This window comes from Adiantum capillus-veneris, chromosome 10 (assembly GCF_014529385.1).
Source record: "Adiantum capillus-veneris isolate H3 chromosome 10, ASM1452938v2, whole genome shotgun sequence".
Classification (NCBI taxonomy): Eukaryota; Viridiplantae; Streptophyta; class Polypodiopsida; order Polypodiales; family Pteridaceae; genus Adiantum; species Adiantum capillus-veneris.
Window position 1 is genome coordinate 63962842 of NC_140940.1, and position 72089 is coordinate 64034930.

At 45.4% G+C, this 72089-nt stretch overlaps 1 protein-coding gene and 2 pseudogenes across 1 annotated transcript; 1 reads left to right on the forward strand and 2 right to left on the reverse strand.

Annotated features, from left to right (window-relative positions):
• Positions 1-2584: 2584 nt before the first annotated feature.
• Positions 2585-3406, reverse strand: LOC147448955 (uncharacterized; annotated as a pseudogene).
• Positions 3407-6076: 2670 nt separating this feature from the next.
• On the forward strand, positions 6077-6887 carry LOC147448956 (uncharacterized; annotated as a pseudogene).
• An 11649-nt stretch (positions 6888-18536) lies between these two features.
• Positions 18537-58440, reverse strand: LOC147448957 (ubiquitin family protein). Its single transcript, XM_086521348.1, has 7 exons — positions 58150-58440; positions 57869-58001; positions 57705-57787; positions 19587-19665; positions 19387-19496; positions 19231-19295; positions 18537-19157 (listed from the first exon to the last, which is right to left on the reverse strand). The coding sequence occupies exons 1-7, from the start codon at positions 58438-58440 to the stop codon at positions 19064-19066; spliced, it is 855 nt and encodes a 284-aa protein (XP_086377474.1). The 3' UTR covers positions 18537-19063.
• Between the last annotated feature and the right edge of the window lie 13649 nt (positions 58441-72089).

Here is a 72089-nt window from a genome sequence, read left to right on the forward strand (position 1 = left end):
ATTTGTGTGTCACCTAACTTTTTAAGGGCTTAGTAGAGGACTTTTATTCTAGAAGCCTATTAAAAACCCGATTCTTTTTTGAGACATAGCAAACAGTTGAAAAAACAAAACACATAACATAACTTGAAACGATGTTACGACAATGTAACAAAACACATAACATAACTTGAAAAGGTGTTATGAAAATGTCTTTACTTGCAAAGTAAGTACCCTGCACATTACAAAAAGAGTCAGAAGTCTTTTAGGTGCATAAATTGGCAATGATAAAAAGTTTACTAAAGAGGCTTTCCTTTTACAACTCCACAAGGGCTCTTGAAAAAGTCTAGAAAAGAGTTAAAATGTTCCTATGAGGGAAGGATAAGTAGAGTTATCAAAGAGAGTTTCTAAAAGAAATAGCCACAAAAATGTACTCAATATGATATTCATGGGTATGCACATGTAAAAAAAGAAGTCCTCCACCATCAGCAATGTGCATAGGAGAGCAAAAAAGATTAGTGAAACCAACACTTGAGCTCCATTGGGCATCTGCAAAAACTTACATGTAATATAGATGAAGTAAAGAGAGGTCGATGACGTTGATATATCTCTTGATCATCCACAAAAAGTGTTTTACATTCACTAACATCTATGCATCAAACATTAATTGTTGAGATCCCCTCTTGAGTGAAGAGATGCCTATTTGTCTCACTTTTTCAGAGCTCCATTGCATCAGAGAAGTCAAACTCGTCTCTACCTTCAATGGCAATAACCATCAATGCATTCAAGCTCTCTATCTTTAATCGATTCCGTCATTTGGTTTTAATCTTTGTGCGGGCACTAAATCTCCGCTCGCAAATTGCAATGCTAGAACATTGCACAAGAGCAATTTGAGAAACCTTCAAGATGTTAGGAAAAACATCCTTCCAAGTGGCATTGTTTGCAAGCAATGAAGCCACTTCTATGAGGCTCATTTTAGAAAAAACAATACCGGCCCTCCCTCTATCTCTCATCCATTATCAGAAGCAAATGCCACTCTCTCTCTCTCTCTCTCTCTCTCTCTCTCTCTCTCTCTCTTTTCAGTCCAGCAAGGCGACAATCCTCTCTTTCTCCCTCCCTACGATGAGTTCGATGACAAGAGCAAGCTCACACTCCCACCACTCAGTCCCTTGCCTCTCCTCCCTCATTATCTCTCATACATTATTGGCCACTCTCTCTCTCTCTCTCTCTCTCTCTCTCTCTCTCTCTCTCTCTCTATGGTGGCACAAACAGGCCAAACTCACACACACACACACACACACACACACACACACACCCTTTCCCCACCCTCTCCCTAATGCTCTTCCTTCCTCCTTGACCTCGTCCTCATCCACATTTGCAATCAACAAAAAAATTCAGCTTCTTTCTCTCTCTAGAGTTTTTTTTTTAAGTATTCTCTCTCTCTCTCTCTCTCTCTCTCTCTCTCTCTCTCTCTCTCTCTCTCTCTCTCTCTCGCCAGCCAACTTCAGCCCCTCTCTTTTGAATCACACACACACACACACACACTCACCCTCACAACCCTCCCTCCAGTTTCAGTCAATCTCTCTCTCTCTCTCTCTCTCTCTCTCTCTCTCTCTCTCAAGTTTCAATACACACACACACACACACACACACTCCTTGCCACACACACAACTCCATAAGGGCTCTTGAAAAAGCCCTTAAGCCACTTTCTATACTCTACCTTAAAAGCTTCCCCATCAATAATAGGAGGAAAGGACACATTATCAGCTCTTTTGGCAAGACCATAAAATGAAGCAATCGTATCACATTCATCATTTCCATACTTCTTGAGTAATCTCTCATGCATATGGTGTTGGGCCGGAACCAATATTTTGATTGCATGCAAAGTGGAATTATCAACAAAGCGCTTCTCACGGGATTCACACAAATTTTTTGCATAAGTTGAAATTTCAAAGCATTTTTAGCACCATAATCCGGCATAATAGGGTATCCACCAATGCCCCTTTGAACCGCATTCAAATCTAACTCACATTCATCCAAGTACTCATCCTTGATACATAGGATTGTACTTGTGGCTATCCCATGAATGGTGGTAACATCCACATAGATAGTCCTTTTGGAATTTCAAGCTTAAGTCCGTTACCTTTTGCAAGATATCGGCAAGAAAATGCAAAGTATAAATGCATTCGAAAGTGCTTTAAAAAAGCATACAAATCTTTGTGTTCCTTCTTCAAAGCCACAAGCAATGCATCTAATGACTTGCATATCTCTGTTATGCATGCATGACGACTAAGCCATCTTATCTCAAAGATACATTGCATTTTAATTATCTCATAATCAAATTCCTCTTGTAGATCATTCAAAGCATCCATGCGATTAGATCTACTTGAGAAATAATTGGCTATGGCATTCACAAGCACGTCTATTTTTTTTTCCATATGCAATCTTCTTTTACTAGTGTCACTTGTGGCTAAATTATTGCGATGTGCCACACAATGTATAGTGGTTAACATTGGATTCACTTTCTTCATTAGTGTGGCTACTCCCTTTTTTCTACCAACCATTGCGATGCACCCATCAAAACCAAATGCAGTCAGTTTAGAGAGTTTCAAATTAGATCTCTCAAGCTCAAGCATGATGGTATCAAAGATCCCCTTTGCCGTGCTATCCATGGTGCAAATAATGCCATAAATTGAATTACAAGGCATCGATCCCTCTTCTAAATAAGAAAGGTACATAACCATGTGGTGGTGAATGGAAATATTGGTGGACTCATCCACCATCACACCAAACCATGGACTATGTTTCACCATTTCTATGGTCTCTTGCATTATGGATTGTGCAATACATTGCACCATCTCTTAGCAAGCCTTATCATCATTGTAAAGGCTTGTCGTAGACTTAACAGTGAAATCCTTTATTAGAGCAAGCAAAGAAGGATACAATGTGAATGACAAGTTATTCCTACCAATAAAGTAAGGAGTCTTGAACAAATTGAGAAATGACTCCTCTTGAGTTGAATGCATTTAACCCTTTTGCATGGCCGGATTTGCAAACACTTGCGCATTCCTTGCATCCCTATGGCATTGCTAAGAAGATTGCTTGTTTCAAAATTCCTAGAACCTTTCTTGGAGTAACTAGATTTAGCATGTGGATAGTTCATATAATATGTGTAAAAAGCCTCACCTTCTTGTCATCATATAGAAGCCAAGGTTTAAATTGATCTAACCACTCATCTTGCCAAAGCTTTCTAATGCACCTTTTTCTTATCCGACTCCACACTAGTCTTTCTTGCATTCTCATCATCAACATCAATAACAATGGTGGTAGGCGTCTTACCGGTTTCCTCAGCAACTCTTGCCTTTTTTGAAGCTATCTTTGTCAAGGTTCCGTATTGTTCCAAAGAACGTTGATGAATGTCTCGCTCCATGACACTATTTTAGAAGACATAAACAAATAGGATTTTAGTAGCATTCACAAGTTGCTAAATTTAAGTGAATATATTCAAACTCTAATAAAAGAAAAAGCGTACACTTATGAGAAGAAGAACTAGTTTTACCCTTTAAATTGAATACATTACAGAAGAGGCCATACTCTATTGTATTTACCCTTAATCAATTAATAAAACTATGCCTTTTGTACGAACATAAGATCCTTCTCACTAGCCATACACCATTTTACTAAGTGCCAATACGTTTTTAACATTGTAGGAACAATCCCAAAAGACTTCAAAGATCTATTCGATGGGGTTTGAACATAGGGGTAGCTAGCACGCCAAGCTACACCATCATTAACGGGGCTTGGAAAACTTTATCTCCAAAACTTGTCAAACCTACATATAGAGGTAAATTGAGTAAATTTGAAGATTTTTACACTAGATTATGACTAAATTTCTCAAAATCTTTTACGTTCTTATCTTCAAATTTAACATTTTGAGATAAATATCAAAATTTGTAGGTGAGATTACCCTAAACCTAGGTTTTTTTTTAGCACTGGTCGAGTCCATTAACTACTTCACGGGGTTGCAAGCAAAGCTAAATCTGTAGGGCCTTTAGTTAAACAATGTATAGAATGTTGAGTTAGACAATGTATATTTTATAATATGTATGGCTTTAAAGTTTAGAATAAAATACCTTTGACAAACTCATGAGTCACGTCTGTAGTGGAGAGATTGACATCGTCGTCTTGCAAAGCCTTGGAGGCAAGAATGCGCACAGCTCGTTCTCGTGAGTCTGAATGTGTGCAGTTGGTTGCTAACAGCTCTGTGTGTGTGTGTTGTTGGGGGGGGGGGGGGGGAGATGGGGCAGTCGAGGCTCACTGAGGCAATACAGATCAAATGGAGTCTCTATTCCTTGCGTGACGGGGCTTGTTGCTGCTGCCTGAAGTGCCCTCGAGAGCCAAGGCTCACAAGCTAGCTATGGTCAATAGGATATGGCAAGCTACAACCTTGAGCCCATGATGATCAATCAACAGGTCGATCACGAATCAAGATTCAATGCACTAGAAGACAAATAGTAAGAGGCACATATACACATATGTGTGTGTCCCCTCAAGGCTTAGACTAATAAGATAATAACTATAGAGAACCATTATGATCCATATCATATATGTATACAATGTACATGTATAATGTGTGTGCCACACGGACATGCAATCACTGCCAACTAACTGGTGTTCCCACTTTGTACTTACTAATAGCTACAAACTTCAAATTCTAAAAAAATTGTTAAATTGGCTCTCAAAATTTAACGTTCAAAGTTCAAATAGTAAACTTCATAATCAAGTTTCAATTTCAATTTATTAGGCATTAGTACTAGCAATAGCCCATTAAAGGCTACAACCTCCAAGCTTTAACTTTCCAAACTCTCGAGGGGCGAATCCCTCCCAAACTCCAATTTCCAAACTAGCCTCTTACTCTCAGGCTTCAGCTTCGTGAGCATTGAGTCGTGACTTTTGAGCTTCTTTGAATCTCGGTCCTCCATGCTCATTGCTCCAACGAGGTCCAGTTTGCCTTCACAAATGTGATGCCTCTTACTATTCGCCTTCTAGTGCATTGAATCCTGATTCGTGATCGACCTTTGGATTGATCATCGTGGGCTCAAGGCTACAGCTTGCCATATCCTGTTGAGCATAACTAGCTTGTGAGCCTTGGCCCTTGAGGGCACTTCAGGCAACGGCAACAATCCCCATTGTGTAGGGAATAGAGACTCCATTTGATCTGTATTGACTCACTGAGCCTCAACTGCACCATGCACTTTAGCGCGTTCGGACTGAAGAGGTTATAGCCTTTTAGCAACCAACTGCATGCATTCAAACTCAGGAGGACGAGCTACGTGCATTCCAGCCTCCAAGGCTTTGCAAGATGACGGCATTGATCTCTCCACTGTAGACATGACTCATCAGTTTGTCAAAGGTATTTTATTCTAAACTTAAAATCCATACATATTATAAAATATACACTGCTTGACTCAACATTATATACATTGTTTACCTAATGGCCCTAGAAATTTAGCTTGGCTTGCAACCCCATGAAGTAGTTAATGGACTCGACAAGTGCTCGAAAAAAACCTACAAATTTTGATATTTATCTCAAAATGTTAAATTTAAAGATAAGAACGTAAAAGATTTAGAATAATTTAGTCGTAATCTAGTGTAAAAATCTTCAAATTTACTCAATTTACCTCCATATGTAGGTTTGACAAGTTTTGGAGATAAAGTTTTCCAAGCCCCGTTAATGGTCAACAATTAGGGTGTAGCTTGGTGTGCTAGCTACCCCTATGTTCAAACCCCCTCGAATAGATCTTTGAGGTCTTTTGGGATTGTTCCTACAATGTTAAAAAAATTTTGGCACTTAGTAAAATGGTGTATGGCCAGTGAGAAGGATCTTATGTTTGTACAAAAGGCGTAGTTTTATTAATTGATTAAGGGTAAATACAGTATGGCCTCTTCTATAATGTATGAATTTAAAGGGTAAAAACTAGTTCTTCTTCTCATAAGTGTAAGCTTTTGCTTTTATTGGAGTTTGAACATATTCACTTAGACTTAGCAGCTTGTGATTGCTACTAAAATCCTATTTGTTCATGTCTTCTAAAATAGTGTCATGGAGTGAAAATGTCATCAACGTTCTTTGGAACGATACGGCACCTTGACAAAGATAGCTTCAAAAAAGACATGAGTTGCTGAGGAAACTGATAAGGCACCTACCACCATTGTTATTGATGTTGATGATGAGAATGCAAGAGAGACTAGTGTAAAGTCAGATAAGAAAAAGGTGCATAGAAAGCTTTGGCAAGATGAGTGGTTATATCAGTTTAAACCTTGGCTTGTATATGATGACAAGAAGGTGATTCTTTTTTGCACATATTGTATGAACTATCCACATGCTAAATCTAGTTACTCCAAGAAATATTCTAGGAATTTCAAAACAAGTAATCTGCTTAGTAATGCCATAGGGATGCAAGGAATGCACAAGTGTTTTCAAAACCAACCATGCAAAAGGGTTTTAAAAAATGCATTCACTCAAGAGGAGTCATTGCTCAATTTGTTCAAGACGTCTTACTTTATTGGTAGTAATAGCTTGTCATGTGCATTGTATCCTTCCTTGCTTGCTCTAATGAAGGATTTCGATATTAAGTCTATGACAAGCCTTTATAATGCTGATAAGGCTTGCTCGGAAAGGGTGCAATGTATTGCACAATCCATAATGCAAGAGAGAATAGAAAAGGTGAAACATAGTCCATGGTTTGGTGTGATGGTGGATGAGTCCATCAATATTTCCATTCACCACCACATGGTTATGTATCTTTACTCTTTATAAGAGGGATAGATGCCTTGTAATGCATTTTATAGCATTATTTGCACCACGGATAGCACAAAAAAGGGGATCTTTGATACCACCATGCTTGAGCTAGAGATATCTAATTTAGACCTCTCTAAAGTGATTGCATTTGGTTCCGATGGGTGCAACACAACGGTTGGGAGAAAAAAGGGAGTAGACACACTAATGAAGAAAGTGAATCCAATGTTAACCACTATACATCGTGTGGCACATCGCACAAATTTAGCCACAAGTAACACTAGTAAGAAGATAGCATATGCAAAAAAAAATAGATGTGCTTGTGAATGCCATAGCCAATTATTTCTCAAGTAGTTCTAATCACAAGGATGCTTTGAATGACCTACAAGAGTAATTTGATTGTGAGATAATTAAAACGCAACATAACTATGAGATAAGATGGCTTAGTCGTCATGCAATGCCTAATAGAGATATGCAAGTCATTAGATGCATTGCTTGTGGCTTTGAAGAAGGAACACAGATATTTGTATGCTATTTTGAACACTTTTGAATGCATTTATGCTTTGGATTTTCGTGTCGATATCTTGCAAAAGGTAACGGACTTAAGCTTGAGATTCCAAAAGGACTATGCGGATATTACCACCATTCATGGGATAGTCACAATCCTATGTATCAAGGATGAGTACTTGGATGAACGTGAGTGAGAAAAATAGGCATCTCTTCACTCAAGAGGAGATCCCAACAATTGACGTTTGATGCATAGATGTTGGTGGATGTAAGACACTTTTTATGGATATAAGGCTCTTCTTGTGGATGATCAAGACATATATCGATGTCATCGACCCTTATTTACTCCATCTAGATTACATGTAAATTTTTGTGGATGCTCAATGGAGCCCAAGTATTGGTTTCACTAATCTTTTTGGCTCTCCTGTATACATTTCTCTTGGTGGAGGACTTCTTTTTGTGCATGTGATTACCCTTGAATATCATACTGGGTACATTTTTATGGCTATTTCTATGAGAAACCCTCTTGGATAACTCTACTTATCCTTGCATCATAGGAACATTTTAACTCTCTTGTACACTTTTTCAAGAGCCCTTATGTAGTTTTTGTAAAAGCAAAGCCTCTTTAGTAAACTTTTTGTTATTGCTAATTTATGCACCTAAAAGACTTTGGACTCTTTTTGTTCTAAAGTGCTTGTTTGAAAAATGTAGAGGGTACTTACTTTGCAAGTAAAGACATTTTCATAACACCTTTTCAAGTTATGTTATGTGTTTTGTTACATTGTCATAACATCTTTTTTCAACGGTTTGCTGTGTCTAAAACAGATTCAGGTTTTCAATAGGCTTGTAAAATAAAAGTCCTCTGCTAAGCACTTAAAATTAAAAAGTTAGGTTACACATGCATGTTGGTATTTCTCACCTTTGCACATAGTAAAAATACTCTATGTAATGTGCTTAAACTACACATGAAACTCTACATGTGCTTCAAAAAGGAAATGTCCCCTATCTGCTTTGGCTAAAAGGGAGAGAAATTAATGTCTTTTGGGACAAAAGGGAAGCTCCCTTTTAAGATTTTATTTTGCATGTTGCAAACTGTAGGAAAGGGAAATGTGTAAGGTTATGTTGCAAACTATAGGAAAGGGAAATGTGTAAGGTTAGGATTTTGATTTTTCCGGAACACTAGTTTGCACCATGTGTGTGTGTGCTCTCTTTATAAAGGAGGACTTCTAATTGTCCTTTTTTTTTTTTCTGTGTGTGTGTGTGTGTGTGTGTGTTTTTTTTTTTTTGGTAGTGCTGCCCATAACTCAAGAAAATTGGAATTGCAACACAACACCAAAAGTGGATAGAATGCGACCTGGCTAATTTGAGGATGAAAATGACGATTTTGGAAGAATTGGACGATGGCAGTGACATTTATGAGGTCCTCATGTTAATGGTATGAGGGCTATTTTCCGGAGGAGCTACGATAGGAAAAAAATGGCAGTGCTTCTTTATTTTTCTGCAGCGCACGTCAGAGATCACGCTCTGCAAGTCATAGTTAAAAAGCCTTCTATCGACTATGTGGTTGTTCACACAAAGTCAATATGTTTGGTCTCTTATTGGCTTCTCTTTTCATTTTTCTTATCCGCTCGTGTTCTCGTCTACCTTATCTTCTCTGTTGTTTGCTCCTCACTTTGCATAGCCATGTTTGTATGTGATGCGGTACGCTTCTATTGCAAGCTTTGAGAGAGAGAGAGAGAGAGAGAGAGAGAGAGAGAGAGAGAGATTATTATCATCCTCAGAGGTCAAATATGACCTATGGGACCAAAGTTACATGTGATGTAGTGTGTGTATGGCTCATGACTGACTCTCGATGCTCAAAAATTGTGGTGATGAGAGTCACAATGGAGAGCCCACACTGTGGCTGGAGAGGAAAGTGTGTAGGTCTAAGTCATGGTTGAGAGAGAGAGAGAGAGAGAGAGAGAGAGAGAGAGAGAGAGAGAGAGCTATGTAGAAAGAGAGAGAGGGGGAGGGGAGAGATAGATAGATTGAATTATCATCCACGGAGAGAGAGAGAGAGAGAGAGAGAGAGAGACGCACGCGCACACACACACAGAGGAGGTATATAAAAAGGGAGAGGGGATAGAGGGGGAGGTAGAGAGAGGGATATATATATATATATATATATATATATATATAGAGAGAGAGAGAGAGAGAGAGAGAGAGAGAGAGAGAGAGAGAGAGAGAGAGAACGGGGGGGGGGGGGAAGGAGTGACAAAGAGAGAGATTGAAGGAGTGGGAAATAGAGAGAAACAAAGATAGGGAGAGGTAGTGAGAGACAAAAGGGGGTGAAAAAGAGGAGATAGAGGGAGGGGAGAGAGAGAAAGAGGAAGAGAAAAAAAGATCTCTTGAGAAAGCTCTCTCTAAAAACTCTTTTTGAAGCGAGCTTTTTGGAGCAAGCTTCAAGAGTGAGCTTTTTTTTTAGATTTGGTCAATTCAGCAATATCTTTAAAAATATCACTCTGAAGCTCGCTCCAAACCTCAACCCACTGCTCACTTTTGAGTCTCCCCCACCCATATCTTTATGTTGTGGCCTCTTGCTCACCTCATTGCACATGCGCACTTACATGCTCCGCACGGCACTTTACTATGGGTATGTATATTTTGATACTATTTGAACTACTTGAGCGGGAACATACTAGTGGAGTTAAGGCCTTCACCTCCACTTTCCTCACCTTCCGACCACATCCATCTCACACCCTCGAATATATTGTTGTTGCATATATAGCACACGTTTCTTTGTTATAAGGAGTCATATATGGTCATTATCGAGTACGCTTGAGTCAAGTTGGTTCGGTCTAGACCTTGTCTTATCTTAAACCTTGATCTATTTTTGGGTCCATCATTCACCACACCCTTGTTGCACTTCCTAGCCTCTACATCCCCCTTTATTTGTTGTGGTCATGGTCTAGAGTTGAGTGTTTTGCTATTCAATCTTTCAGTTGGGACGTTGTTGTTATAGAGGGTTGCTATCTTGAACCGTCTACTCCGGTGTACTTGTGTCAAGTTCTCTTTCTTACTTGCTTTGTGTGAGCCTTGTGCATACTACGCATAGGGCACATCCACCACTAGGGAGAGCATGAGCACATCCATTATTTTCCTCTACATGCTCTATGATATGAGCTTCAATCCAAGCTATATTTTCCATTATTTTCCTCTACATGCTCTATGATATGAGCTTCAATCCAAGCTATATTTTCCATTAAGAAGTCAAATACGCTAATTTCACTATGAAAAAGAAGACGTCCTTGCTCCCCTAGAACTTCTGCTAGTTGTCCACCAATCATGGGTCTTATGTGAGGGGAACATCTCTAGGGTCAGAAAGTCCCTCAAGTTTGTTATTGAGGGAATGATAGTTGACGAGGGACTTTCTGACCCTAGAGATGTTCCCCTCAGTTGATACCAAAACAAACTGAGCGGCATTCTTTTTGAAAGAGGGACAAGAAAATTGAGCAATGGAAATTTTGGTAATTTAGTATAAAACGAAGGAAAAATGTGAAAAAAAAAGTTCACTTTTTTGAAATTCAAGTTGGCACTTGGAAACTTTAGAGGAAGATAATAAAGGGCTCATTAGAGATCACAACTATTTTGAGTAGCTCCAGGAGTTGATGCACCCACAACCATAGCCAACAAAATATTCAACAATGTAGGAAGCGGATTGCATCTCCCCTAAACTAGTTGCCATCCTCGACAAGGAGCTAAGAAGATATCAATATGCGATGGATTAACTGACCTTTCTTAGAACCAAGCTCTTTAAAGAATTAAGGATTCCACTACTTGTCCCCTCCAAGTGTGGTGACAAGTGAAGAGATTTTGTACCCTTCCCTTTTCCAAAAATGAGGGGTTAACAAATTCATTCACAAGAGGGGACATAAATTAGAGGCAAATAGTTATAACGTTGGTCCCAAGGGACTTGGGACTTGGGGTAAACAGTGATAAGGGGAAATGTACCCCAAGGCTATAAGTCCTAGTGAGATCAACATGCCCCATCAAACCAGTCACATCCAATCTGTGATAGGAGGGCATCAAGAAAGTTATTGGCCTTGATCATATCTAGCGCAATTGTATTCACATCAATAGCCTCAATCCATTCAGGAAGCACTGTATTTGTACCATTCATGATCACTATGTCTTATTTGTTAATGTTGACATGCATGTAGTAATTCCTAACATTCTGTAACACAACAACTCTAGCCCCCATCCTCCAACCCCTTATAAAGGTCCTTGTACATACCTTCCCAACTAGAAGGGAGGATAAAGGAGATAGGCATTTGTAGGCAAATCTTATTCTCAACATAGCCTATAGAACCATAATAAAGTTACAAAAGTCTTTGGTCTTCATCTTAGAAGTTTTATGAAGGATTGAATCAGTTAAGGCCTAAATATATACTATAAATTTACGTCATTCATGCTAATTTTCAGTTCAAATCCTTGATGTTTCTTAGACTTCTTACACTTCAATGACATGGCACCCAAGCTCAAAATGACACATCTTACATATGGTGCGCATCCATCAGCTATGCTAAAAAGTAATGGTTAGGTGGCTACCAAAACAACATCTAATGGTTGGGGCCCATGTCGACTCTACAATATCCTTTATAATTTTCCTTGGGCATCTTCCACACAAGGAGTAATGGTCGTCTAGAAGTTTTGGTAAAGCAACATTTTCAAGAAAAATGACAATCCTCTCGGTGACGGTTTTCTTGCTTTTGCTCATGGGAGTTAGTTGTGGTGGTAAACAGTTCTCCACAAGCATAAGCCCTTTATATAGAAAAAGGCTTTGTGTGCTCTCTTTTTTTTTCTCCGAGAGTGTGCTCTTCTTATATCAACCTTTTCTTAGATCTTGTCTTGAGAGTGTTGTGGTAGAACACCTCTCTGTCTCTCTATTCAAATTTCCAGGCCTTATCTTATATCTTCCTCTTCCTTTTTCCACTTTCTTCCTCGGTACAAATAGTAATTCTTAGTCTATTAGAGGTTTCCTCCAGAAGACTTTCCACCCCAACATCTGCGAGGACATTCATCATAATGAGGATAGTCTCTACATCGTTAAGGTATTGGAACATGATGACAAAGAAAATGTAAAAATCCCTTTACCTATAGTTTGCTGCCCAACTTTAACAGATGTGAAGGACTATGATAGAGATGAACTCATGGAAATGACGAAGCTCACACAACAAGTTCATTCTTTGCAAGAGGAAGTAGGTTGTCTACAAGCATCCAACAAGGTTGATTTTAACCATGTGGAATGTGTCCACAAGGTTTCCTAGGTGTTCAATTGGAAGTTGTTAAAAATGTTGGGTAGAGTGTTACAAAATGTAGATGAAACATAGAAGAAATTTATGTCAATTGGTCCTTTGAGATGTGGAAGAACAACAAATTTATGTTAGCTAGTCCGTTCAAGATGTAGAAGGATAAGAAACGAATTTGTAGCAATTATTTTAATCTTTTGTAGTATTATGATAGGAAGCCCTTCCCAAAGCTTGATGACTATCTTTGAACGATTTGGATGAAAGAAATGCAGATTTTCCAAAAACTTGATTGTCACTCTCAAGCAATCACCATGGGAAAGAGTTTTTGCAAGCCATAGTTGTCCAATGTTGTATTTCCACGCTGCTCAATTCTATGCAGAATTGCATCCTTTGTATCTCTATCTTCGATCATTCCCACATGAAATTCCACATTATAGAGTGCCTTACCATTTGCTAAAATATCCCTATCTTTCACCATTCCCACATGATATTCCACATCACATGTGCCTTATCATTTGCTAAAATAACATTATCCACGCATCAGTCATTTGTTGAGAGAGTGACAATCACTTTTCTTGAAAACTTGCACTATCTTCATCTCAAGATTTCAAAGATATGCATCAAGATTTGGGTAGGGCTTCCTATCACAATACTACAAAAGATCAAAACAAGTGCCAAACATTTGTTTCTCTTCTCAAACAGACTAGCTAGCAAATATTTCTTATCTATGTCATCTACATTCTGTTAACTCTACCCAACATTTTAAAGAAAATTCTAATCGAGCATCTGGCCAACCCTAAGGATACATTCCACATAGTCCAAAATAACCTTTAACTTTCATAGATAATCTACTTCCTCTTGCAGAGAATGAACTGGCTGTGTGAGCTTTGATGTTTCCATGAACATCTCCCTCACATAATCCTTCACCTCCATTGAAGTTGGGTAGCGAACTAGGTAAAGGGATTTTTACATTCTTTAAATTGTTAGCCTATTTCAAAACCCTAAAACCATAGAGACTATCATCATCATTATGAATCTCCTCACAAATTTTGGGATGAGAGTTCTTCTAAAAGAAACCTCTAATAGGTCAAGCATCACCATCCATTTGCACATAGGAGAGGAAGAGGAAGATGTACGATAAGGCATGAAAATGTGGACAGAGAGACTGTTGGAAATAGGGTTGCAAGGAAACACACACAACTTGGAGAAGATAAAGAATCTCAAGGCACACAATAGAGAGTGTATTTCTCAGTGCACAATGGAAAGATAAGTTATCCCTAGAGTGATGGGTCCGGGGGATCCTAACTATGTTCACACACATCATTACCACATTGTTTGTGGATGATATAACTTGTAACCTTTGCTTTCAATACTATAAACAACAAAAATGCATTTAAAAGTCTTATCATCCAGTATTCTAGCATTGCATTTGTGGAACCAAAGCATAAGCTAAACAACCAAAATCGCGCACGTGATCGATAGATGACTTCTTATCATGCCATTCCTTATAAGGAGTCATAGACTACAAGGCTTTTGTAAGACACATGCTAAGTACATACGTAGCACACATGATAGCCTCGAGCCAAAACAAATGTGGCAAAGCTTGACTCTTGACCATTCATCGTGTCATCTCCGTAAGAGACCTGCTTTTTCTTTCAGCAACACCATTTTGATGAGGTGTATACGGCACTGTACATTGGTGTTTTCTTCCATGACTAGCCAGAAATGCATTAAACTCATGAGACATATACTCCTTCCCTTCATCCGAACGTAGAGTTCCCATAGTACATTTAGAGTCATTTTTAGTCATGGCCAGAAATTGCTTGAAGCACACAAACACGTCGGACTTAGCTTTAAGTGATACACCTATGATGCATGCCTATAGTAATTAACAATGAAAGTCATGAAGTATAGGTAATTGCCTAAGAACGGAGTTTACATAGGCCCACAAAAATCTCTATGCACAAATTGAAATCTGTATGTAGCCCTTATTGAACCATCCTTTGGAAACTTTGAATGCTACATCTTATCCAAATTACAGTATTCAAAAGCATGCTTCGAAGGTGCTTCAAGAGGCGGCAAAGAAGCAACCATATCAGATTTTTGGAAACGCAGCAAAGTGGAAAAATTTAGATGCGCATAACATGCATACCAAAGTTTTGCATCTAAAACAACCTTTGAATCCATGACTATATATTTGTAATTCTACCCACACTTGCCATACAAAGTGAGCTGCACAAAATGCGAGATACAATAATTTCATCACCAAAACCGAGATCGTGAACTATACATCTGTCATCCATAAATTTCACAATAAGACCAAGTGTAGAAAGTGCAGATACAGAGAAAAGGTTCTTTTTGATCCCATGTACATAAAGTGCTTCAACAAGTGTGAAAGAACTATCATTCGCACCAATCAGATCCTTTCACAGAAGATTCTACAATAGCTATTGTAGTGGAGCTAGCCTCTTTCTTCTTTGCCTCTTTTGCCTTTAATTTAGGATACTACTTAAACAAATGATCATTAACTTTGCAATAATGGCAACACATCTTCGTCTTTCCTTTTTCATCAAAATTCCCAAACGAGGTGCTAAAAGCAGAAGCATTAGAAACAGGTGATTGCCACTCACTGAAGAGCCATGAGAAGTGGTTACATTGTTGCTACCACCTTTTCTTTGAGCAACAATGAAAGCATGTTCAATTGCACACTATTTAGCCTTTTTTTTTTTAAGTGACTCTTGCAACATCAATGTGCATAATGCATCAAACTTGACAACATCAAGATTTCCTTGGGTCATAAGTCTCCTAGTACTAGCAAAAGTTTGGTAAGAAGCTGGCAATGCATCAAAAACAGTCTGCACAAGTGAACTGTCATAAATGACTTCGCCTGTAAAAATGAATTACTCATTAATATCATTAATATCAGCAAGGAAAGTGTCCATGTCATCTTACTCGTGCATAATCTTCGATTCCACTATTTTACGCAGCAATGCAATTTTAGCCTCATTATGACTTGCATAAAGACCAGCCAGAATATCCCAAGCTGGTGTTGCTGATTTAGGTGAGTGAATGTGAGGAGTAGTAGTGTGCTTCACAGATAATGCAATCAATGCATGAGCTTGCGCATCTCTAACATCCCAACAAGATTTCTCAGTTGTATGAAAGACAGCTCTAGCAACAACAATCTTGCCACCAAAACAACATCCTCAATAGAGCTTGTATCCACGTAATACGAATGTACATCAATGCCCTGCACACATTTCAGACGGCCTTTGACACAAGAACATGTTGCATCATGTAAGCCCACATTGGGTAGTTATCCCATCCATTTTATCCTCAGCATCAAACATCTTGAAAACATCTATGTTGTTGCCGGCCATGGCAAGTGACTGCACCTGATGTGAAAATTGCTTGGAAAGAGGGAAAACAAAGTAGGACCAGCATGTGCTATATAGCACAACCCAAAGAGGATTGTAAGGGATATGTTCTGCAAAAAATTGCACAAACAAAAATTTTGCACAAAATAATGAAATTGCCTGCATATTACTACCTGTAGTGGAAATGAAAGCCAAAATGAGCCCGAATCAAAATTGTCGGCAGACTAGCTCAACTAGTAATCCCAAGGGACTTATCAACTTGCTGACGCTCACCCAAATCGAAGAAGGTGAGCAGGCGGGTGCTGGCGATGCTGACGATTATGCCTAGGAGGATGCAACCTGCTCTAATACCAATGGTTAGAAATAGGTTGCAGGAAAACACATACAGCTTGGAGAAGATGAAGAAGTTGAAGGCACACAATAGAAAGTGTATTGCTTAGTGCACAATGGAAAGATTGCTTAGTTAGCCCTAGAGTAATAGATGTATATACGATGAACAGGGGGGAAAACCTCCTAATGAGGGAAAAAATGCCCTGGCGGTCCTAAGTGTGTTCCCACACCACTACCATATATATATGGTAACAAAGACAAAGAGGTGTACTAAACATCACTCAAGACACGATCTAAGAAAAGGTTGATCTAAGAAGAGCTAAGATATTGTACTTGCACAAGACAATTTGTTTCCATAGGAGGGTTTAAACCTATTGAGAAGTTTCTACCGCCATAGCTAACTCCCATGAGCAACAGCAAGAGAAAATAAATACACTCCCACCTAGTTATACACTTATACACTTTCCTCAATCCGAAATTAATTAAAACGCTTTTCCTCAATCCCACGTTATTTAATCATGAGACTTTCCATATAATAGTATATACACCACATTAAGGATGGTTACATATCATACACACTCGCTTGGGCTCGTCGATGTGTAAGTCACTATGCCGACGTCCAAAGAAAATTAAAAAGGATACCGTCAAACGAACATGAGTCCCAACCAAACGCTTTTGTGCTAGCCACCTAAGCATTAGCTAGTGGATGTGCTCCATATGTAAGATGTGTCCACCCAATCATTTTGAGCGAGGTGCCGTGCCTTTGATGTATAAGCAATGAACTCAAAATTAACATGCTAAATTTGTATTAAAATTTTTGGTGTTCACTAATTTCATCCTTCATAAAATTTCTAAGATGAAGACCGAAGGTTTTTATGAACTTTTATTAAGGTTCTATAGCTATGGTGAGAATGGGAATTTGCCTACATCTCTGCCTATATCATTTATCCATGAGGGAATTGCATGTAAAGTTGATTTTCTTACACTTATAACATGTCTATTTTCAGTAGTAGCCTCAAAATGGCTGGAAAATGCAATCCATGACTTCTGCTCACACCTTAATGCCCACATGGAAGGAGCTAAACTGCTTGCGCATTCTCAACTTCCTGGTAATCTACACAATTCATTGCATCCCAAGCATTTTCAATTACCTTATCTTAAAGCTTCTTTTTTTGTAATCAAATGCACTTCCACTTGAGATGGTTTATTCTAGTTATAGATGTTTCATATCAATGTTGCAATTAAATGTTTGTAGTTTTTGCCTTTTTTCATCATGCACACATTGCATACTTGTGCACAAGTTTGATCCTATTTTACTAGTTATCATACATCGATCAAAACTGAGAAGACAAATTTGACCCATCCTAGCATTATAATGCAAGCTCCCCACATGATACTTCGACAACCTCCATACGATCCTTCACGAAGATCCATGAGGCATATTGCGGTTTAAAAAATCTAGCCATCAGTGTTCTTCCTTTGCATGCTTGAAATCTAGTTTTTGTAGGGCTTGCCCACAGCCCCTCTTGCCAAAGACCACTCTTTTAGAACTATACGTGTAATAAGAGTTGTAGAGGTGGAGCTCAAGCCACTTTTTGCAACTTGTATTACATTGGGAATAATTCAATTAAAGTTAGCAGAGAAGGTTTTAACCTTCAATTTGCTTGCTCAACTCCTTTTCTCCTTCAAGTGCATTAATACCAGCAAAGGAACAAATTCCTGAAGTTTCAAGGAAAAAACCCCTGCATAAATTATCTTACTCCTAAAGACTCCACAGAATACGTTCCTATGATGCTGTATTTTCTTTTGCTTCGATTATCATGCAAGAAAACATAACCGGAAGGTATATTTCTGCAGAAACAATAGACTGCTAGGTCTTCCAAAAATGTATACTGTGATTTCATTGTCTATTAATGACATGATGCATCTCGTGATGAATGTAAAGCTGTGATTGTGATGAGCCATTACCTCGTATAAACTCATTTTGTGTGATCCATAAGCCTGGCTGGATTAGAAGGTCTTAGTAATGTCGCTCATGCAAGATGGTGGGCAGAAGAGTTTAACAAATGGAGAAGAATGTTGTTAGGGTAGATCCCTTGCCAACAAAAGCGCAGTGACCCTTCAACAGACCATGTAAATTGAAAGTTTAGTCGTAATTGTCATCAACACTACTACTTGTATTATGTCTGTATAAATCGTCGGGCTACAATTTCAAGCATTAAACACACAAAAGTTGACTTAATCACACTGTACACACGGCCCTTTCCAACGCTTCGGATGCTGAAACTTCATACTTTACAAAATTCTATACAATAATACCCAGTTTGTTTAGTATAGAGGCTAGGCCTCAAAATTAATGAGGGGCAGACCTTGAATGTTCAAGCCTAACAAGTTCCTACACTTTCATGCCTTCTTGCATGCCCCTTCAAAGATTAAGCTGTTCATTTGCAACAAATGGTAAAACTCTGCATTCACCTTTGCTACTGACCATTGGTGTAAAACAGAAGACTTTCTGTCTTGATCATACATCTTTAACGTGATCAGAAAAATGCAGTCCTCCATTGCAATCAAAACAATTCTCCAGGATTATAGAGATGGTCTGGCAGTTCAAGAGATGGATTCCTGTCAAGATTGTGTCGTAGCTCCATAGATCACTCGTCCTTCAAATCTTCACCATTGATAAACCTCCAATCTCTTGAAGGATTGGAAAAAGTGAGTCAAGTCTTCTGCATGCATATTCCAGCTATTTAAGAGCCAACATTGGCCTGTGTATGTGATACTGCTTCTCCCTAAAATTGACCTGCTCTTATATCTCTGTCCAGCCTTTCAGCATTCAGGGTGCCTGGAAGCTCCCGGAAACCCTCGTTGAAAATTGAATAGGCGCTGTAAGAAAAACCATGGAGAGGTGTCATCTTCTCAGGCTCATAACATGGCACTTGGGATCGAGGGAAAGTACCTGGCATCTCCTTCTTGTCGCTTCCCTAGATTGAAAAAAATCACTGCAAATGCAGTCGCAAGAATCTGCAAAATCATACAAGCATCCAGCTGTAAGACAGGAAGCAATACATGCCCCTTGGTTTAAACTCACTTTTTCTTCACTAGAAAACCTTACATATAGGGGGCCTAAATCCCATTTATAAGCAACTGGTGCCATGGAAAACCACCCCAACAGCATGATCCAACCACGTAGGCTGACAGAAAAGAGCAAAATCAAGACAAGATCTGCCTCGCCAGAGGCATAATAAGATGAGATTATGCACTACAGAAAAGTTATACAGTACTGTTATCAAACAAAAACCAAGATTTCCTTACCAGGTAGCTTTAGCCTTTTTTGCAGAAATTGGATAACCCACATCTGAAAGCGCGATGCTGACTCCGGGGCCCTAAATCTCTGTAACAACGGAATGTATACAAGACAATGTTGTGACGAAGACACATCAATGGAACATTTCAGAGATGTTACTTCCTGTCACCTACACATGTCGGCTGCAAAATACATCATATGAAAATTTCAAACAAACACAGTACACATGAGATCCACCTCCCAATACACTGCAGAGATTACCAACTCTGTAGTTTTGAGCTTATTTAGGTGTTATGTCTCTGAACACAAATCCTAGTGGGACAAGTAGTTACCATTGGTGGAGTTTACCTACAACAACACCGTTCACACATCTACCGGGAAGGCACCTCTTGAGATAGTCAAGGGTGGCAAGAAGGTTCCACCAATCTTGTGCACCAAGTACAAGATCTTTCAAGTGTATCGTTTTGTTGAGGATATCGCTTCATCTTTTGCTAAGGTTAAGGAGGCTTTGCAAAAGTTTCAAGATAGGCATTAAAGAGCAGCAGATAAGCTTAGACCCAACTTGCACTGTGCAAGAAGGAGATTGGGTGCTTCATAACTTCGAGAAGGCCGGGCTTGGAAAGACGAAGGGGAAGGATGGGCTTACCAAAAGCTTTGTATGAGATCACTATGGACCTTTCCAAATCTTTTTACCATAGTAACATGAAACCCGTTTCATCCCTTCAAAACAAAACATGAACTTGAAACACCTGAAACATGAACTTGAAACACCTGAAACATTTCTAAACAAACACAAAACAAGGCACGAAACAACTATTTAAGGTTTTATAGAAAATCTTAGGTCTAGTTCTAGCAAAAAGCAAGTGTTTCTTCTCTGTTCGCATCAAGCCCTGAGAAAATTTTCTCTCTCTCAATCTAAGTTTTCTAACATACGCATTTAAGGCTAACAAGGACCCATGACATGTTACCACTTCTTTCATTGCACATAAACCGTATGTTATTACGGCTTGCTGTTGATCTTTATGGTGCAAATTTGAGCATAATGCAATGCCCTTGAATGCAAATATATATGTAGCTACTACCAAAAGTGTTCAACTCTGATTCAAGCCTCATGTGTACAAGTCAAACACCATGATGCAAAGAACTATGAAATGGATATGATTCTTGATGCAGGTGCAAATGAATTTTTGGATTCATTGACTTCTCTCAAATCGATTGATGAAGACAAAGATGATTTCGAGCAGGAAGTTTTTCCAAGTGATACTTCGTTGCTAGATAAAGATACTATCACGTGCGTACTTCACTTGCACCACGTGGACATGCTTCTGCCATAGTCTAGCATCAGTAATAGCTTAGCTTAGGACCGAGTCTGGCACTTTTGTGAGCCTCTAGCAAGACGTGCATGCCCAAGCCGGTCATAGTTGCATACCCTCTCTTGCACTGAACAGTTATCCCATCATGAGCATTTTCCAGAGCATAGAACCTTTTTTCCAAAGTACACATTTTTCACTTATTTATTAATAAATGACTTTTGTTGGAAAAGTAGGTAGGGAAAATTGCTAAAGAATCTATAAAAGAAACCCTTTGGGCACTTAGTAGAGGCAACAGAAGGAGTTTCAAAACTCGCAACGCCTCGACTCAACAATACCGGCGGAGAAGCACATCAACGTTTTTCAACCACCAGCCCCCAGCGTTTTTCAGATTTCAGATCAGCGTTTCCAGATCAGATCAGATCAGATTAGCGTTTTCAGATTCAAATCAGATCAGCATTTTCAGATTTGCCCTAGCCTCGCGTCATCGTCATCACGGCCACATCATCATGTCTGTGACGGTCGTCATCGTCGTCAGCATCGTCGTTGTCACGATTGTGACTATGGTACAGTATTACATCTACTCCTAGTTGCAGATACACAAAGTGTCATGCCAAGGAGGACCCCTATGCTTGGATGGTCACGACCCTTCGCTCAAGAGACATGCATCTTCACCAAAAGGCACACTCCTTCGACGACTGGTCACACCCCTTTGCTCTATGGTTGCGACTCTTCGTCCAATGGTTGCAGCTCTTCGCCGAAAGGATGTGCCTTTACGCCTAAAGTCATGTCTCTTCACCACGAGACGTGTCTTTTCATTTGTGTCTCTTCGTCTCCTATATAAGGAGCCTATTGTACTACTCAGTTTTCGAGCATTCATTCAATCAATCAAACACACATTCAATCTCTTGAGTCTCAATTTGATCTCAAGTATAAAGTTTTAAGTCTTAATTATAGGATTAGCACCACTAATCCTCACAGTGGTATCAGAGCAAAAAAAAAAATCCCGAGACCCAAAGGTTGTGAGCCTCTCACCCTCGCCGCTACACGCTAACCTCTTCCTAGAGTTGTATGGAAGCAGAAGAACGGTGGTATACACACACATACGATGAGGTAACTTAAATTTGTTTCTGTTCCTATTAAATATATACAGAACAGACTACAGATGTGTGTGTACCCGGAGAAGCCCTGCACCCTTTCGTTGGGTTGCACCCTTTCGCGCTTCAGTGCTCGTACCCATTGATGTGAAAGGGCACTACCTGGCAACCCTTCGCTTGGCTCGCATCCCTTCCGACGACTACCCTTTGTGCAATCGCTGAGTGCTAGATGAACCCAATCGCTGGCTTTCTATGCATGTTGTTCACAGGCCACCTTGCACCCCTTCAGGCGAAAAGGTGCAGTGCAAACAGCCAAGCCTTTCTTCTACACTCGCACCCCTTCGTGACCCATTGGCAAGGCGTCTCTCTCTCTCTCTCTCGAGCGGTAGTGCACGGCAATCTTTTTGCGCTGAAGAGTTTTACGTAACACGTTGGCAACTTTTGTGTTGGAGAGTTTTATATGCTAAAGTGTTTTTAACGCTGATGGCAGCCCACTTACGATTTGACCTTTAAATTATTAAAGGTGCCCAACCTGGCCGGTCAGTCCAAACTTTTTAAACCTTATGTGAACTCACCCCTTCAATATTCACACACCATACGTAAATATGCATCCCAGCCAGTGATCGCAACTCCCCCTTGGCACGATTGTGACTATGTTACAGTATTACATCTACTCCTAGTTGTAGATACACAAAGTGCCATGCCAAGTAGGACCCCTACGCTTGGATGGTCATGACCCTTCGCTCAAGAGACATGCCTCTTCGCCAAAAGCCACACTCCTTCAACGATTGGTCACACCACTTTGCTCTATGGTTGCGACTCTTCATCCAATGGTTGCAGCTCTTCGCCGAAAAGATGTGTCTTTACGTCTAAAGTAATGTCTCTTCACCATGAGACGTGCCTTTTCATTTGAGTCTCTTCGTCTTCTATATAAGGAGCCTATTGTACTCAGTTTTCAAGCTTTCATTAAATCAATCAAACACGCATTCAATCTCTTGAGTCTCAATTTGATCTTAAGTATGCAATTTTAAGTCTTAATTATAGGATTAGCACCACTAATCCTCACAATCGTCGTCATCGACATAGTACCTCCAATTCCCAGCATCAGTATCCATTAGCATCAGCATCATTGTAGTAGCATTTGTGCAAGAATAAAGAAAGTACTTGCTCTGGCAACAGAGCAAGGGAGCCCTTGAGGGTTGAGACCCGACATCCCTATGTCGTCTCTTTCTCTCTCTTGTCTCTCTCTTTCTTTCAGTCCAGTCAGTCTTTCAAGTGAATTAAAGTGTCCCTTGAGTTTGTTTGCGGAGTACTAGATCCGAGCAAATCCTTATTCACTTCCGTTGCACCTGATATTGGTATCAAAGCTCTGTGTGTGCTTCGGCTTACGAACTCAAGGGAAGAACCTCAAGAAGAACCATCAAGAACCAAGAACCCCAAGAACCCAAGAGTCAAGAACCCCAAGAACCCAAGAATCAAGAACCTCAAGAACCAAGAACAATCAAGAATCCAAGTTGAACCAAAGAACCCAAGGAACCTCTCCCAGTTTTTTTTTCCTGAAGAATCTTTGAGTCCCGACCATAGACTTACCAGATCCCATCTTCGTTGCCATGTCTTTGAAGGAAGATCGACATCGGATATACGAGAATCTAGATCTTGAGTACCAAGATCTCCTAGCGGATATGAAAGGAGTTGGAGACTGGATCCCTAACCTCTTCTGCATTTGCATTTGCATTCGCATGTAGCATGCATCCACTTCCATCGACAAGAGCACCCTTACCTTTCAGCTTCACCCGCAATGCTTTCACAACAGGACTATTCGAGTGGTAGTGCTTGCTTGCAGGCAGAGTCAGCATGAAGGCTGGTATTTTGCGCACTTCACTTGCGCCACATGGACATGCTTCTGCCATAGTCTAGCATTAGTAATAGCTTAGCTTGGGACTAAGCCTCGCACTTTTGTGAGCCTCTACCAGGACATGCATGCCCTGGCAGGTCATAGTTGCATACCCTCTCTTGCACAAAATAGTTATCCCATCATGAGCATTTTCCAGAGCATAGAACTCTTTTTTCCAAAGTACACATTTTTCACTTAATTATTAATAAGTGACTTTTGTTGGTAAGGTAGGTAGGGAAAATTGTTAAAGAATCCATAAAAGAAACCCTTTGGACACTCAGTAGAGGCAGAAGAGACAGCAAAAGGAGTTTCAAAACTCACAAGGCCTCGACTCAGCAGTTTTGGTGGAGAAGCACATCAATGTTTTTCAGCCACCAACCCCTAGCGTCTTGCAAGTTGCAAATCAGCACCAGCGTTGTGCAAATTGCAGATTAGTCCCAACGTTTTTCAGATTTCAAATCAGTGTTTCAGAGCAGATCAGATCAACGTTTCAAGATCTAATCATATCAGTTCCGTGTTTTCACATTTCAGTTCAGATCAGATCAGATCAATGTTTTCAAATTTAGATCAGATCAACATTTCAGATTTCAGCCCTAGCCTCGCATCGTCACTGTGACATCGTCGAGTCCGTGACTATCGTCGTCGTCGTTAGCATCGTCGTCGTCGATTGACATAGTACCTCCAATCGTCATTCACTTTGTTTGTGATCATTGCACTCTCTCACTAAAGGAGCAGAAGGCTCTCCCTTCCATAAGTAAAAGGAACCCTTGAGCACAGTTCGGAGCACTCATCTTGAGCAAAGTTCAACATTTCACTTCCGCTGCACCTTACATTTGGTATCAGAGCTTCGGCAATGTTTCTGTATCACTCAAGGAAAGAACCACATAAAAATTTTTGCTAGTTGCGGTCGCAAGTAACCCAAGCCCACTTGAGCGTGTTGATTCCTAATCGTGTTTTTGAAGAGTGATAGGTAACCCAATAAAGAAGGGCTTGTCTGGCCTCCCCTTGTGCCTCTTTTCACTCATTGAGAGTGGACCGTGCACTTAGCGGCCGGCTAATCGACGTGAGGTGGGAAAAAGCAACCTTAGTGTGAGCGCAAGGCCGCCAAGGGTGCGCCCGCAGGGAAGAGTTGAGCTTGGGTAAGAAAAAAGCCTTCTCTAACACAGATTGCAAGCTAAAGGAAGAACCTCAAGAACTCAAGAGAAGAACTCAAGAACCTCAAGGACTCAAGAACCTCAAGAACCCAAGAACCACAAGAAACCAAGTTCCTCGTGAACTCAAGTACCCAAGAACTCAGCGTATGGTCATCACCCGAAGCAGAATGGGTACTTTGCGTGAAGGTGATGAGCATGGAGGTGGCGAAGAAGAATTTTCCCCATTAGGAGGATTTTCCGACCCTCCCTCTTCCCCATCTACGCCAAGGGTTGCACCAAATCCTATGGAGGCTTTGGTCAAGACGATGATGGACATGATGTTACAACAAGAAGCGCAACACGCCACCTTGGAGCACGAGCGCGAAGAAAGAAAGTCAACCCTGGATCGCGAGCGTGAGCAAGCGCGCTTGGCGGCCGAGGAAAGAAAGGCAGTCTTGGATCGCGAGCACGAAGAAAGAAAGGTAGAATTGGATCGCGAGTGCGAAGAAAGACGGTTAGCCTTGGAGCGTGAGCGCGAGCAAGCGCGCTTGGCAGCCGATGACAAAAGGGTAGCCTTGGAGCGTAAGCGTGAGCGTGAGCAAGCACGCTTGGCGACAGAAGACAAACGAGCGGCCTTGGAGTTAGAGCATGAGGCGCGGAGAGACCAACGCATGCAAATGTTGGTCCTACAGGTACTTACCTCGAAGCCCAAGCCGGTCAAAGATGTTGGTAGTTCATCAAGTAGCACAAGCAAAGATTAGCACGCATTATTCGAGTTTTTCATTCGTGACGGTTTCTTGTATTTTCGTCACCGTCTTTACATGTTCCCTTTCGATAGGCATGCCGTATTGTACGATGCACATGACTCACTCATGGATGAGCACGGATGTATGCGGATTTCTCTTAAAATGAACAAAAGTGCGCATTCAAGGAGTTTACATTCCATGTCTCTTCCTTGGCATGGCACAGTCTCAGACAGAGCACCAGAAAGATTGACCATCAAGCATCGGCATTTCCATTGTGATTTGCCAAGTTGATAGATTTAGATCAGAAAGTCAAGATTCGATCTCACTGTTTGTATGTTTTTTATGAACGGTTTGGCACTCCGTCACTTTGTTCATCTCGATTGCATGCAATCATTTAGGAAGCATAGTATTTGTCCACTCACTCTACATGGAATGGGTATGTTCATGATTTTGTGTTGGAAGTGGTTTCAAGAATTTTCCTCCTCGGAGATTCTTGAAGAAGGTGGATCTACGTCCATAGACGCACTTGGACCATTGAAGCAGCCACATATGACTTTGTGTCGCTTTCGGCACTGCCCAAAGAAGCAAGCATTGCAGACCTTTATGAAGTTCAAGTATCGCACGACCCACGCATCAAAGTGGGCCGACGAAGAGTCCTTCCCAGGATTCCAGACAATGTTGACGCTCTCCCTCGACGCCATACAGTTCGGTACCAGTACCTCACTTTGAAAAGGAGGGGATGTCACGTGCACATCTAATCCTATGTGCATGTGGACAAGCTACTTCACGTCTAGGGTTCATGTCAGCTTACGAAGTGTTCTGGCAACTTTATGAGAATGTGCGCAAGCTGTGCATGTCCACGCACTAGAGTAGTTGCATATCCTCTGGTTGCACACAGCATGATCATCAGCATTACAATCAGTAGCCATCATGAGCATTTTACAGTGCATAGAACCCATTTTCTCTATTTTAGTCATTTTTCACTTATTATTAATAAGTGACTTTGTTGGGAAACTGGGTAAGGCAAATTTGCTAAGCTCTATAAAAGAAACCTAGCACTAACACATTCTGACAGAAGAGGCAAAAGAAGTACCTACACTTACAGTACACCTCAACAAGACTGGCAGGAATACCTAGCGTTTTTCAGCCATCAAGACCAGCCAGCGTTTTTCTACAGCAAATCAGCCTTGGCGTTTCTACAGCAGTTTCAGCACTAGCGCTTTGCAGATCCCCAGATCAGCCTAGCATTTTTGCAGATCACATAACAGCCTGGCGTTTTTGTACTTGCAGATTCACATCAGCGACCTTACTTATCAACCCCTTCAAGAGAGGTTGCCAATTTGATGAAGATGCCAAGAGATGGAAGACTTCAGTCTTGATTTATTGGAGTTGATGTTTACAAGGATGCGTTTAAGTTTAGCTAGCCTTCTTCAAAGACAAGTGTAGGACTAAAGACTAATTTGGCATAAATCCTCACACTCCCTCTTGAATGGTTTTCAAGGAAGAAGAGGTCCCCTTTTATAGGTGAAGGGAACCCCCAAGGGTTACACAAGAAAGAGAAGAAACAGTGTGAATAGGAACTGGACAAAGTTTGAAATGAGTTGTCCCTACATGATGTCGACAGATTGGGGTCCACCATTTTGATCATATCTCCTCAACCGTGGCTCCAAATAAAAAAATCAAAATAGGGGCGAAAAATTCAGCTCATTAGCTACGACTCCCATTTTATATACTTTTTCCAATTTGGATTGGAATCTTGTGTAAAGAATTCACCAAAATAGGGTATCTTTCTGGCAGCAAAAGTCTTCTTGTGGTCTCCTTAGCTTAGACTTCCACTTGATTCCAATAGACATCTCATACAATATAAAAGCATGACATTGCTCCTTTGACAAAGGTTTGTAAGAATCCTCTTAATAATGCATTAAAATCAGTGCATCTTTGAAAATTATGCAAGCTAGTGTCCCACTAGGATTTGATTCCTTCCTACTAGTTATTAACAATAAATATAACAAATATATGAAAAATACATAGAATATATATCCAGGATCCCTAACCTCTTCTGCATTTGCACTCGCATGTAGCGTGCATCCACTTCTGTCGACAAGAGCACCCTTACCTTTCACCTTCACCTGCAATGCTTTCACAACAGGACTATTCGGGTGGTAGTGCTTGCTTGCAGGCAGCGTCAACACGAAGGCTCGTATTCTGCGCACTTCACTTGCACCACGTGGACATGCTTCTGCCATAGTCTAGCATCAATAATAGCTTAGCTTAGGACTAAGTCTGACATTTTTGTGAGCCTCTAGCAAGACGTGCATGCCCAGGCCATCCATAGTTGCATACCCTCTCTTGCACACAATAGTCATCCCATCTGAGCATTTTCCACAGCATAGAACTCTTTTTTCCAAAGTACACGTTTTTCACTTATTTATTAATAAGTGACTTTTGTTGGAAAGGTAGGTAGGGAAAATTGCTAAAGAATCTGTAAAAGAAATCCTTTGGGCACTCAGTAGAGGTAGAAGATACAGCAAAAGGAGTTTCAAAACTTGCAAAGCCTCGACTCAACAGTACCGGCGGAGAAGCACATCAATGTTTTTCAGCCACCAGCCCCCAACGTCTTGCAAGTTGCAGATCAGCCCCAGCGTTTTGCAAATTGTAGATCAGTCCCAGCGTTTTTCAGATTTCAGATCATCATTTCGGAGCAGATCAGATCAATGTTTCCAAGCCAGATCAGATTAGTTCCGCATTTTCAGAATTCAGTTCAGATCAGATTAGAGTTTTCATATTCAAATCGGATCAACATTTTCAGATTTCAGCCCTAGCCTCGGGTCATCGTCGTCATGGCGACATCGTCGTGTCCATGACGGTCGTCGTCGTCGTTAGCATCGTCATCGTCGTCGACATAGTATCTCCAGTCCCCAACATCAGTAGCATGAGTACCCATTAGCATCAGCATCATTGTAGTAGCATTTGAACGAGCATATGGCAAATTCAATGGCTTCAAAGCCCTTATTTTCTTTGACCTCGGAGCTACAAAGAACTTCATCCATCCAGAAGTCTTGAAGCAGATGCACTTTGATTATGATGCAGAGGGTGCAGAAATTAAAGCCGAGCTAGCCACGAGAAAAACTCAAAAAGGGATACCGCTCATCAGTGCTCTTCCAGTGACTATCCAAGATTATCGTGGAAAAGCCAATTTCCACATTATGAAGTTGGGCAATTTCGACGTTCTCTTGGGCACGCCCTAGCACGACAAGAATGATGTGACTCTCCACATCCAAAACCGAACCATTACCCTAATGCAGAAGGACAAGCGAGTCGTCCTCAAAGTTAGCCTGTCCAAACAAAAACCTGAATGAATTTTCTAATTGTTTTGTAATTAAATACTTTTGAACTCAGTTTGAGAAAGTATTGTTTGAAATTTGTTTGAAATGGATGGTATCTGTTTTAAACCTATCTTGGTGCCGATTTGAATTGTTTGACTTTGGTTTTTATATTGCTTTCATTGATTGGTGATTTTACTCCCGGGTGAAGCAATAAGAAATGTTGCTTTGGTGTTGTCCGAACCTCGAAACGACGCAGACGAGATGTCTGGGGAGCATTTCGTTGTATGCTTGAACGAAGACGGGATGTCTGCATCGTTTTGTTGTATGCTTGAAAACCTCGGAACGACGCAGACGTGATGTCTGGGAAGCGTTTCGTTGCATGTTGGAAAACCTCCGAACAACACAGACGCCATGTCTGGGGAGCGTTTGGTTGTATGCTTGAACCTCCAAGGGACACAAGCTGCGGTCTACCGTCTGGGGAGCGTTTGGTTGTATCAGTCCTCTGAACTCATAGCCAGGATCTTTTTAGGTTATTTGCGGGGGAGTCACGAGGTTGTCGTTGAGTAGCTTCATACCGCAAACCGTTTGTCTCGAGTGCTCAGCGGCGCTATTCGTTGTGTCTTGTAACATGCGTATGTGAACATTTGTGTGTATTGTGATGTGCCAACCACTGAATACTCCTTTTTGGATGAGATACTTCTGGGAAGTCAACGACCCAGGATATCAAGAGTTCCGATCTAGAATGAGACTCCAAATTGGATGAGATTCTTCTAGGAAGCCAACGACCCAGGAAATCAAGAGCTCCAATTTGGAATAAAAAAACTGATTGTCCCTCGGATTGTCCCTAGGAATGTCCCTCGAAATGACCCTCGAAAATTTTTGAGCTAACTTGAGTTGTTTTGCAGATATGCAGTAATCGTGGACGATTACTTTCTTTCAAGAAGGGGGGATGTCTCAAACTGCTGACGTGTCAAGACACTGAAGAATGGAGCCAACCTGCAGATCCCAACCGAGAAGCCCAAATCCTAAGAAGACGCAGCAAAAGAAGCTCCAACCAACTTAAGATTCCCGTCCATGAGAAAGATAGATCATTAAGACTCGCTGCCGTTGTACTCTCCTGCTGCGCCATCGTCATCGCCTCCCCCCCCCCCCCCCCCCCCCCCCCCCCCCCCCCCCCCCCCCCCCTCCCTCCCTCCCTCCCTCCCTCACGTGCTGCCCACTGTCCTCCTCGTGCTGCCCTCAGCCCCCGCTGCCCCCCCGCCTGCTATCCCTCCCGCCTGCCCTCTGCCCCCGCTGCCCCCCCCCTCGCGCTGCCCTGTTCCAGCCTTTCTGCCCGCCCTCAGCCTCATCCCATGCTGCCGCCTCACGCCCTCATCCCTTAGCCCAAACCCACTTTATCCCCCCCCCCCCGTCTCGGCCCGTTCACCCATCAGTTTGGGCCCCCCGCCTCGATTGCTCCCTGCAGTTTCGGCACTCTCGGCATCTGTTCCAACTCCTTGGAGCAGTGTTTGCGCGCCCTTCTACAGCATCCTCCCGTCGTCCTCTTCCTACGCCACAGCAGTAGACACAGATGGAGGCTCCAGCTTCGCCACAGAGGGACTCGCCTGAAGCCCCCTCGCCCGACCCCGCTGAGCCCACCATTCGACTTGCTCTTTTGCCGACAGAGCAAGCGAGCCTTGCCACAGAGGTAGAGCGCTTGCAGGCGACTTCGGTCATCTGCAAGGTTCTCGGCACTCGACCTAGCAGAGGAGAGCTGCCAGACCTTCTCCAGGCCCGCCTTCTCGCAGAGGTGGGCAAGATCTTGGATGTCCAGATTCTCGGACGGGGGTACTACAAGATTGAGTTCGAGACTTCCGAGATGGCCTCCAAGGTCATTGCTATGAGTCCACTGGCCATCCGAGCATCACGCGCACACTTTCGACAGTGGCGACATGGTTTTGACCCGACTTCGGATGTGCTAGTAGAGGAGGCAGACATCCCCATCTCAGTCTGCTTTCCGGGTTTACGAAGGGAGTACCTTCCACTTCTCTCCAGGATTGACTCCGCCATCGGGACAGTCCTGGAGACACCTCGTACGGCAGCATCAGTAGCTGCCAAGGCGGCTGGCATCCCTTCAGTTCGAGTTTTGGTCAGAGATACCCACACGCTCCTAAAGGTCATCCTTCTGCCTCGGGTGAGTGGGGGTTGGTTTCGACAGAGTGTGGAGTACTCGGGTCTCCCGAACCAGTGCTTCATTTGCAGACAGATGGGCCACCTAGCGAAGGCCTGTCCACGGAGGAGACCCCAACCTGCCAAGACTGGGCCGCAGCCACAGCCAGCGACACAGAGCACAGATTCAGCGCCACCCTCCGAGCCTGGGGCTCCAGCGGAGGAGGGGTGGCAGCAGGCCCGTGGCCGTCGACGCCAGGGGCCACAGCGACAGCCTGGCACTCAGAGTGGCCCCCAGGTGCCTACTCAACAGCAGTGGGTTCCCACGGGGAACCGCTTTGGGCCTCTTGAGCAGGAGGAGCCTCCTTCACCAGCCTCCACCTCCGCTTCACCCTCGCCAGCCGCTCCGCCTTCCGATCTCCCCTCCTCCTCATGCCCTCCCCCGCCCTCTGCTACCGCTCACCCCCCACCTCGCCCCCTCCATGTCTCTGCCGCCCCACCCCGCTTCTCCTCTCCCTCGCCCCCCCAGCCCCTTCTCCCCCTCCTCCTGCTTCAGTACCTCAATCGGCTCAGGAGACTGGACCCTCGCCGGCGGCTAGGAGATCTCTTGGCAGCGCCTTTGCCACGAGTCGCCTAGCGAGAGAGGGTCAGCCCTTCATGCGGCCCCCTCTGCAGATTCAGACATCTTCGCTTGCAGCTATCCCGCGTGGTTTGACGAGCATTGACCTCCGACGCCGCTGGGATTTCTTCGATTACGGGTTTACTCGTTTTCTTGGCGACTCCGCAGCAGACCACGAGGCAGCCTGCTTCAGAGTCCACGCTTTGTTCCTCGCCGCTAGGGGGACAGAGGCCTTGGACTCAGCAGTTGGTTTCTCCTTCCCCCTCTGTGGCAGGACTGAGACAGAGTGGTCCCTCGACTCAGTGGTGGGATGGTTGCATACACAGGTTCTCGAGTTCTCTCACCACATGGGAGAACTTGGCGTTACAGATTTGCTGCAGACGTTGTGGCCATTGGCCAAGTTTGCGGTGACACCCCCAGACTCAGCAGGATGTAGACACATTGTGGTGTACTTTTTTGCTGATACGTAGTGTTTGCCTTGCAATGTATTCATTCATGAGGACTCCTGGACAGAGGAGGTTGCTTTACGCACGGCTCGCTCTGCTTGGGCTTGGACCAGGCACTCACTGCAGTCTCGCCTATCTAGAGGACGCTCGGATGCGGATTACTCCCCATCCAAGCCTGCTTCGAAGATAACTCGTCTTGCTGCTGCGGCAGCATCTGTTCTCTCTCGCTCCCCATGAGGATCGTCTCGTGGAACGTGCAGGGACTAGGTGGGCCCCAGTTTCAGCGACAGCGGGGCCGATTGCGTCAGGAGCTTCAGCGTTGCCTTGTGGGAGGAGAGATTGATCTCCTTATGCTTCAGGAGCACCATTTGTCTGAGAGCCGCATTCGGCGATGTGGTCAGATTTTGCGTGTACGCTATGATACCTTTTGGTCAGCTGCTTTTGAACCTGGAGGCATCCAGGGTGGGGTATGTATGACTATTGCGGACTCACTACAGCAGGCCATTGTGGGCAGAGGGATTATTGTGCCAGGCAGGGATCAGTGGATTACTATGCAGGTTCAGGGTAGCCTTGTGGGTTTCCTGAACATCTATGCGCCCAATGTGGCGAGTGCTCGTGCAGAGTTTTGGTCACAGATTGTTGAGTCTTTGCCACAGGTTGACCAGTGGTGTGTGAGGGGACTTCAACATGTTGGAGGACCCTTCTGACAGGATCGGAGGCAGCCATGCTACTGTGCATGGAGTCGAGGTAGCAGCTTGGGAGAGGTTTTGTATGACGCTGAGGGTCTCGGATACATGGCAGCATTCTGGCTTTGTGAGGCCTCCAGAGAGTCTTGCCTTCTCTAGATCGGACCGCCGAGTGGGAGGAGTGAATCTATCGCGCATAGATCGCTTCTACACTAGTGACCACTTCAGTGACTTGGGGGGATCAGTGGGCATCCTGGCAGGGACATCCTTCTCGGACCATGCACCAGTGATTCTCACAGTGGCAGATAGGCAGAGGAGTGGGAGCACGATGCTTCGCATCCCAGAGCGGGTCTTGTTGGACTCAGCACTCAGAGAGAGGGTCGAGGCTCTATGGACAGAGGGCATGGACAGCCAGGCTCCACCTGCAGACAGAGTGGCCTCAGGCCTAGCTCAGCTTAGCCACTTCTTTCTCCAGGAGTCTCTGGCTCGACGGGCTGCAGCGAGAGAGGAGGAGCAGCGTCTCAAACGAGGCATTGCTTCACTACAGAGGATGCAGGAGCAGCATCCAGACAGTCCATGGTTGGAGGAGCAGTTAGAGCAGGCTCGACAGGAGCTTGCTTGCACAGAGGAGAGGCACCATGAGTTTGCCTTTCATCGACAGGCATCTCAGTGGACTCAGGTGGGTGACAGGGTGACAGGTGGTTTTTTTGAGACAGTGGGACCTCGGCACTCGCATGCCAAGGTCAATCAGTTGAGGAGACCCGATGGGTCAGTTGTTTGTGAGCCTGAGGATATGCGTGCAGTCGCTACTGACTTTTACCGTGAGCTACTGTCGGCTAAGCCCGAGTCAGAGAGACACGATGCATGCAGGGAGCAGGTTTGGGCACAGATGCCCTGTCTTGTGACTAAGGAGATGCGGCAGAGGCTTGAGTTACCTCTTCAGCTTGAGGAGCTGCACAGGGCTCTTAGGGCCCTCCCTCGTGGTAGCTGTCCAGGTGAGGATGGGCTGACTCCCAGCTTCTTCTTGGAGTACTGGGACCTGCTTGGCCCAGATCTTTGTAGTGCCTTTCAGTACATTCTGCACACAGGAGTGATGCCGGATAGCATGAGTGAGGGCCTGATTTACCTCATTCCAAAGGAGGGTGGCTCCTTGGATGAGATTCGACAGTGGCGCCCCATCACCATTCTCAACTCAGCCTACAAAATTCTTGCCAAGGCTCTGAGTTTGAGGATTCAGCCACTTTTGGAGAGCCTTATACATGGGACTCAGACAGGTTTTGTCAAGGAACGCAGTATCCTTGACAACATCTTCACTTTTTGGGAGGCTTCTGCCCTTGCACGGCTCCGTGGGGAAGACCTTGTGCTTCTTCTTCTCGATTTTGAGAAGGCATACGACAGAGTCGACTGGGACTTTCTAGAGGGCACGCTACGCAGGATGGGCTTCTCAGAGGCTTGGATCAGAGGGGTGTCAGCTTTGTACAGACAGGCTCACAGTCAGGTGCTTTTGGCAGGAGGTAGAGGTGAGCGCTTCATGCTCACACAATCGGTCAGACAGGGTTGTCCTCTTGCCCCCTTTCTCTTTCTGTTCTATGCGGAGGCGATGAGCAGATTTTTGGTGTCACAGTAGGTTGGTTTGAGGGGCTTAGCACTCCCTCAACGGGGAGATGAGCTTCTGGACGCTGAGTTTGCCGACGACTCAGCCTTGTACTTAGAGGGCCAGGAGGCCAATTTACACAGATGTGGGCAGGCTTTGGAGACCTTCTGCTGTGCATCGGGCGCACTGATCAACTGGAGAAAGACAGTGGCTTTCTCGGTTGGTAGTGCTCCTGTGCCAGATTGGATGCCAGGAGAGGGTTTCAGGTGGATTCCTCCAGGGACTGCAGTTCGGTACTTGGGTTGTCAGGTTGGTTTGGATTTGTCCCCCGAGCAGCAGATTGCTCCTCTTCTCCTGTCCATCAGGAGAAAGCTGTTACATTGGAGCTCAGCCCGACTTTCGCTGGCTGGTAGAGTAGTAGTTGCCAACCAGGTGTTGTTGGCGACTATGTGGTACATCACTTCTTGCTGGATCTTCTCGAGTTCTTGCATCAGCCAGGTACAGAGGCTGATCAGGAACTTCCTTTGGTCAGGTCGCGACACTCAGATTGCCCGAGCCAAGGTGGCTTGGTCGGTCATCACACTTCCTTGTTCTCAGGGAGGGCTTGGGATCATTGATCCAGCACAGCAGAGCAGAGCCCTTCTTGGGAAGTTCGTCGTCAGAGGACTTCTTCCAGGCGAGGAGCCCTGGAAGGAGTTCTTGTTGCAGAGGCTTCGTGCCAGGGTGCCTCAGTCAGGAGGCCCTTGGCAACCTTCGACCAGATGGATCTTTACAGAGTTGCGTCGAGTTGGTTTGAGCAGGAGACTGGAGGACCGATTCACTGTGAGTCTGCTTCGTTCTTGGGAGCTATTACGGCGTGGCCTAGAGCAGAGACAGCCGACGTGCACGGAGGAGCGCCTACGGCAGCCCCTCGTCTGGAACCCCATGGTTAGCACTCAGCGAGGCCACTTGGTTGGGAGTAGGCCTCATGTTTCTTGGGGTCCCTTGGCAGCAGGTCCAGCGCGCTCTCTAGGTGACTGGCTAGAGTTCACAGGTTTGTCAGAGGAGGTGCAGGTTGTCCAGCTACAGGGCATGAGAGGGGTTCAGAGCATGTGTCAGGACATCTCAGAGTCAGTTCCAGCTGACTGGCTCACGCCTCTCGAGCCAGTAGCACCCTGGTGGATGGGAGCCTTCACACGACTGGAGGTTCTCATTTCAGTCAGGGCTTGCTCAGAGACTGTCCCAGCCCTGTTCTTCGAGCTTCAGGGTGGGGGACGACTACAGAGAGTTGCAGTAGAGGCCCCGCAGGTAGCAGAGTGTTGTTTCCAGAGGATCCGAGTTGTGGGCATCTGTGGGAGGACTTGCGTCATAGACCCTGACCCAGCAGCTCTTGAGACAGGACACTGGAGGCTATGGGCTTGGGAGTGCTGTCCACTGGCACGAGTACAGTGGGATCCTGGTGAGTGGCTATGGAGGGACCCATTCTCTTCTGCAGACCGCCCAGGAGTCCCTTTCTTTCAGTACACTGTTCGGCTTGGACGTCATATACTTGCAGCACAGAGTGAGGCCCGCCCCGCTGCAGCACGTCATTGGCAGGAGGAGGGTCTCACAGTTGACTTCTTGGCAGCTTTTTGGCAGAGGCTGTGGGACTCCAGACAGCCGAGGCGCTTCACCTTGTTCCAGTGGTTGGTTGCACACAGAGCCACAGCAGTAGGGAGCTGGCTTGTACATTGTGGTCTCTCGGCCACATGTACAGCCTGTGACCAGTTGGTGGAGAGTCAACGTCACTGTCTTTGGGACTGTCCCTCGGCCCAGCAGGTGTGGCTACGAGTTCTTCGGCTGATGCCTGCCCTCTCTACGGCTCGACAGTACACTTGGGGGGCAGCGGCTTGGTCCACCCTCACGGGCCCGGCACTTCAGTTTGAGCTATCTTCCACCAGCAGGATGATAGTGATACAGGGGGGTCGACCTACACTCCAGCCTGCTACAGACCTTACTCCACAGGAGTGGAGCAGTGAGAGAGCGGAGTGTTGGGAGCTCATCAGCGGCCTAGCTCTCTGGTTCATCTGGCGGGCCCGTTGTTTCCGCATCTTTGAGGCTCGCCTTGTACCACCAGCAGAGATTGTTCGTGACTTTTGGCTAGAGCTGATCCATACTCTCAGAGGACAGCTTGAGGGACTACAGGGCAGCTCCGACCGCATGCGGGAGCGCCGCGAGGCTTTCCTTCGACTCTGTCGCCCTGGGCCGTTCTACTCCATGGTCCAGGGGGTGCTCAGATGGCACTACTGTCCACCTGTGTGGCTTTTCCCTCCTCCCATCTCTTGATTTAGCCCCATTGTACATATGCTGTTTTTTCATTGGGAGAGTCTCCCCACCATGCTTGTTGTAGCCCTCTCCTGCAGAGGTGGATGTAGCCCTATGGGCAGTTTTCATTAACTAATAGAAGGATCTTTTTCTCAAAAAAAAAAAAAAAGGTTCCCGTCCATCGATGGGGCCTAAAGTAAAGCAACCTACACACACAAAGCATAGAAGCTGATGACGTGGCAGCAAAAGTACGGAGTCCCAAAATTTATGTTGAAGTGCTTACGTGGCAACTGTATGGACAGTATGGAATTCCGCAATTTGCGCTGACTCTGCTAACGTGGCATATTGTACGGATTTCCACGTTTTGCGTGGCATGCTGACGTGGCATGTGTACGGATTTTCGTAACACGTGCTGGCAGCTTTTTGGGTGCAACGCTTTTGGACCAGATGCTTTTGAGTTTACTTCTTTTCATGTAACTGCTTTTGAGGCCAAGGGCCTTTAAATATGTGCAAAGGGCTCAGTCTCTGGCACTCTTCTGGGTAAAGGTGCAGAGCGCGAGTACCGGCATTGTGCTGAGTTCAAGTAATATAAAGAAATATCGAAAGGGGCGCCAAGGTTTGGGGTCAATACTCTTTGGGGTGGAATTTCGACACTCCGTGTTGTGTGTGGTCTCTCTTTCGGTTAGCTTGTTGTTGAAGTGCTAAAAGTCTGTTCAACGTATTCTTTTCCATTGGCACGTGGTGCCCGTCCCGTTACAGTATCCGCTATAAGAAACCTCTTGTAGCAGCTCATAGATGTCAAGGCACTCTAAAATCCTTACTCTTAATGCATCCAAATGTTGCACCCCAAAAAAGGATACAGATCTACGGCACAACCATACTACATTAGTCTTCCACCATAGAAGCCAAGGGAAGATACCAGGATGCACATCTCTAACCAAACCAACTTCCCCAAGGCATCACTAAACCGAGACTGACTGACTTATTGACTGACAGACTCTATCTATCTATCTATCTATATATATATATATATATATATACATATATATATATATATATGTGGGCACCTGTAGTGGCAGCAAAGAGTGACAAATAGTCACAGCTTCTTCCAGAGAGGATGACAGCCCTACTGCCAGTCGTGTCACAGACACAGTGGGGCCACCCTACAATAGGTTGAGATGGTCAGAGCTAGGGGATATCCCCGAGCTCAAAGACATAGCTCTCAGACTCCATCCCATACAGATCCGAGAGATCTAGACTCGCCACCACCAAGCATCCTAGAAGAGATTTGATCGTATGCTAGTAGCCCCAGACACGATCATACGTGCAGCCCTTACAGCACACACACCCACATACTAGACATTACACCCCCAATTTGACATAGGATGGAGCTAGTCATCTTGATACGCACTTCATAATTGCACTTCTTTGAGCATATAGATCTACACCCACCCTACCCTCTTGAGACAGAGCTCCACACTCCCACTCCCCTCATATACCATGTTTCTTGTATCCTAGCCTCCCATGGATCATCCCCTCCCCCCTTACCACATGACCACATTGTTGCTACTTTGTTCTCTTGTCCTTTCTCGATAGATGGAGGACACACACATGTATATTTGATTTATCTCATAGATTGACCTCGGCCTCTAATAGACATAAAAGGATCTCTCTCTCTCTCTCTCTCTCTCTCTCTCTCTCTCTCTCTCTCTCTCTCTCTCTCTCTCTCTCTCTCTTTTTTGGAAAAAGTCAGGGCTGTATATTACTGAGTACAAAATAATCCCAGCGGATGCCAAAATAGCCTATCGCGTGGGGTGTACAAGCTGAATGTAAGGAGGAGAGCCACTATAGTGACTACTCGACTAGAACAATCTCATGGTGGTCGGTGTGAGGAGTGGAGGAGAAACCACTGTGGAGGGGCATAATGCCAAGTAATCTGACCACCTGTCAGTGTGAAGAAGAGTGGGGATCTTGCCCAACGCCGAAGGAAGGCAAATCGACGAGCCTCGGCTGCTCTAGATGTACCGGAGGACGAATCCCACTGCCAAATCAGGGTGTGAATGGTGTCCGGCCAAATGGCAGTGAGGATATCCTGAAGGAGCTGTGGAGCCGCACTGAGAATGTGAAGACAACGAGCTCTCCAAATATTCCATAGTGTAATACTAGTGATGACTGAGAAACTTGCATCACGTGTCTGAGTATCCCCCTGCCAGGCAATCTGTGGTAGCATAGCCAAAGTCCCTCGCCGATAACCAGTCAAGGTAAGCATGAAGGCTGGATCTATGGCTGAGCCCTCGTAGAAAAGATGCGGGCCGGGCATCGGCATCAACCATGAGACAGATCCCCAAGTAAGAAATCCATGCTGAACACCTGCTCTGCTGAGTAGAGAGCAAACTGCAAGCCACACTACATGGGAAGCTGAGCATGACCAAAGACAATGGGCAGGTGACTCAAGTTGGCGCAAAGGACAGCGAGTACATAACGGATCATGACCCATAGTAGCTAGCCAAGTCCCAACTGGTAGTCCCGCATGAGCAATCATCCACATGAAAAAGGAAATACGACGAGCAACATGTAAATCCCAGATGGCGAACCAAAACTGCTGCAGATAGGCATGGGAGAGGCCTGAATGTAACCAGAAACGCATACGAGCGGGCTGCTGTGGTTGTTGTCGCATCAATGCTAATCTTCCAATCCTGACAGTGTACTCAAAGAAGGATACAGGTGCACCTGTGGGGTCTGAGTCAGGCCAATGCCACTCTCCTGGGTCCCAATAAAGCTGCGATAGGGCACGGCCCTCCCACACCCAAAGCCTCCAAAGTGCAGCATCAGCGGAAGCAAAACGGGGGTCAACACAACGGCGCTTCCCGCGTGAGCCAACTACTTGTATGGCCTCCCATCAAGCGCCGGGGAGATAAGTAGTGGAGAAGTGGTAGCATATGTCAATCTAGCATAAATCCCCTGACAGTTGTCAGTATCAACTGTGAATAGCATGGTGTCCAAACAAACTAATAAGAGAGTGCTCTGGTCAAAGAGTCCTTCCCAGCCACAATGAGGGGGCATCTGAACTATGCCTCGCATGACTGCATCCCACTGTGAAGGAACGGCAGAATCAATCTCAAGCAGTCTGTCTGGCACCCCGCGACCAATGTCATAATGTTCTGCCACAAAATCTGCATCCAGCATACGTGTCTCATGAAACAACCGCATAGAGGCAACAGGGCCAGAGTCCCAAGCAGCCCAATCAATGTGAGTCCTCTCTCCAAGCTGACGAGGTGGATTAACCGAAGAATCAAGAACTGTAGCATTCCAAATGAGAGGCTACCGCTTAATCTCCTCACGACATGAGGGAGGTGAGCGTACGATAGCCCGTCTCATGGAAACCCAAATCTGAAGGAGCGATCGGAGAAAGGGTGAGAGGGTGGAAGTGGACAAGGGGGCATCCGTAAAGAGAAAACGATACCCTGAATGCCAAGTATGACCATCTCTAGTGCCGAGTCGTGGAGTCACTATGCAACGACCAGCCTGAAGAAGCATCTTCCAAGGTTCTTGGCCGGGAAAAAGACACTGAACAAAAAGCTTGGTAAGAAGCGCGCGGCTCTGAAACTCTGGATCAATAATGCCAAGGCCTCCCTCTGACCTAGGACGAATGATCGTGGACCAGCGAACTCGAGCACGAGTATCAATAGTCCCATCTGTGCCACTCCATAAAAAGTTCCTCACTAGTCGGCGGAGCTGAGTTATCACACCGGAATGTAACATCCAACAAGGAGCCGTATACCATACTGTAGCCAGAATGACTTGGTTGGCGACCAATGCACGGCCAGCCAACGACAGATGACGTGAAGACCAATGGCATAGCTTCCTGCGAATAGACTGTAGTACGGGTGCAAACTGTTGCTATGAGGAAACATCAAATCCAACCTCGAAGCCCAGATATCTGCATGTTTGACCCGACTGCAGCCATGTGAATCCATTAGCTACCCCCCAAGTAGGTATGTCATCACTGCCAACCAATAACCCATAGGATTTATGCCAGTTAATGCGTGCACCACTGGCAATGCAAAAAACCTCCAGGGCCTCCCGCATGGCATCAAGAGCTGCTAGCAAATAGCGCAACATCAACATAGTGTCATCAGCAAACTCCTGATCGATAAGGTCAGAAGCTGAAGGTACTGGCATGGTCAAGCCACGAAATGCATGACTCTGAGCACGAAGAAAGTCGGACATAGTCTCTCCTACAAACAGATACATATATGTTGCTAAAGGACATCCCTGACGGACAGACCGAGAAAGCTCAAAACTGCGACTAACACGACCACCAACAGTAATAGCGCTGTTGGCAGTCCTGAAGAGAGCGGAAATGCCGAAGATCCATCTCACAAGGAAACCCATCCTGGCTAATGATCCTTCGAGAAAGTCCCACTCAACACGATCGTATGCTTTCTCGAAGTCAAGGATGTAAAAAGCGAGAGGTTCAGAAGATGATCTGGCCCACTCTATAGTCTCATAAAAAGTGAAGATATTATCCAGTATGCATCGATCCATGACAAAGCCTGTCTGAGAAGTATGAATAATATCTGGTAAGAACGGCCACAAGCGATGGCTGATCAGTAACGCTAATATCTTATAGACTGAAGGGAGTAGGGTAATAGGTCTCCACTGTCGGAGCTGAGTGGTGTCACCCCCCTTCGGAATAAAAGATATGAGACCTGAACAAAGAGCCGGATGCATATATCCTGATGCAAAGATGTCCTGACAACCGCGAAGCAGTGGTATATGCAATACATCCCAATATGTCAAAAAGAAGTCTCTAGTGAGACCATCCTCGCCTGGACAGGAGGATGGATCAAGACTCTCTATAGCAACATGGAGCTCTGTAAGTGTGAAGGGTGCCAACAAGATCTCTGCCATAGTGTCTGTACAACGATGTCGAGTGTGCTGCCAGATCTGCTCACGGGCAAGTAAAACCTCAGGAGTGCATACATCAGCAGCAAACACTATCTCAAAATAATCTGCAGACATATCAAGAATAACATCAGGATGCATATGAAGTGTCCCCTGAGCATCGCACAAAGTCCGCAGAGTGGTGCCAGGAGGGCGTTCTTTATGCGCTGCGAAGAAGTCTTTATTCATTCGATCAGCTTTAGCTATCCAATGAGACAATGAAGCATGATGCGTGAACTCAGACCTAGCCTCCTGCATGCGACGAATCTCTTCTATGAGCTCTGTCTGTCTAGCAGCGAGATAAGCATCCTGAGGCCACTCCTCAAGCAAGCGCTGAGTGGAACCAAGAGGGATGTGAAGATCAGACTCGCGTACTCTCAACTAACGATGAATGATAGCAGTCTGATCACGGCAGTAAATACTAGCCTGAGAAATGCAATGAGCAAGAAACTTTCCAGGGGGTCCACAAGAAGAAGCATCCGTGGACCATAAGCCACGTATCTGCTGCTGCAATACTTGAGTGGTGAGAACACTGTCAGGGATGCGGCAGCCTCGCTCTGAGCAGAGGATCTAGTGAAGGAGATAAACAATGATGTGGGAAAATGATCTGAGAGGCTGGTCCCTCTCCATATAGTAGTAAATCCGCCTAGAGCTGCGGCCCAAGGGCCAATGTAAAAACGGTCAAGTCGCTCTAATAATCTCCCCTGCTGTCGCTGAAACCCTCAAGAGTAATGAAGAGTAGCAAGGTGATGACCAAAAGAGGGTATGTGCTAGGCGTCAACACCTTGAATAGCTAGAAGAAATCGATCCCAAGCTGGCTGCTCATCGGGAGAGATGGATGATAGAACGGGAGGTGTGGTGACTCGCCAATCAGAGTCGCTCTCAACGTTGTTGAAGTCACCTCCAACAACCCAAGAGTCTACAGCAGGTAGAACAGCAGCCAAGGAGGACCAAAAAGTAGCCCTCTCCCGAGGGGTAGTGGGTGTAGACTGACATAAAACCAATGATAGATTCCCGAATCCAAATAGAAACATAAACTGCTGATAGCGACAAGTATGCCATGCTGCTGAACTGAGCCCAAGTAACATGGCCCCATTGAGATGCATACACCGCAACTCTGACCATGAAGGCCCAGAGCAGGCTCCCAAAAAGTGCGGGCTCCCGATGGCATGAGATTGCCAAAAGGAGTGGCAATCTTATGCTGCTATACTAGTAGTATATCCACAATGCCCACTACATGAGTGTGTAAATCTCTGCGAAGTAAAAGCTTACGGGAACCTTTTACCCGAGAAGTCTGTAAACCATTAGCATTCCAAGAAAGTACATGTAAATCCATAGACTGCATGAAAGAGTATGTATAGTATCTGACTAATTGCGCATCTTCTTGGAGGCAGCTGGACCATCCAAGGGGTGAGCTTCAGGCGGTAGGAAAGCAACCCGCAAGCCCTCTCTAAAATATGGTGTCTCATTGCACCAACTGCGAACCTCAGCTTGTTTACATTGCATTACCGATGCTGCAGCCTTGACACCCCAAATGAGCATAGACATAGGAAGTACCACATCTGAGGATACATGAATGACCATAGGCAATGAATAGCAAGCATAAACATCACTCCACTCCATAGCACCAATACATGAAGGATAGTGAGGAGACAAAACATCTGGGGTAGAAGTAGACAACCATAAATGTAGCTAAGCCATTGGCTGGGCGTGCACAAAATGGAGAACCCGATCCTCGAACCATTCCTGAGCAGCGTGAAATGGAAGGAAAAAGGAATGCGTAGGCTGAGAGCGACTGCCAATCAAAGAAGGAACACAACCTGTCTTGTGATGCATAAGGTAGAGCTGTACCCGCAATGGTCCGTCTGAGTCACCGCACATCTCAGCACGATGAGTGCCCCAGGAAAGAGGGCAAGAGCTGAGAAAACTGCATGGGACGTAAGTATGAGCTGCTGAGGGAGAGGGGGGACCAGAAGGTGGAGGGGGAAGAGCAAGGACAGGAGGAGGGAGAGCTGGTAGCGGTGAATGATCCATCTGCATGGGAATAGGGACCTCGGGAAGAGGGGAAGGAGTGGGTGGAGGAACAGCAAGTGAAGGAGGAACTGGTAGCAGAGGTAAGTGATCCTATGCTGAAGAAGAAGATTGGTGAGGAGAAGCAGGGGGTAAGGGGGTGGTTGAAACTTGAGAGGGAGCAGGAGAGGTAACATTAGGGGCTGCATGCATTGTAGGTTGCGGACGAGGACGGAAGGAATGGTTACGACCCACTGTCTGCCATGCTGCCTCAGTAGGAGCTGAAGCAGAGGGAGGAACATGGAGGGTCGAAGCTCTAGAAGCACCTGCAGGCTGAGGAGGTGCTCGAGTAGTAGCAAGAGGAACCGCTTGTTGACGCTGACCACGTGACTGAATAGGGGTGCCACGAGCCGGCTACTGTTGTCGCCGATGGCGTGGCAGTGTGGGGCATTCTCGCGCTAAGTGTCCCATCTCGTGACAGCGCAAGCACTGTCCTGGACGTCCAGTGACTACCATTCGGCAAGAGTAGTCTCGATCGCGCATAGCCACAGTAACTGAATCTGGTAATGAAGTATTCCTGAAACACCAAGACCTGAATACGAGGTGGACCAGATGAGAAGATGCAGGATCCTGGAACTACTGTGCCAAAGTGAGCAGCAATCATCTGAAGGAGATGCTCATCAATAAAATGAAGAGGCATATCCAGGAAGGAGAGTATCAGAGGGAATCTAGGAATAAGGTGTTGACTGTCAAACTCCTCAGTAATAAACTCGGGATACCACGTCATCAAGTATATCATCCTGCGATCAGAGAGTATCGGAGAGCGAGCCAGGAGAGCTGAGGCAGTGGCGGGATCTGCAAGACGTACCATGAATATGCCTCTGCCAAGGAATGTAAGCTCCGAGATCCGTCCCTGAGTAGTGCCCAATGTAATCTGACACCAATCACGTATAGAAGATTGAGGTGGAGACTGTCCAATCATCCAGCCAACCAAGGCATGCTATGCCAGGTGTTGGACTTTGGAGTCAACGCGTGTCAACTGGTCGCCAGTACAATCCACCCGACAGGCAAGTGGTGGTGGAGCGCCGTCCATAGCACTCGAGACCGGCAAAGCCGCCATGAAGAATGGGCGAAACTGGCAAACGGGAAAAGCACCACCCGAATTGAAGCTTGGAATCTTCCTCTCTCTATCTCTTTCTCTCTTTCGCTTGCAGGCGGTAGAAAGAGGCGCACGGTTAGGGTTTGGGACAGTTAGGGTTTTCAAACTGTTAGGGTTTCGAGGAATTAGGGTTTCGTAAATGTTGACTGTTAGGGTTTCATGGAATTAGGGTTACGCTCGGCAAGCCGATAACCAGTCGAGGTAAGCATAAGAGCTGGATCTGTGTCTGAGCCCTCGTAGAAAAGATGCGGTCCGGGCATCGGCATCAACCATGAGACAGATCCCCAAGTGAGAAATCCATGCTGAACACCGGCTCTACTAAGTAAAAAGCAAACTGCTAGCCACACTACATGAGAAGATGAGCATGACCAAAGACAGTGTGCAGGTGACTCATGTAGTCGCAAAGGACAGCGAGTACAAAACGGATCATGACCCATAGTAGCTAGCCAAGTCCCAACTGGAAGTCCTGCATGTGCAATCATCCACATGAAAAAAGAAATACGACGAGCTACATGTAAATCCCAGATAGCTGACCAAAACTGTTGTAGATAGGCATGGGAGAGACCTGAATGTAACCAGAAACGCATACGAGTGGGCCGCTCTGGGTGCTATCTCATCAATGCTAATCTTCCAATTCTGACAGTGTACTCAAAGAATGATACAGGTGCCCCGGTGGGGTTAGAGTGAGGCCAATGCCACTCTCTTGGGTCCCAATAAAGCTGAGATAGGGCACGACCCTCCCACACCCAAAGCCTCCAAAGTGCGGCATCAGCGGAAGCGAAACGGGGGTCAACACAACGATGCTTCCCGCAGGAGCCACCTACTCATATGGCCTCCCGTCAAGCGCCGAGGTAGACAAGGTGCGGAGAGGTGGTATCCTATGTCAATCTAGCATGAATCCCCTGAGAGTAGTCAGTATCAACTGTGAACAGCATGGTGTCTAAACGAACTAATAAGAGAGTGCTCTGAGCAAAGAGACCTTCCCAGCCACTATGTGGAGGCATCTGAACCGTGCCGCGCATGACTGCGTCCCACTGTGAAGGAACGGCGGAGTCAATCTCAAGCAGTCTGTCTGTCACCCCGCGACCAATGTCATAATGTTCTGCCACAAAATTTGCATCCAGCATACGTGTCTCATGAAACAACCGCATAGAGGCAGCAGGGCCAGTGTCCCAAGCAGCCCAATCAATGTGAGTCCTCTCTCCAAGCTGACGGGGTGGATTAACTCAAGAATCAAGAACTGCATCATTCCAAATGAGAGGCTGGCGCTCAATCTCCTCACGACATGAGGAAGGTGAGCGTTTGATAGCCCGTCACATGGAAACCCAAATCTGAAGGAGCGATCGGATGAAGGGTGAGAGAGTGTTGGTGAACAAGGGGGCATCCGTAAAGAGAAAATGATACCCTGTATGCCAAGTATGACCATCTCTAGTGTCGAGGCATGGAGTCGCTGTGCAAAGAGCGGCCTGAAGAAGCATCTTCCACGAGCACGAACAATAAGCTTGGTAAGAAGGGCGCGGCTCTGTAATTCTGGATCAATAATGCCAAGGCCTCCCTCTGACATAGGATGAATAATCATGGAACAGCGAACTCGAGCACGAGTATCAGTAGTCCCATCTGTGCCACTCCATAAAAAGTTCCGCACTAGTCGGCGGAGCTGAGCTATCACACCATAATGTAGCATCCAACAAGAGGCCGTATACCATACTGTAGCCAGAATGACCTGGTTGGCGACCAATGCACGGCCAGCCAAAAACAGATGACGTGAAGACCAATGGCATAGCTTCCTGCGAATAGATTGTAGTACGGGTGCAAACTGCTGCTGTGAGGAAACATCAAATCCAACCTCGAAGCCCAGATATCTGCATGTTTGACCCGACTGCAGCCATGTGAATCCATTAGCTACCCCCCAAGTAGGTATGTCATCACTGCCAACCAATAACCCATAGGATTTATGCCAGTTAATGCGTGCACCACTGGCAATGCAAAAAACCTCCAGGGCCTCCCGCATGGCATCAAGAGCTGCTAGCAAATAGCGCAACATCAACATAGTGTCATCAGCAAACTCCTGATCGATAAGGTCCGAAGCTGAAGGTACTGGCATGGTCAAGCCACGAAATGCATGACTCTGAGCACGAAGAAAGTCGGACATAGTCTCTCCTACAAACAGATACATATATGTTGCTAAAGGACATCCCTGACGGACAGACCGAGAAAGCTCAAAACTGCGACTAACACGACCACCAACAGTAATAGCGCTGTTGGCAGTCCTGAAGAGAGCGGAAATGCCGAAGATCCATCTCACAGGGAAACCCATCCTGGCTAATGATCCTTCGAGAAAGTCCCACTCAACACGATCGTATGCTTTCTCGAAGTCAAGGATGTAAAAAGCGAGAGGTTCAGAAGATGATCTGGACCACTCTATAGACTCATAAAAAGTGAAGATATTATCTAGTATGCATCGATCCATGACAAAGCCTGTCTGAGAAGTATGAATAATATCTGGTAAGAACAGTCGCAAGCGATGACTGATCAGTAACGCTAATATCTTATAGACCGAAGGGAGTAGGGTAATAGGTCTCCACTGGCGGAGCTGAGTAGTGTCACCCCCTTTCGGAATAAGAGATATGAGACCTGAACAAAGATCCAGATGCATATATCCTGATGCAAAGATGTCCTGACAACCGCGAAGCAGTGGTATATGCAATACATCCCAATAAGTCAAAAAGAAAGCTCTAGTAAGGCCATCCTCTCCTGGACAGGAGGATGGATCTAGACTCTCGATAGCAGCATGAAGCTCTGTAAGTGTGAAGGGTGCCAACAAGATCTCTGCCATAGTGTCTGTACAACGGTGTCGGGTGTGATGCCAGATCTCCTCACGGGCAAGTAAAACCTCAGTAGTGCATACATCAGCAGTGAACAATGTCTCAAAATAATCTGCAGACATATCAAGAATAACATCAGGATGCATATGTAGTGTCCCCTGAGCATCGCACAAAGTCCGAAGGGTGGTGCCAGGTGGGCGCTCCTTATGCGCAGCGAAGAAGGCTTTATTCATTCGATCAGCTTTAGCTATCCAATGAGATACTGAAGCATGATGAGTGAACTCAGACCTAGCCTCCTGTACGCGATGAATCTCCTCTGTGAGCTCTGTCTGTCTAGCAGCGAGATAAGCATCCTGAGGCCACTCCTCAAGCAAGCGCTGTGTGGAACCAAGAGGAATGTGAATATCAGACTCGCGTACTCTCAATTGACGATGAATAATAGCAGTCTGATCAGGGCAGTAAATACTAGACTGAGTAATGCAATGAGCAAGGAACTTTCCAAGGGGACCACAATAAGAAGCACCCGTGGACCATAAGTCACAAATCTGCTGCTGCAAAACTTCAGTGGTGAGAACACTGTCAGGGATGCGGCAGCCTCGTCTCTGTGCAGAGGATCTAGTGAAGGAGATAAACAATGAGATGGGTAAATGATCTGAGAGGCTGATCCCTCTCCAAATAGTAGTAAATCCACCTAGAGCTGCTGCCCAAGGGCCAATGTAAAAACGATCAAGTCGCTCTAATAATCTCCCCTGCTGCCTCTGAAACCCCCACGAGTAATGAAGTGTAGCAAGGTGGTGACCAAAAGAGGGTATGTGCCATGCGTCAACACCTTGAATAGCTAGAAGAAATCGATCCCAAGCTAGCTGCTCATCGGGAGAAATGGATGATAGAACTGGAGGTGTGATGGATTGCCAATCAGAGTCGCTCTCGACATTGTTGAAGTCGCCTCCAACAACCCAAGAGTCTACAGCAGGTAGAACAGCAGCCAAGGAGGACCAGAAAATAGCCCTCTCCCGAGGAGTAGTGGGTGCATAGACTGACATAAAACCAATGATAGAGTCCCGAATCCGAATAGAAACATAGACTGCTCTGCCAGCGATAAGGGTGCCATGTTGTTGAACTGAGGCCAAGTAACGTGGCCCCACTGAGATGCATACACCGCAACTCTGTCCATGAAGGCCCAGAGCAAGCTCCCAAAAAGTGTGAGCGCCCGAGGGCATGAGATTACCAAAGGGAGTGGCAATCTTATGCTCCTGTACTAGTAATATATCCACAGTGCCTACTACATGAGCGTGTAAATCTCTGCGAAGTAAAAGCTTACGGGAACCTCTTACCCGAGAAGTCTGTAAACCATTAGCATTCCAAGAAACTACATGTAAATCCATAGTCTGCATGAAAGAATTGGTAGAGCATCTAACTAACTGCGCATCTTCTTGGAGGCAGCTGGGCCATCCAAGGGGTGAGCTTCGGGCGGTAGGAAAGCAACCCGCAATCCCTCTCTAAAATATGGTGTCTCATTGCACCAACTGCGGACCTCAGCTTGTTTACATTGCATTACCGATGCTGCAGCTTTGACACCCCAAATGCGCATAGACATAGGAAGCACCACATCTGAGGATACATGAATGACCATAGGCAATGAATAGCAAGCATAAACATCACTCCATTCCATAGCACCAATACATGAAGGGAAGTGTGGAGACAATACATCCGGAGCAGGAGTAGACAACCATAAATGAAGCTGAGCCATAGTTTGTGCATGCACAAAATGTAGAACCTGATGCTCGGACCATTCCTGAGCTGCATGGAATGGAAGGAAAAAAGAATGGGTAGGCTGAGAGCGGCTGCCTATTAAAGAGGGAACACAACCTGGCTTGTGATGCAGAAGGTAGAGCTGCACCCGCAATGGCCCTTCTGAGTCACTGCACATTTCAGCCCAATGAGTGCCCCAGGAAAGAGGGCAAGAGCTAAGAAAACTGCGTGGGACGTAAGTATGAGCGGCTGAGGGAGGGGGAGGACCAGAAGGTGGAGGGGGGGGCGTAAGGGCAAGAGGGAGAGGAGGAAAAGGGAGAGGTAATAGCGGTGAATGATCCATCTGCATGGGAATAGGGACCTCGGGAAGAGGGAAAGGAGCGGGCGGGGGAACGGCAAGTGAAGGAGGAGCTGGTAGCAGAGGTAAATGATCCTGTGCTGAAGAAGAAGAATGGCGAGGAGAAGCAGGGGGTAAGGGGGTGGTGGACACTTGAGAGGGAGCAGGAGAGGTAACACTGGGGGCTGCATGTGTTGAAGGTTGCTGGCGAGGACGGAAGGAATGGTTACGACCCAATGGTTACGACCCACTGTCTGCAATGCAGCCTCAGTAGGAGCTGAAGCGGAGGGAGGAACATGGAGGTCGAAGCTCGAGGAGCACTTGCAAGCTGCTGAGGTGCTCGAGTAGTAGTAGGAGGAACCGGTTGTTGACGCTGACCACGTGGCTGAGCATAAGTGCCACGAGCCGGCTGTTGTTGCCGCCGATGGCGTGGCAGGGTGGGGCAATCTCGTGCCAAGTGGCCCATCTCGTGACAGCGTAAGCACTATCCTGGGCGGCCAGTGACTACCATTCGGCAAGAGTAGTCTCGATCGCGCACAGCCACAGTAACTGTATCTGGTAATGATGTATCCCCAAACACGAGGACCTGAATGTGAGGTGGACCAGATGAGAAGATGCAGGATCCTGGAACTACTGTGCCAAAATGAGCAACAATCATATGAAGGAGATGCTCATCAATAAAATGGAGAGGCATATCCAGGAAGGAGAGCGTCAGAGGGAATCTGGGAATAAGGTGTCGACTATCAAACTCCTCACTAGTAAACTCGGGATACCACCTCGTCAAGTATATCATCCTGCGATCAAAGAGTATCGGAGAGCGAGCCAGGAGAGTTGAGGCAGTGGCGGGATCTGAAAGACGTACCATGAATATGCCTCTGCCAAGGAATGTAAGCTCCGAGACCCGTCCCTGAGTAGTTTCCAATGCAGTCTAACACCAATCACGTATAGAAGAGTGAGGTGGAGACTCTCTCTCTCTCTCTCTCTCTCTCTCTCTCTCTCTCTCTCTCTCTCTCTCTCTCTCTCTCTCTCTCTCTCTCTCTCTCTCTCTCTCTCTCTCTTTTTTTTTTTTTGGAAAATTCAAGGCTGTATATTACTAAGTACAATATAATCCCCAGCGGATGCCAAAATAGCCTATCACGTGGGGTGTACAGGCTGAATGTAAGGGTGAGAGCCACTATAGTGACAACTCGACTAGAACAATCTCATGGTAGTCTGTGTGATGAGTGGAGGAGAAACCATCAAGGGGGGGCATAATGCCATGTAATCTGGCCACCTGTAAGTGTGAAGAACAGTGGAGATCGGGCCCAACGCCGAAGGAAGGCAAATCGACGAGCCTCGGCTGCTTGAGATGTACCTGAGGAAGAATCCCACTGCCAAATCAGGGTGTGAATGATGTCCAGCCAAATGGCAGTGAGGGTATCCTAAAGGAGCTGTGGAGCCGCACTGAGAATGTGAAGACAACGAGCTCTCCAAACATTCCATAGTGTAATGCTAGTGATGACTGAAAAAACTTCATCACGTGTCTCAGGATCCCCCTGCCAAGCAATCTGTGGTAACATAGCCAAAGTCCCTCGCCGATAACCAGTCGAGGTAAGCATAAGAGCTGGATCTGTGTCTGAGCCCTCGTAGAAAAGATGCGGTCCGGGCATCGGCATCAACCATGAGACAGATCCCCAAGTGAGAAATCCATGCTGAACACCGGCTCTACTAAGTAAAAAGCAAACTGCTAGCCACACTACATGAGAAGATGAGCATGACCAAAGACAGTGTGCAGGTGACTCATGTAGTCGCAAAGGACAGCGAGTACAAAACGGATCATGACCCATAGTAGCTAGCCAAGTCCCAACTGGAAGTCCTGCATGTGCAATCATCCACATGAAAAAAGAAATACGACGAGCTACATGTAAATCCCAGATAGCTGACCAAAACTGTTGTAGATAGGCATGGGAGAGACCTGAATGTAACCAGAAACGCATACGAGTGGGCCGCTCTGGGTGCTATCTCATCAATGCTAATCTTCCAATTCTGACAGTGTACTCAAAGAATGATACAGGTGCCCCGGTGGGGTTAGAGTGAGGCCAATGCCACTCTCTTGGGTCCCAATAAAGCTGAGATAGGGCACGACCCTCCCACACCCAAAGCCTCCAAAGTGCGGCATCAGCGGAAGCGAAACGGGGGTCAACACAACGATGCTTCCCGCAGGAGCCACCTACTCATATGGCCTCCCGTCAAGCGCCGAGGTAGACAAGGTGCGGAGAGGTGGTATCCTATGTCAATCTAGCATGAATCCCCTGAGAGTAGTCAGTATCAACTGTGAACAGCATGGTGTCTAAACGAACTAATAAGAGAGTGCTCTGAGCAAAGAGACCTTCCCAGCCACTATGTGGAGGCATCTGAACCGTGCCGCGCATGACTGCGTCCCACTGTGAAGGAACGGCGGAGTCAATCTCAAGCAGTCTGTCTGTCACCCCGCGACCAATGTCATAATGTTCTGCCACAAAATCTGCATCCAGCATACGTGTCTCATGAAACAACCGCATAGAGGCAGCAGGGCCAATGTCCCAAGCAGCCCAATCAATGTGAGTCCTCTCTCCAAGCTGACGGGGTGGATTAACCGAAGAATCAAGAACTGCATCATTCCAAATGAGAGGCTGGCGCTCAATCTCCTCTCTCTCTCTCTCTCTCTCTCTCTCTCTCTCTCTCTCTCTCTCTCTCTCTCTCTCTCTCTCTCTCTCTCTCTCTCTCTCTCTCTCTCTCTCTCTCTCTCTCTCTCTCTCTCTCTCTCCAAAAGTGGAGCTTGGTACCCTTTTGTATTACGTAATCAAAAATACAAGCCCGAAGGCAACACATCAGCGCATAGGCAGACAAGGATAACACATCTGATAGTGAAAAAAACCCTGAGATATTCATTGATTACAAATCATAGGGGAGAACTACTAGTGATGCAAAGCTACAAAAGATGGGTGATACAAGAAAAGCTAGGAGTAGGGGAGTGAGGGAAGAGAGTAGCAAAGAGCTGAAGCAAAAACAAGCCACCGGACATCGAGAGGGGGCCAAAACTCCACCAAAGCATCTCCAATAGCCAACTCCAAATCTTCAAGGCCGTAGACAACGCCGCATCCTAGCAAAAGAGACATCACCACCGCAAGAAGAGACTGAACCAAACACAACAAGCAGTAAACACACACACACATACACACACGCCCCTTATGTAGACTACTCACCCCAAGCATCACACACAAAAGAAGGCACATACAAGCAAGCAAGCTAAAGAAACGAAAACCATGAAAAATAAAGAAAGATGCCTGTGTAATGACAACAAACAAAACAAAACAAAAGAAACCGTCGAAAGCAACACAAGTGACATAAGAGGGAAACAGGGTAAAGGCGGAAACATAGAACGTCTGCAGTTCTATAAACCTTAAGCATCAACGGTTCGTTCTCTCTCTCTCTCTCTCTCTCTCTCTCTCTCTCTCTCTCTCTCTCTCTCTCTCTCTCTCTCTCTCTCTCTCTCTCTCTCTCTCTCTCTCTCTCTCTCTCTCTCTCTCATAAGAGAGAATCTTCTATAGATAAACATCTCAAGGGAACAACCTCAAGATAATGTACAAAGCCAAATCACCACAAAGGTGTCATCCCAAAATTATCCATAATTATAAAATAAGTGGCCAAGACTATTTCTTGGTTATTACATAAAGATTCTCACATCTCCTAACTTATACCTTCTTTTGTGATGTAAGAGGGGGGATATTCTCCTCATAGAATCGCATAGCAAGACAAAGATCATCTCCATCAAAACTACATGAAGGTACAACAGAATCCCCCAGAATCCAAGTGGGTTCAAGAGAAGCAAGTGGTATCTCTACCGAAGAGGAGCATGCCTATAGAGGTGGATCTGATGTTGGATCCTTGCGCCCTCCCCCTCTCTCTCTCTCTCTCTCTCTCTCTCTCTCTCTCTCTCTCTCTCTCTCTCTCTCTCTCTCTCTCTCTCTCTCTCTCTCTCTCTCTCTCTCTCTCTCTCTCTCTCTCTCTGTCTCTTTGTTGTTCTATGTAGATGATATTGTATTGATAGCAGAATCACCAGATGGAATGCACAGGCAGCTAGATGCATTACATAAATTCGCAGAGGACAGTGGACTGTCGGTAAACTTGGGTAAAACCAAAGTTATGGTGTTTAACACCACACCGCAGTGGGTTAGGAGATCGGCACCTACATTTGCATATGGCCAGGATACAGTAGAGTACACAGATGCATACACATACCTTGGGGTGGTATTTGCAGGACCAACGTTTACTCTTAAGAAAGCAGCGGATGCTAGATTATCCAGAGCCTCTGCGGCCTTGGGAGGGTTGGAGAGGATGTGTTCACAAGTGCAATTTCAGGAACCACGAAAAAAACTTTGGCTCTTTGATATTGTGGTGGCTTCGGCTATGCTTTATGGGGTCCAGATTTGGGGACCATCTGTGGATCAGGATAATTGGAAGTCAATAGAGAGACCTTTGGTATCTATGATTTCCCGAATGATTAGAGCCAAGGCCTCCATACCACACGCGATTACCCGAGCGGAACTAGCGGCCCCTCCAATAGAAATTGAAGCTCTTACCAGATCAGTGTCCTTTATACATGGTTTGTGGGATACAAATAATTGCCGATATACTAGACTGGCCCTCGAGTCCTCTCGACAATTAGCAATGAAAGGGGATACATCATGCTGGTATACGCAACTGTCCTCGTGGTTTCAGAGACACGGGTTCAGTATGGAAAGATTACCCCCCTTCCAATACTCTCTTGAGCTCCATCACTGGCAATTACACGAACGGAGATTAATAAAATCATCCGACAGGATCTTATACATTTGGATAGTAAGAGGACATGGGTAGACCCTACACAAGAATTGGGCACGAAGATGGCCGACTACAAAGAAAACTTCCTACAACTATTTGAAGATGGATTTGTGATTCGCCCGAGTTACATGGATACCCACCTGTCGCATGGTTTGAGATGTGTTATTGGTCAGATTCGTACATCCTCACACCAGTTGGAAATTGAATTTGGCAGATTTAGGGGAATCCCACCTGAGAGCAGAATTTGCAAGTTATGCGGAATGGAGCCGGAGACAGAATTACACTATATATGCCACTGCACAGTATACTATGAGATACGGGGGCGTTTTCATTGCCTCTTTAGAGAAGGCTTTGGACCTCTAGATAGAATCATGCAATACCAAGATCAAAGATGCTTAGGCTTGTACCTACTGGAACTACATCGGCACAGGGATAATCTAATGAGAAGACAAAGAGCACTACAGCCTCAGAGGCAGATCACAAATTTCTTCGGATCGAGAGAAGCAGGAGTGGAAGGAGAAGCAAGAGGCCAGCAGCCAGCACAAAGGAGTACCCACATTCATCCCAAAGGCACCCTAATTGACAGAGCGACTGAGCTTAGGAAATCGAGACGACCACGACCAAGATGCAAAAGCACACTTCACCGGAGGAGACTACAACAAAGGATTAGAAGCATTCTAGCCAGACACCTAGAATGCTCCTAAGAAGTTTATTTAATACTTTGTATTTAGTTTTTCACATTTATTTTCACACTTTCACACTTTTTGCACTTAGTACTTTAGTACTAAGGTACCCAGACATTGTAACAGATTCACCACTTTTGTATCAGTTTGGTCTCATAGATCATTCTGGCCTTTTGAAGACGTTAATATAACATTTCATTTCATCTCTCTCTCTCTCTCTCTCTCTCTCTCTCTCTCTCTCTCTCTCTCTCTCTCTCTCTCTCTCTCTCTCTCTCTCTCTCTCTCTCTCTCTCTCTCTCTCTCTCTCTCTCTCTCTCTCTCTCTCTCTCTCTCTCTCTCTCTCTCTCTCTCTTTTTGTTGTTCTATGTAGATGATATTGTATTGATAGCAGAATCACCAGATGGAATGCACAGGCAGCTAGATGCATTACATAAATTCGCAGAGGACAGTGGACTGTCAGTAAACTTGGGTAAAACCAAAGTTATGGTGTTTAACACCACACCGCAGTGGGTTAGGAGATCGGCACCTACATTTGCATATGGCCAGGATACAGTAGAGTACACAGATGCATACACATACCTTGGGGTGGTATTTGCAGGACCAACGTTTACTCTTAAGAAAGCAGCGGATGCTAGATTATCCAGAGCCTCTGCGGCCTTGGGAGGGTTGGAGAGGATGTGTTCACAAGTGCAATTTCAGGAACCACGAAAAAAACTTTGGCTCTTTGATATTGTGGTGGCTTCGGCTATGCTTTATGGGGTCCAGATTTGGGGACCATCTGTGGATCAGGATAATTGGAAGTCAATAGAGAGACCTTTGGTATCTATGATTTCCCGAATGATTAGAGCCAAGGCCTCCATACCACACGCGATTACCCGAGCGGAACTAGCGGCCCCTCCAATAGAAATTGAAGCTCTTACCAGATCAGTGTCCTTTACACATGGTTTGTGGGATACAAATAATTGCCGATATACTAGACTGGCCCTCGAGTCCTCTCGACAATTAGCAATGAAAGGGGATACATCATGCTGGTATACGCAACTGTCCTCGTGGTTTCAGAGACACGGGTTCAGTATGGAAAGATTACCCCCCTTCCAATACTCTCTTGAGCTCCATCACTGGCAATTACACGAACGGAGATTAATAAAATCATCCGACAGGATCTTATACATTTGGATAGTAAGAGGACATGGGTAGACCCTACACAAGAATTGGGCACGAAGATGGCCGACTACAAAGAAAACTTCCTACAACTATTTGAAGATGGATTTGTGATTCGCCCGAGTTACATGGATACCCACCTGTCGCATGGTTTGAGATGTGTTATTGGTCAGATTCGTACATCCTCACACCAGTTGGAAATTGAATTTGGCAGATTTAGGGGAATCCCACCTGAGAGCAGAATTTGCAAGTTATGCGGAATGGAGCCGGAGACAGAATTACACTATATATGCCACTGCACAGTATACTATGAGATACGGGGGCGTTTTCATTGCCTCTTTAGAGAAGGCTTTGGACCTCTAGATAGAATCATGCAATACCAAGATCAAAGATGCTTAGGCTTGTACCTACTGGAACTACATCGGCACAGGGATAATCTAATGAGAAGACAAAGAGCACTACAGCCTCAGAGGCAGATCACAAATTTCTTCGGATCGAGAGAAGCAGGAGTGGAAGGAGAAGCAAGAGGCCAACAGCCAGCACAAAGGAGTACCCACATTCATCCCAAAGGCACCCTAATTGACAGAGCGACTGAGCTTAGGAAATCGAGACGACCACGACCAAGATGCAAAAGCACACTTCACCGGAGGAGACTACAACAAAGGATTAGAAGCATTCTAGCCAGACACCTAGAATGCTCCTAAGAAGTTTATTTAATACTTTGTATTTAGTTTTTCACATTTATTTTCACACTTTCACACTTTTTGCACTTAGTACTTTAGTACTAAGGTACCCAGACATTGTAACAGATTCACCACTTTTGTATCAGTTTGGTCTCATAGATCATTCTGGCCTTTTGAAGACGTTAATATAACATTTCATTTCATCTCTCTCTCTCTCTCTCTCTCTCTCTCTCTCTCTCTCTCTCTCTCTCTCTCTCTCTCTCTCTCTCTCTCTCTCTCTCTCTCTCTCTCTCTCTCTCTCTCTCTCTCTCTCTCTCTCTCTCTCTCTCTCTCTCTCTCTCTCTCTCTCTCTCTCTCTCACACACACACACACACACACACACACACAAAAGAGTATTTGCAACAAGAAAAATCCTTGGCCAAGAGATAAAGAGAGAGCACATACTAGTTCATCATCATCCTCGAAGCCATCCCGATTTTGGACATGCTTTGGAGGAGCTTTTGGTGCAACCACACCAACAATACAATCTGTCGTCCATTGACAGATTGTATATGTTTAAATAGGCTTGCATATGTTTAAAATCTAAAATAAAAATTTTGAAGGCATACCCCCATCAGTAAGCTTTACTGAAGTTGAATCATCTTTGTATTTGTCTAGTAAAGTCTTTCCCTTGTACACAAGCTTTAGCCTTTCAATAGGCAAGGATGTTTCTTTTGATATTAGTTCTCGAAGAGTAGCAACCTGCAGCATTTAGAAAACACAAATAGTCGTAAGGAAGCTTCATAGAGCCACAACAGATAAAAGAGAAATCAAAGGATGTAAAACTTTTACCGCTCACCCAAAATTTAGATGGTTAACAAGCCTTAAGCGTTAGAAAAGAGTGAGCTACCTGCAGAACTCGACATTGACTCTCCTGATTTATTGACGTGGGCTCCTCTTTCACTCCTACATGAATGATTTCCATTTCAACCCGCCCCTTGTCTTCTATACCACCAAAACCTCTGAAAAATAGGCACCTCAAAACTAAAGCAAAGAGGAAAACCACCCAAGAACGTATGGGCGTAACTAAGAAGTCCAAGACAACAGCACTAAGCGGCAACCAATGCATAGAAGGGTGAAGGATGGGAGAAAAGAGGTTGGAGAGGATAAACAAAACTGCTGCCGAGGTAAGGTGCCCCATCCAAGATGGAGAGAATACAATCACTGGTGAAGTGCAATGAAGGAAGTCGAGGAAACCACGGGTCTGTTAGAGTTTTGGCATCTCAAGTGAATTGCCCAATGTGATCCCGTTATTTAGCTTGGCTTTTAGGTATTTATTTTACTTATTTGTCAACGTCTGGGTAGGGCAATTTACTGAGGTTGCTATATAAGCAACCCCTTACCTCCATTGTATACATATTCGGTTATTCATTGCCAAAGAACCTTGGCATGGAGGAGCAAAGCAGAGAAGAAGAACCTCGTCAACGGCGCTCCATCCCCACTCCCTAGTCGCTGCCTGTCGCTGCCTCTTGCGTTTTAAAACGCTGTTGTGCAGCGGCGCCAAGAGCATTCCTCGATAGTGTTTTCAAAACGCTGTCCGCAGCTCCTTCGTCCCCCCCTCCCGTTGGGCGTCTCAACACGCTGCCCTGCAGCGTTGTGGTACCGGGTCAGCGGCATCGTTTTTTTCTTCTACCTGCGAGCGTCTCAAAATGCCGCCTTGCAGCGCTCAGGTGGCAACGACTGGAGGGCAGTGCCCATACCCTTGCACACGCCTACGTTTAAAACGCCTGTCAAGCTGCCTACCTAGCGACGAGTCATTTCTTGCTACGTTTCTTTTTTTAACGCCCAAGCTTGTAAAGGTCTTCTGATATTTTTTGGAAAATAGTGGCTTGAAAGAGGTCCCCACAAGCAATGTAGGGCGCGAAAAGTCGGAGCTTTGATTTGTTCGAGGGCTCCCACACAGCAAATTGGAGACGGAGAGGCGAGCAACTTTGGAGTTGAAGAGAGGGATAACAGAGGGTGAGGAGCGCCTTGGGAATAGCAGAGAAGTGGAACTACTTGCAGACGAAAAATTGGAGACGGAGAGGCGAGCAACTTTGGAGTTGAAGAGAGGGTGTGGATCGGCTTGGGAATAGAAGAGAAGTGGAACTGCTTGCAGATTGTGCGGCTTGGTTCGTGCGGCCACTTTGGAGTGCAAGAAGGTACCAGATTACCCGATTTTGCAACTTCAACATGGCCCCCCTTGCTTGACCGCCCGCGACGACATCCACCAAAACCAACAAGTGGCTATGGAAACCGGATCCACCATCCACTTAGCGGCCTATGCACCGGCACAATTCTCAAGGAACCCGGCAACTTGTTTGGCTCGAGATTGTGAAGTCAAAAGCAAATGGACGAGTTTGCTAGAGAACAACGGCAAAGGCAAGTTGGACAAGGATGGCAATACCAGTACTCAGTTAGTTGCCTCGGTACCCACAAGGTATGACCACAGTTATCATGAATGTGACTCGACGCTTTGTTTGGCTCGAGAGTTTTAAAGCCAAAGGCAAAAGCAAGAACAAACAGATAGACAAAGACCAAGGCAAGTTGGACAAAGATTACGGTAATAAAAATTTGACAGAGGAGATCGGCATGGCACACGTGGCGACGGCCACGATGGCCTCGACGTCAAATTTCTAGTCAAAGTGTAAGTGTCACCACTAGCTTCAACCTGTCACGTGCACATCTAACCCTATGTGCATGTGGACAAGCTACTTCAAGTCCAAGGCTCATGTCGTCTTAAGAAGTGTTCAGGCACCTTTGTGAGCCTATGCGCAGGCCGTGCAGGTCCAGACACTTAGAATAGTTGCATTTCCTGGTTGCACACAGCATGATCATCAACATTAACATCAGAATCCATCAGGAGCATTTTATGGTACACAGAACCTATTTTCCCTATTTTAGCCATTTTTCACTTTATTATTAAGTGACTTTGTTGGGAAACTGGGTAGGGAATATTTGCTAAGTTAATATATAAGAAAACTGGTAGTCACTCAGTAGAAGCAGAAGAAGAAAGGAGAGCACAGGCAACCTCTCGCAGCAAGCTCATAACCTCCCTTCTCAAGCAAGAACCTCAGCAAACACTGGCGTTTTTCAACAGCTAAACCCAACGTTTTTCAGCATCCATTCCAGCGTTTTGGAGCAGTCCATCACAGCATTCCTCAGCCTGCGACAACAACGTTTTCAAACTCAGCCAAAACCAGCGTTTTTAGCAGGTGAAAACAACATTTTCCAGTAGTCCAATCCAGCGTTTTCAGCAGATCAAATCAGCATTTTCAGCCTATAAAGAACAGCGCTTTCTAGCCCTAAAATTAGCGTTTTCAGCCAGCCGTCGTCGTCGCCCTCGTCGTTGTTGTCGACTCCGACCTGGAACCTCATTGCATCATAGCATCAAGAACTTGCATCAGCACCTTGTATTAGATTGTGCAATCCATAGCATAGACTTCTCTCGCCATCGAGAGAGGGGCCCTTGGAGGAGGGCTTGACAAATTTTCTGGTGTCATATTCTTCTCTCTCTATCTCTCAGTCTCAGTACTTTCATGCACAGTGTTTACCCACTTGTTTGTGATCAATTGCACTCTCTCACTAAAGGAACGGAAGGCTCTCCCTTCCGTAAGTAAAAGGAATCCTTGAGCACAGTTCGGAGCACTCATCTTGAGCAAAGTTCAACATTCACTTCCGCAGCACCTTACATTGGTATAAGAGCTTTGGCAGTGTTCTGTATCGCTCAAGGAAGAACAACAATAATTTTTTTTTGCTTGTTGCGGTCGCACGTAACCCAAGTCCTCTTGGGCGTGGTGACAGGAAACCCAAGAAAGAAGGGCTTGTCCAGCCTCCCCTCGTTCCTCTTTTCACTCATTGAGAGCAGACTGTGCACTTAGCTGCCGGCCCAATGGGCATGAGGTGGGAAAAAGCAACCTTGGTGTAAGCGCAAGGCCGCCAAGGGGTGCACCCGCAGGGAAGAGTAGAGCTTGGGTAAGAGAAGATCCTTCTCTAACACACATTGCAAGCTAAAGAAAGAACCTCAAGACCCCCAAGAACCACAAGAACCCAAGTTCCTCGTGAACTTCAGAACCCAAGATCTCAGTGTATGGTCATCACCCGAAGCAGAATGGATACTTTGCATGAAGGTGATGAGCATGAAGGTGATGAGCATGGAGGTGGTGAGGAAGAATTTTTCCCACCAAGAGGTTTTTCTGACCCTCCCCCTTCCCCTTCCCCATCTACGCCACGGTTTGCACCAAATCCTATGGAGGCTTTGGTCAAGTCGATGATGGATATGATGCTACAACAAGAGGTGCAACGTGCCACCTTTGATCGTGAGCGCGAGCAAGCACGCTTGGCAACCGAAGAAAGAAGGGTAGCCATGGAGCGTGAGCATGAGCAAGCGTGCATGGCGGCCGAAGAAAGACGAGCAGCCTTGGAATTAGAACGTGAGGCGCAGAGAGGCCAATGCATGCAAGAGTTGGTCTTACACGTTCTCACCTCGAAGTCCAAGCCACTCAAGGACGTAGGCGAATCATCAGGGAGTCGAGAAGCAGATTCCAACAACCCCGTCACGGAGAAGTTGACATTTAGTAAGTATGACGGTAAGATGGATGCTAATGTTATTCATTCTTGGTTGCATCAATTTAATGCTTATTTTGCGACAACTAAGAAGACAGGGAATAGCAAAGTTTTGACGGCAGCCATGTATCTTGCCAGTGATGCCATTAATTGGTATCAAGCGTGGCAAGAAGAGCAATTGGCCGCGCACCTAGAGGAAGCCGAGGTAGACGTGCCCCTTTCTTTCAGTTGGGCCGACTTCCAAGACAAGCTCAAGGCACGGTTCTTGCCATCTCAGTACCTAGCACGGTTAAAGGAAGATTGGCACAATCTCAAGAAAAATGGTACTCCAGTCATGTCTTTTTCTAACCGTGTCTTGCAGCTTGGCACCCAATTACGCAAATCGGATGTGAAGCGCAAAGAGGCTTTCATTTTCGGGTTGGAAGACTATATCAGGTTTGATGCGGAAGTCTTCGATCCCGTCGATCTCAACAAGGCGGTAGCAATTGCTCTCGCACAAGAGATGAAGCACAATAAAGAAAAATCGAAGGAAAACAAGACTTCTCAAAGTACCACTCAGACTTCTCAGAACCCACAGAACGGTAAGAATGGTAACTCTTCTAGCCAATCTTCCTCTAATCCTTCGGAAAAGAACTCTCAAAATGAATCTAAGGGTAAAGCTAAAGCACCTGGAAAACCTAAGCTAAACCCAGATGAAAAAGCCGCACAAGGAATTATAGGAGGATACATAACCCTGCAGAACAAGTGATTTATGCTAAGGAAGGTACATGTTATCAATGTCACGTCAAGGGTCACATTAAACGGGCTTGTCCTAACACAGCCCCACCTATAGAACCCAAAGAACCCACAGCTACCACAAGCACTTAAATGAACCAATCTATTAGTGCCTCTCTTGTGTAGAGAGCCCACCTAGAGGTTAGTCAGACATCTCTCAAGGTGTCTGGCTTCGCTCCCGGTATGGACTCTTGAGTCTTTCATCATGTAAGAGTGCCGTGATGTGTTGTTTACAGTTCAGCAAGCTACCTTCCATAGGAAATTTGTGTGTCTCCTCTTTCAGGATGTGATATGCTTTTGGGCATTAGATGGTTTCGTGAGCATAACCCTCTCATTGATTGGGAAGACAATACTCTCATATTAAATGAAACCGGCCCATAGGGCAGTAGACGTTAGCTTTCACCCGATCTTTAACACTTGACTTTATGACACAAAGCAATGACTTAAAAGGAACCTGTAACTGTGACTGAAAATTACACTTCAAAACAAAAGCACGGCCACGGAGCTAGAATGCTCCCAAGCAGACAATGACACCTGTAGGCCCCAAAGGTTGGCGCCCCTTTCGGTATTTCTTTATTCTTTAACAGAGGGAATAAAACCTGTGATTTCCTAAAGCTGCCCCACATAATCCAGGTTGAATTCCATTTGTTCTGGCCCGATTTCGACAACATAACTGTACTAGGACGCTTCACAGTCAGTATCCCCCCGCAACAGATGACTTTCCCGACGCATACGGACACTTTGCAAAACCTGGCGAGAGCTGAATTCTCTGTTTTCTACCCCAAAAATGCTCCAGATCACCTCTACATCGGTCCCCTCGCATTCCCGAACCTCCTGGGGGTATTAGGGACCGTTTAGGGCCGAAACCCTAAACCTGCAAAAATACACAGCAGGCTGTAATTCCCTGTTTCGAGCTCCGTTTCCCGTGCCGGTCACATCCGTAGCAAGTCCTCAAGCTCCCGCACCTCTAGGGCTACTTGCCCTATGAACCGGACGAGATTTCTCAAGTGAAACCTCTCCGAATTCACCTGTACCTACGGGGGATTAGCCGCTAGCTAATCCAGTACCTGTGCAAGAGGCTCTTGCCTCGGCAATCGTGCATGAACCCACACAATTGTACATTGGTCAAATAAGAAGCCCACTAGAGGGGCATACCATAACTGCTCGTAGGGGAGGGAGAGAGCAGTGCGTTGCGTGCAGGGCATCACTCCTGGCACCGCGCTGTACATAAGAGGGAAAGGAAGCACTCCATAGCTCTTAACCTGTGACAGAGAGCTTGCAAATGAGCCTCCCATCTATAAATTCAGCGCCACTTCTTCTTGCATGAGGAAAGTGCACAGAAATGTGCCACTTGGCGCGTTTACAAGCCATTTTCCGTTTCGGGGTTGCCGCCTAAAAATCTTCCGACCGGTTGCCCAGTTGACTTCACGACAGAGTAATAAAATGTTCCCCTTGTCTTATCGGAGGTAATGAATTATGACGCGAACACATTTTCAGGTCCAAAATAGCAGTTCCCTAAATTTTAGGAGATGCTTCCATGGCACTCACATTGGTCATTTGACCATCAATCACCACTGGAACCACATCGAAAAATGCAATGTTGGCCAACTATCAAGTGATTTACACTCGTAGCCCCACTGTGGCTAACCTTAGTCCATTTGCCCAACTTCAGTGCTCACTGACCGTCCGGCCTAGACTCTCACTGTCCACCTCACAACATGCAACTCGGGCATTGGCATTTCCAAAGGGGTGCTTTAAAACAAGTCAAATAAAATTCCCCCAAAAAGAAATCAACAAGTAAATTGCCACAGACTCGTGACATAACCCCCTCTTGAAATCGCGAACGTCCTCGTTTGCATGAATATCAATCCATTAGTGTGTACAGCACTTCGTGGACACCGTATCACGGCTATCAACCTTTTCGTGTGTACACACCTGGTTAACATGGTACGAGACATACATGCTCATAGTTAACACTCATGTATTCAACACTTGTTAACTCATGTATGGTCTACCTGTGAGACTGTTCCATTGACATAGTGGATAGCTTTCACACTGCCACTAGCTTTAATAGAGTCCATAACTTTTAATACACTTCGAATCCTTTCAAGCATAATAAACCAACAGTCTAAAAATGCGTCAACCTGTACTCATTAGAAGCAATTATTGTACTCTTGACAACTGACAAGACATACTTACTTCTATAGCACTGAACAGGCTTTTGGACAACTTTTATTCCCCAATGGCAATTACCAAGTAGGGTACACTTCTATTGCACTAAATCCATAGATACATGAGAAGTGCTAGCTCCTGGATCACCCCCCTCTAGCGCAGGTCTCTTTCCTTTTGACCTTTGCTCTTCTTGAGTTGGAGAATACGTAGGTGGTAAACCAAAGGCTTCAAGGTATAGCTGCAATACATTTGATGACTCTAACAGTTCACTCTCTTCCATCCACTTTGCATCCATAGGTGGATAGTTCTTGAACTTCACCAAATACCACCTTGTAACCTTGCCTTTGACTTTTCTTTCCTTGTGTGTCATGATCTGTTCTGGGACCAAAATTTCATCAAGCTCTTCAACTTCTGGCTGCTCTTCAACTGACATATCCTCTGGCACATCACCAATAAATGGTCTGAGAAGACTCACGTGAAAGGCATTGTGAATCTTCCAGTTCTTAGGCAATTTCAGCCTATAACTGACGTCACTAATCTTCTCTGTTACTTGAAAAGGCCCATAGTAACGCATACTAGGCTTTGTAAAGAGACTTTCTTTACCTTTTTGTTTCTTTAAGCGTGCCTTTTCAAACCGCAACAGTACCCAATCACCAAGTGAAAACAGCAATTCACGATGGTGAAGATCAGCAGCTTTCTTTTGCTTTGCCTGTGTCCTTTGAAGGGCATGCTTTATCTTATGGTACATTTCATCCATATTTTGTACGTATTTATCTGCCTGAAAGATCTTTTCCTTGGTATGTTAAATGGGAGGAACTTTCACATGACCTTTGACAATTTCAAAAGGTGCTTTGCCTGTTGAAGAATGCACTGTATTATTGTATGCATACTCAACCAACGGCAAATACTGCTCCCACTTCGCCTTGTGCTCTGACACATAGCACTTAAGCAAATCCAAGACAGTAGAGTTTGCCTCTTCTGACTGCCCATCTGTCTATGGATGAAACGGCGATGAGAACTTAAGCGTAGTGCCCATATTCTCAAATATGCCTCTCCAGAATAGACTTGTCATCCGTGGGTCACGGTCACTGACAATCGACTGTGGCATACCATGGTACTTAAAGATATTGTACATAAAGAGACGTGCCATCTGATCTGGTTTTATCTTGTTCCTAACAAGAATGAAATGAGCTTGCTTGCTGAACCTGCAAATAATGGTCCAGATTCCATCATTCCCGGTCTGTGTTCTTGGAAGATCAAAGATAAAATCCATTGCTATGCTTTCCCATGGTTTATCTGGAATCAGCAATGGCTATAACAGCCCTGGTGCCTTTTGCCTGTCAAACTTGACCTTTTGGCAGATCAGGCATGCTCGCACAAAGGCATCCACATCTCTCCTCAAAGTAGGCCAATAAAAGAATGTATCAACCGCTTTCATTGTAGCATCTATCCCACAATGCCCTGCATACGGTGGGACATGACTCTCTACCATGACCTTATGTCACAATGGCCTAGTGACACAGAGTCTACCATGCATCATCATAAAACCATCTCTCAGGAGATAGTGCTCATGACGTTGTCCTTCCTGTAACTGTTCGAAGATCCTTGCAAAATGTTCGTCACTCGCATGTTCCTTCGTGTCATCAAGCTCATGATGATAAGGAATTGACACAGCTGAAATTTGTGGCTTTCTTGATAACGCATCAGCCACAACATTCTTTTTGCCTTCCACATGCACAATCTGGAAGTGAAACATGAGGGAATGTTTGCCCATCGCATATGCTTTTCCGATAGCTTTGACTGTGTCAGAAAATATCGCAAGGTCTGATGATCCGGTTGGACAACAAAATCAGCACCTAGCAAATAGTGTTTCCAACTTAAGAGCGCATGAATCACAGCCAGTAACTCTTTTTCATAGACCTGCATGGTCATCTCTAACCCTTGCAAGATTCTACTCTCATAGGCTACTACTCTACCATCTTGCATTAGCACTGCACCAATGCTACTGCCACAAGCGTCACACTGGACCACAAATGACTTCCTGAGATCTGGCAAAACAATGACTGGATCTGAAGTCATCTTTTCCTTTAAGAGATTAAAAGCTGAAATCTCTTTCTGGGTCCATCTGAAAGTGACCTCTTTCTTTTGCAAAGCATGTAAAGGTAAAGCAATGTCTACAAAGTTGCGAATGAATCTTCTGTAGTAAGAACATAGCCCTAAGAAGCTACAGACATCGTACACAGTCCTTAAAGCTGGCCATGTCTTGATTGCTTCCACCTTCGCAGGATCCATTCGGACACCATCCTTTGACGCAATGTGTCGGAGGAAGTGGATCTCTTCCAAGAAGAACTCGCTTTTCTTGCCATTGATGAGCAATTTGTTCCTGCGCAACTCTTCGAACACAATTGTCAAGTGATGCCTATGCTCCTCTTCATTCTTCGAGTAGACTATCATGTCATCAAAGAATGGGCCAACAAAGTTCTGATATGGACGGAAGATCCTATCCATCATCCTATTGAACGTAGTAGGAGCATTCATAAGACCAAATGGCATCACTAAGAACTCGTAGAGACCAAATGTCGTTCTAAACGCAGTCTTGTGCACATCCTCGGGCCTAATTCGAATCTGATGGTACCCACTTTTAAGGTCGATCCTGCTGAAAATCTCTGCACCCTCTAGGCAGTCAAGAATATCATCAATCCTTGGAATAGGGAATCTATTCTTGATGGTATTCTTATTCAACGTACGGTAGTCAATACACATGCGCCACGAGCCATCCTTTTTCTGTACTAAGAGCACTGGAGAGCAATAAGGTGACAAGCTAGGCTGAATCAGCCCTTTCTCTAAGAGCTCCTCCACTTGGCTCATAATCTCTTTCTGCTGCGCCTCACTAACCCTATACGGTGTCTATTTGGTGGGCTACAACCTGGCACCAAATCAATCGCATGATCCTCGGGCCTCTTCGGCGGTAGTTGAGACGATAATGAATCTAAAAAACAACGATTGAACTTTTGCAAAAATGCTAACCTGTCTTTATCTAACACAGATAAATTTGACTGACAACTATCTGAAACATCACGTGCAAAAACCAAGTACGCAGAAAGATGATTCTTTATTACAGAAGTGATAGAAGAAGCAGAGACAATAGGGACTGACTCTCCTTTTAGCTTTACATCCAAGATGTGAGTTTTGCCCCTATGCTGTACAGTGATCTTTTTATTGTAGGCATCCAAGACTCCATGCACTCGGAACATCCACGGGATTCCCAACAAGACATCACATCCTTCCAACGGCATGATGTAGAACTCTTCTGTGTCCACATACGACTGAATATGCACACACAGCTTTCCAATGATGGGAGTGACACACTCTGAGTGGCCACGACATGCCAATCCTGCCTCTACGGTGTTACCCATCTCTTCAGTTGTGATGCCCAGCTTCATAGCTAATTCTGGCGTAATAAAGTTCGCTTTGGCACCTCGATCAAAGAAGATGAGTGCCGTCTGGTCTCTAACTTTACCCCACGCTCTACATAACTCACTGGCATATGTACTAGGCCTGTCGCCCAACATGTCTGGCACTAAACCTGCCGAGGGCATAGGCTTCTTTCCTTTCATGTCCTCTTTGTCATCTGAGTCAGCTGGCCTTTTCTTTTGTGGACAGTTAGCTGCAAAATGACCAGTCTACTCGCATATAAAGCACTTGTTTTCAGCCATCAAGACCTTCTTTTCCTCGGGCGTCTTACACATAAAAGGCTTCTTTTTCTGCTTCTTTGCCTGCGCTCTAGAAGTCTCGGCTGAACCCTTGCCTTTATTGAACTTCACTGGCCCCTGGGACGCTTCAGGAGCCGCTTTCGTAAAGGACTGCTTTGCTGAATTTTTCTTTTGCTGCCCTCCTTTCTCGTTGCTCGGGAACCCATTGTCCTCTCCTTTCAACAAGGCAAGACCAGTGTTAGCAACTTCCATAAGCTGAGTGAGGGTAGCCACTCTGTTCTTGGTACAGTAGTCGTGAAGCCCTTTAGGCAGCCCACAACAGTTCTTCTCTATTTGCTCTGTCAATGGCACAAATCTGTAGGAGGTCACTGAGAGTAACGCTTTACAAAACCTCCTATTGTACTCCAGCAAGCTCTTGCATGTAGACGAAGTAAGCTGGTGCCAATCTGTCATGATGTCGGCTTCAAATTCATTTGACAGCCAAGCAGATGCAGACATTTGCTTAAAGTAAACCCAAGTGGCAGGTGCCTGTCCTTGCATTAACAATGTCGTCCACCATGTGAGCGCATTGTCCATTAAGTGGCAGCTTTTCTTACTTTAGAAGCCTCTATAAAATTCCTCCTGCATAAGCTGTATCAAACTACTGGAGGAAAGTGAGAGCCTTCGCTTTATCCTCGAAGCCACTAAAGGTGCTGAACTTCACAGTTGCACCACCTTCTTTGTATGGTTTTGGCTTTTCTTTTGGCCCCAAATTGTCATAGGGAAGCGTCTGCAGCATGGGCACTGTAGTAGGGACCATCTATGCCCCTTGGTCATTGAGATTCTGCATCAAAGGTACCATACCTGGCTGCTGTCCAAAAAAACCAGCCATGCCAAAATTGACCTATGGCACCCCAAACTGGCCCTGATTGCTCTGAAAGCCTTGCTGCATGCCAATGTTACCATACAAGGGGTTTGGCGTCATGCCATGCATTCCCCCAAACACTGTTCCAGGCATGTACTGCTGGTTTCCAGGCGCATACCCAGCCATACTTTGGAACACTAATCCACCCCCGAAACACCCAGGATGTACCGTGGGTGGTGGAAAAACCTGCCGCATTGCCTGGAGACTAGTTCCCTGTCCATTCAATGCAACATTTTGACCCTGAAAGGTGGCGGGCTGAACTGGCAAAACCTGTGGAGTAGGGATCCTCGCCACCTATTCATGGACAGAAGGGACTTATCTAGGAGCCTGACATGATTCCGCAACATGTGAATGCTCCCCGTCTTGCTGAGACGCATGGGGGACCTGGGCTTGAGCCTCAACGGGCTCTGTACACTGAGGGCGTTCCCTTGCCTGTTGTGACTTCGATGGTGCTTGCAAATAATCCATAAACCCGGGATTCTGCACCAACTGAGTGAAGACATTCACAGCAGCAACTAACTGTGTCCTGAACGCATCCTCTTCAAAGTGCCCAGTCATGAACCCTTGAACCTGTTCTCGCTGTGCATTCACACGAACAAAAGGCGTAGATAGTGGCGGTCGTGAACTCTCGCCAACTTCATGCTGTAAAGGAATAGCATGTCTACCCTAAGAAGAGGAACCCTCTTCTCTAGCATCGCCTGTCCTGTGAGCCATAGTGTAATTCTAAGTTTATGTGCTTTGTGTCTTCGCCGCAAACCAACCAAGGCTCGCTTCTTGAGGAAAAAGTGATCTTATCTCAGCGATGGAACCATGAAACCCGCCCGTAGGGCAGTAGACGTTAGCTTTCAGCCGATCTTTAACACTTGACTTTACGACACAAAGCAATGACTTAAAAGGAACCTATAACTGTCACTGGAAATTACACTTCAAAACAAAAGCACGGCCAGGGAGCTAGAATGCTCCCAAGCAGACAATGACACCTGTAGGCCCCAAAGGTTGGCGCCCCTTTCGGTATTTCTTTATTCTTTAACAGAGGGAATAAAACCTGTGATTTCCTACAAACAACCCCGCATAATCGGGGCTGAATTCCATCTGTTCTGGCCCGATTTCGGCAACATAATTGTACTAGGACGCTTCATAGTCAGTATTCCCCCGCAATAGATGACTTTTCCGACGCATACGGACACTTTCCAAAACCTGGCGAGAATCTGCAGCATGCTGAATTCTCTGTTTTCTGCCCCGAAAATGCGCCAGATCACCTCTTTAGCGGTCCCCTCGCGTCCCTGAACCTCCTGGGGGTATTAGGGACCGTTTAGGGCTGAAACCTGAACCTGCAAAAATACACAGCAGGCTGTAATTCCCTGTTTCAGGCTCCGTTTCGCGTGCCGGTCTCGCATCCGTAGCAAGTCCTCGAGCTCCCTCACTTCTAGGGCTACTTGCCCTATGAATCGGACGAGATTTCTCACGTGAAACCTCTCCGAATTCACTTGTACCTACGGGGGATTAGCCGCTAGCTAATCCAGTACCTATGCAAGAGGCTCTTGCCTCGGCAATCACGCATGAACCCACACAACTGTACATTGGTCAAATGAGAAGCCCACTAGAGGGGCATACCATAACTACTCGTAGGGGAGAGAGAGAGCAGTGTGTTGCGTGCAAGGCATCACTCCTGGCACCGCGCTGTACATAAGAGGGAAAGGAAGCACTCCATAGCTCTTAACCTGTGACAAAGAGCTTGCAAATGAGCCTCCCAGCTATAAATTCAGCGCCACTTCTTCTTGCATGAGGGAAGTGCACAGAAATGTGCCACTTTGAGCGTTTACAAGCCATTTCCCGTTTCGGGGTTGCCGCCTAAAAATCTCCCAATCGGTTGGCCAGTTGACTTCGCGGCAGAGTAATAAAAAGTTCCCCTTGTCATACCGGAGGTAATGACGCGAACACATTTTCAGGTCCAAAAAAGCAATTCCCTAAATTTTAGGAGATGCTTCCATGGCACTCACATTGGTCATCTGACCATCAATCACCAAAAGAACCACATCGAAAAATGCAATGTCGGCAAACTATCAGGTGATTTACACTCGTAGCCCCACTGTGGCTAACCTTAGTCCATTTGCCCAACTTCAGTGCTCACTGGCCGTCCGGCCTAGACTCTCACAGTCCGCCTCACACCATGCAACTCGGGCATTGGCATTTCTAGAGGGGTTCGTTAAAACAATTCAAATAAAATTCCCCCTCAACAAGTAAAATTGCCACAAACTCGTGACAGACTTTCCCATGATCATTCGTGCTGAGGAGGGTCTGCATTCTTTGCCTGTCATTTCTCATGTGCAGGCAAAGCGTGAATTACGACGAGGAGCACAAGCGGCATTCATCTATGCCGCTCCAGTTACCCAGAGCTTTCAGGCTCTAGACAGGTATTCAGCTTTGTTTACCAAGTTTAAGCATCTCTCTTTGCAGGATGATCTTCCACCCCGTCTCCCATCCAAGCGGCCGGAGGACCATCGCATCGAGCTCACGGAGGGGGCACAGCCTGTCAGTAAGGCTCTCTACCGTTGAACAAGACTCAGAAAGAAGAGTTAGAGCGGCAACTCACAGAGTTGGTGGCCCGAGGATTCATACGTCCAAGTGTAAGTCCTTTTGCTGATTCTATTTTGTTTGTCCGCAAGAAGGATGGTTCGTCTC

Bases quoted from the DNA above. Each gene is read 5' to 3' on its own strand.
- LOC147448957 (XM_086521348.1), bottom strand. From the start codon at position 58,440: ATGGGGCACCTTACCTCGGCAGCAGTTTTGTTTATCCTCTCCAACCTC. The intron at 19,666-57,704 runs GTATGTGCTCTC...CCGTTGTTACAG, and splicing joins TCGAGGATGATGATGAACTA to AGATTTAGGGCCCCGGAGTC. The intron at 19,296-19,386 runs GTAAGGTTTTCT...ATGATTTTGCAG, and splicing joins GGGATTTAGGCCCCCTATAT to ATTCTTGCGACTGCATTTGC.